General features: G+C 43.1%; 1 protein-coding gene across 2 annotated transcripts; it reads right to left on the bottom strand.

The window, feature by feature from the left end:
* Positions 1-33,630: 33,630 nt before the first annotated feature.
* LOC126278572 (uncharacterized) lies at positions 33,631-42,884 on the bottom strand. 2 transcript variants are annotated; one of them, XM_049978776.1, is made up of 2 exons: positions 40,386-41,545; positions 33,631-34,792 (listed from the first exon to the last, which is right to left on the bottom strand). In XM_049978776.1, exons 1-2 carry the CDS (start codon positions 41,504-41,506, stop codon positions 34,729-34,731), a joined length of 1,185 nt encoding a protein of 394 aa, XP_049834733.1. In that variant the 5' UTR covers positions 41,507-41,545; the 3' UTR covers positions 33,631-34,728. The 2 variants fall into 2 exon arrangements, 1 of the variants encoding a protein (XP_049834733.1); XR_007550723.1 differs by lacking the exon at positions 40,386-41,545 and adding an exon at positions 41,568-42,884 and having other exon boundaries at positions 33,638-34,792.
* Between the last annotated feature and the right edge of the window lie 29,205 nt (positions 42,885-72,089).

The following is a 72,089-nucleotide window of genomic DNA, read 5'->3' as shown; positions in this document are numbered from 1 at the left end:
AAGCATTCTTCGCTGTTCTTTGCAGCCAAATACAGATGTCCGTTAATCATTACCACTCACTACAGACTTCATGAATGTCATGTTGTGTAGTGACGCAATTTCTGCACACGCACTCAGCGTTCAGACATGATACACTTAACTCTTTATATAGCAACACTGTGTGTAATTTTAAAATTTAGTCCGCCACATCTTGTTTTATTAGTTGCCTCCAAGGATGAGAGTTGTCTGCATTTCCTTTACAAAAGTTTTTTAAATATTTAGAATAATTTTGAAAAAAAAACAAAGTCCGCAGCTCGTAGTCGTGCATTAACGTTCTCGCTTGCCGCGCCATAGTTCCCGGGTTCGATTCCCGGCGGGGTCAGGCATTTTCTCTGCCTCGTGATGACTGGGTGTTGAGTGATGTCCTTAGGTTAGTTAGGTTTAAGTAGTTCTAGGGAACTGATGGCCATAGATGTTAAGTCCCATAGTGCTCAGGGCCATTTGAACCAAAAAATCAAAACTCTAACATTAATATTTACATTAATAAATAGAATCTGCACAGCCATAGTCTGTCATACATGCTGGACCGTAGGCCTGATGCATACTGACTTCCAACATCACATCTCATTTATTTTTAGTGTGTAATTTTTCAAATATAGACATATTCGCATCTTAAAGAATTCTTTTTTTGAGTAAGACTTTTCAGTTAACCTTACAGTTGAAGAAACCTTCACCTCTTCGAAAACTGTGTTGCAGAATAATATCATACTACGGTATGCACCAAAACCAACTCACGAAAGCACGAACATGCCACATCCTAATCGGTCTAAGTTCAAATGGTACAAATGGTTCTGAGCACTATGGGACTTAACTTCTGAGGTCATCAGTCCCCTAGAACGTAGAACCACTTAAACCTAACTAACCTAAGGATATCACACACATCCATCACCGAGGCAGGATTCGAACCTGCGACCGTAGGGATCACGTGGTTCCAGACTGTAGCGCCTAGAACCGCTCGGCCACATCGGCAGGCAATCGGTCTAAGTCCTTGAATCTTGAAGTCTATAGGAAAGATATCACAGCCCATGTGTTTATGCTTTACGTATTACTAGATTGAAAGTCATTCATGAAAGTGTTAATTATTTGCGAGTTATAATTTTTCTTATCACACATATTTACGAAGACTATTTATATGTCACAACTTTCACAAATATTTTTGGTTCTGAATTGCTTTGCACTGAAGTTCACTTTGCCTTTTGGCTACTTCAGGTTCCTTGACAACTTATGTTTCTACCTCGCATATACTATCTACTGTCTTAATTTTATTACTACTATTCTTTCTGTATATGTTGTAAATGATCATGTTGCCATTATTCCAGTATAGAGCGCTGTATACATGTATCTGTAGGTCACTTTATAAGACAATAAAATTGCATCGTTTTGATCAAGAGGAGGAGGAGGAGAAGAATGTAGTGTTTAACGTCCCGCTTAGAACTACGTCATCAGAGAAGGAACACAGCGTGGATTAGGGAAGGATGGGGAAGTAAGTCGTCCGTGTTGTTTCGAAAAAATAATCCTGGCATTTCCCTGAAGCGATTTACGGAAATCACGGAAAACGTAAGCCAGGATGGCCGGACGAGAGTTTGAGGCGTCGTCCACCCGATCCCGACTACAGTGTGCTAACCATTGCTCCACAACGCTCGGTTTGGGTTAAGAGTTCTCGTACTCATCAGAAAGATTTGCTGTGGGTAAATATGTTCCTAATACACTTAGATACTAAACATACGTATTTATTTCGAAATTAGTCACAAAAATATTCATGGAAATAAAACAGAGTTTGCTCTATAACAAAATACATATAGATAACTTTGGGTCAATTCGTGTAAATAGCTGTAATTGTTCACTGCTCATTTATCCTACTGTTGCTAGGTGCGGTACCACAGACGTATTACAACTTAGCATTGTAATTGTCATTTACATTTTCGTCTCAGTTCACTCACTAATTAATCATTACATAACATACTTCAGATCAGATATTAGAAGAACTCCATGTTCAATTATTTAACAATGATATACATAATCTTACATAAAAAAGAAATATTTCTAAGACGTACTAAGAGTATTACCATTAAGGAACTGCTGTGAGGCACGAGAGGCGGTTCTGTTACCCTCCAGTTAAGGATTATCATTATTTCTCTTTTTACCGCCTCGCTTTGTCCACTGAATGGGGTATGTTGAAGAACAGTAGTACTTGTGTGGTATATTATACTGGTATCCCTTGATTATTCCAGGCTTTCCTGAAAATATTTCCATGTATTTACTAAATAAATTGGTTAAATCCGCTTACTGTGACGTGATACCTCAGCCCTAATGCGATTCTTGATTGTTCCCACATAGGTGCTGTTACCTTCACATAACTCCGTGCAGTTAGACCGCATTTCTTTAACATACAATAATTTCTTCTTTGTTCTTTATTGGCATCATCCCTCTTTTAAAGTGAGGAAAGGAGTTCAGGTAGGCACTGAGGGAGAATCTATATTTTTCATTACATGATGGACGGCAATAACATCCTGATCAGAGAGGTAAGATTGTATTTCGGCCTCAGTTAGACCGTCAAGCAGCCTTGTGTAAATTACACCACGGGAAGAATTCAAAGCGCGATGGGCCTCGACACAAACAGGGTAGCCGTGGAGAAGGGAGGCAACAAGCAAAACAGCAACGTGCCATTCCGTAAGCGAGAGCAGGATTTCTCAGGCCCAGCAATTGCATGAACACCTTTCTCAATAATAAACGGATTGACAGTGGCGAAGGACTGATTGCCTTCATTACGTGACACCACAAAGAACCGTGGTGCAGCGGGAAGGGCCCTTAAATCAATAGCCTCATTACGTTTAGGTTTGGTACACGTTGAACGGGGAGTTGATTGACTCATCGCGAGAAAATGATGGCCAGTGTCTCCGATGCGGCGTTCCTTCCAACTTGGGGCTTCCTTTACAAGGAGGCGCACCCACCTTAGGTCATTGTTCACACCTCAGGTCACATCTCCCGAACATCTGAGAGAAGGACGAATCGGCAATTTGGGAAGGTTGCAGGTGAGGCAGTCACCCCTCCCTGCACCTGGCCTGTAGCAGGGGGCACATGCGAACCCTACCTGTTGACCCAGGACTGGGAATTACGCGATACCCAGTCAGCTATTACGCGCCAGACGCGTGGGCCGGCCTTCAGGAGCGCACAGGGAGGAAGACAAAAAAGAGGTTCCTCAAATGCCGAAGCGGAGGAACGAGAGGACGAGGGAAACAAAGAAAGGAAAAGGTAGCCCAGAACAAAGGTTAGACTGCAGAAGATGGGAAGAACTGTCTCTCGAGTCTTAACACATCTCGAGGCACTGCACAGGTGTTTACTGTTTTCTTTTCATACATAAGGGTCTACATCCCAATCAACACACCTATTTTGCGTGTGCAGGAAACAGTGAAGCCCTTGCATCTACGTGACCTCACACTTAGGGTCCAGCCTCTAGCACTGTCGCCACATTTCTCCAGCTTAGCTGTCACCGATCTCACAGGATGTTTCCCCAAGGAACACGAGGGCCTCTAATGCTGGAATGCACTTCCACTCGGCCAGGAGCAATTTGCACTCCCTCAATCTGTAGCAGCTCAGTGAAAGCACTCTTAAAAAGTTTTTCCTGTGTCCTCAGAGACAAAATGCTGTTGGCCCGCTCCAAGCTCTTCGCTTCCTACGGCCAGTGATCCCCATAGCTCAGGCTGAGACCTGTGCAGCAGTTTCTGTGTTGTGTGAAGCTGCAGGCCAGGTTCTCCATACGCTATATCTACCAGTTGCCTTAATCACAGAACTGGCACCATCAAGCCTCACCTGTCACAGTCGTGACATGCACTCAGGATGTCCACCTCTAATGACTTCATACATCTAGCTACCATTAAATTCTATACCACAGCCACTGTCAACCCTCTCTAATAGTCTCATTGACCATAGAGCCTGTAATTGTCTGTTGCTATTGAATAAATAAAGTGGAAGAAAAGTGAATCGAAGGGATTAAAATTATCAACCTTAGTACGATGGTACATTAATGTTTGCATTGCAAGACAGGCTACATGTATGTCATAACACATATTACAACTAAACAGAACATTTCAAAAAATATAAGTTACCTAAAATTGTGGGATGCACAGCTGAATATTACTTCTATTAGCCAAGGATGGCCTGAATTGACCAAAAGCGACAGTCTAGGTAAAACTAAGTACAGACGATGTCTTACATGATGCAATTGCTGATACTTGTGGGAATCTGTCCAACATCGCTTACACAAAACATTTGCAACTTTGTTTTTGAGAAGGAAAGTGTAATGTGGTTAGGAGCCTGCAAGGTCATGTGCATTTGGAGGTTAAGTGTTTTCCGAAATTCACTAAAGGCAACTGTTATGACGATTGTTGTCCTCTCTAATTCTAATGACCATATAACCGACAATGTTCTGAACACCTAGTTCCCTTCCTTTCCTTCCTTCTGCTGGCATCGATGTCGACGTGTTGTTAAACCGTAATCCGCTTTTGTGTTTCCTTAGATCTTGAAGCAAATATCCTACCATCCCAAGACATCGGGCGTCCTCGCCACCTTTCGAGTACTTCCGTGAGAGCTGCGCGGCGCCGCCCAGGTACGGCCAGCTAGTTCGCTGATAGCCCGCTGTTGGGTATTCCCTTTGAGGCCGCATCCACCATTAGCGAGGCTTCGCTGCAGAGGCCATTACCACGCGCCGGCTTGTCGGTATTGGCACCAGCACTGCGGCATAAAGCCTGAAGATTCTAGCGCATCAGCCCTCTGAAACGCCACGCTAATATTGCTAATGTGTCGGCTAAATGTGGTGGCAGCGTTAAATGGCGGTGGATAACCGCCAGAAAGGCAATCTAAGCCGCCAGAGCGTTACGGTTACTAGTCCTTCTAGGAATCAAATCACATCTCGGAGGACTGTTGTCAGATGAGTAATGTAGTTGCGAAATATACCACAAGAAACCAAGTAAATCCTACAGGTTTCTGTACAGGGTAGAAAGTGAGAAAAATCTCAAAAATTCAATTAGTTTGCGCTTTCTTTTCAGTATTATATCATGATCACAAGTGGAAAATAGTTAATCTATCTCACATTGACCATATATTGTTCACCTCACTGGCGGTTTTTAGATGCATCAGTATCAAAAAATTTACAGGATTTCGAATGAAGTTCGTGCTTCGCAAGTGGATCACAAGCACAGATGGAATATAACAGGCCAAAATGACTTTTTCTTGTGGAAAACCGATCACCTTTTGCTAGTTCAAACTGAAAAACGTAGAAAACGTGACGTCTGAGAGCACCAGAATACCAGTAAAACTAATTTCCTTGACTAACCACATATACACAGTCCAGCATATGGGTGATGCAGGGAAGCACACAACCGGTCCTCTCTGATGGTAATTTTTATTGTGTTTTTGGAGCTAAGTCCACGCAGTTGTCCTAGGCGCCGTGGTTGATATCCAACAACAACCGTATGTTCCCGTTACTTGCATATACTAGCACTCACGCTTTTAAGTGTCACTGCTTGCAGCATAATACACCAGGAGCCCTGCCACTCAAACAGACTAAGAGCTGACGCCACGTTTCCACGATTTTTCGTCTATATCTTTACCCTTTACCCTTCAGAAGCTTCTTCATTTAATTTCCTAGGTGGGACAACATTAGTAGTAGATCACACCCATTTGCACGGAAAACATGACACACCCTCATCCTGTGGATCCTAGATTGTAATGCAAACCTTCCCGGTAGTTTGCAAGAGGGTTCTTTGTGGAAGTAGGGGCTTCGACGGGTCTGCAATACTTTCTTTCGTAAAAGTGATAAAAATTCCGGATATGCAACAAAATGTGACACACATCGTTTGCTAGGATGATCAAAACACCAAAAAGGCGAACTGGGCTAAGGAAATAAGGAAGGCAAAAGGTAAAAAGGCATTTTACAGTTGTAGAGTTTTTAGGGTAAGTAGTAAAACTAAAGTGTCCTGTTACATGATAATGATAATGTTTTGTTGCTTAAACGTGAGATGGCATGGATGATTTCTGTATTTAACGTAGTTTAAAAGAAATAACTACAATTAAAATGCAGAGTATTATGGACAATATAAACTTTAATAATTGATGTGCTTTTCAAGAAGTTCATGATCATAGTAAATACAGGGAAGAAAACTGAAATATATATAGTCCGTCCCGATAGCTGAATGGTCAGCCCAGCACTCTGTCACGCCAAGGGGCTGGGTTCAATTCTCGGTTGGGTCGGAGATTTTCTCCGCTCAGGGACTGTCAGTTGTGTTCTCCTTATTATCATTTCATCATCAACAGTGGAAGGCAACGAGAACCCACCACTGGAATCACTTCCCTAGATGCTCATGCGGTGGGCGGTGGACGTCTCTGACGAGGCTTCCCCCGTGACAAGACTTGTCGGAAGGCAGAACATATATATATATATATATATATATATATATATATATATATATATATATACTGTATATTCCGGAGGTAAAATAGTCCCCCATTCGGATCTCTGGGCGGGGACTACTCTAGAGGATGTCGTTATCAGGAGAAAGAAAACTGGCGTTCTACGGATCGGAGCGTGGAATGTCATATCGCTTAATCGGGCAAGTGGTTAGAAAATTTAAAAAGGAAAATGGATAGGTTAAAGTTAGATATAGTGGGAATTAGTGAAGTTCGGTGGCAGGAGGAACAAGACTTCAGGTCAGGTGACTACAGGTTTATAAAAACAAAGTCAAATAGGGGTAATAAGCTACTACAAACGGCATAGTGAACGCATTATTGTGACCAAGATAAATACGAAGCCCACACATACTACAGTAGTGCAAGTTTATATGCCAACTAGCTCTGCAGATGACGAAGAAATAGAAGAAATGTATGATGAAATAAAAGAACTTATTCAGATAGTGAAGGGTGATAAAAATTTAATAGTCATGGATGACTGCAATTAGGTAGTAGGAAAAGGGAGAGAAGGAAACGTAGTAGGTGAATATGGCTTGGGGCTAAGAAATGAAAGACGAAGCCGCCTGGTAGAATTTTGCACAAAGCACAACTTAATCATAGCTAACACTTGGTTCAAGAATCATAAATGAAGGCTGTGTACATGGAAGAACCCTGGAGATACTGAAAGGTATCAGATAGATTATATAATGGTAAGACAGAGATATAGGAACCAGGTATTAAATTGTAAGACATTTCCAGGGGCAGATGTGGACTCTGACCACAATATATTGGTTATGACCTTTAGATTATAACTGAAGATACTGCAAAAAGGTGGGAATTTAAGGAGATGGGACCTGGATAAACTGACAGTACCAGAGGTTGTACAGAGTTTCAGGGAGACCATAAGGGAGCAATTGACAGGAATGGGGGAAAGAAATACAGTAGGAGATGAATGGGTAGCTTTGAGGGATGAAGTAGTGAAGGCAGCAAAGGATCAAGTAAGTAAAAAGACGAGGGCTAGTAGAAATCTTTGGGTAACAGATGAAGTATTGAATTTAATTGATGGAAGGAGAAAATATAAAAATGCAGTAAATGCAGCAGGCAAAATGAAATACAAACGTCTCAAAAATGAGATCGACAGGAAGTGCTAAATAGCTAAGCAGGGATGGCTAGACAACAAATGTAAGGATGTAGAGGCTTATTTCACTAGGGGTAAGATAGATACTGCCTACAGGAAAATAAAAGGTACCTTTGGCGATAAGAGAACCACTCGTGTGAACATCAAGAGCTCGGATGGAAACCAAGTTGTAGGCAAAGAAGGTAAAGCAGAAAGCTGGAAGGAGTATACAGAGGTTCTAAACAATGGCGATGTACTTGAGGACAATATTATGGAAATGGAAGGGGATGTAGATGAAGGTGAAATGGGAGATACGATACTGCGTAGAGATTGGCAGAGCACTGAAAGGCCTGAGTCGAAACAAGGCCCCCAGAGTAGACAACATTCCATTAGAACTACTGACGGCCTTGGGAGAGCCAGTCATGACAAAACTCTACCATCTGGTGACCAAGATTTATGAGACAGGCGAAATACCCTCAGGCTTCAAGAAGAATATAATAATTCCAATCCCAAAGAAAGCACGTGTTGACAGATGTGAAAATTACCGAACTATCAGTTTAATAAGTCACAGCTGCAAAATACTAAGACGAATTCTTTACAGACGAATAAAAAAACTAGTAGAAGCCGACCTCGGGGAAGATCAGTTTTGATTCCCTAGAAATAATGGGACGCGTGAGACAATACTGACCTTACGACTTATCTTAGAAGAATAAGGAAAGGCAAACCTACGTTTCTAGCATTTGCAGACTTAGAGAAAGTTTTTGACAATGTTCACTGGAATACTCTCTTTCAAATTATAAAGGTGGCAGGGGTAAAATGGAGCGAAAGGCTATTTACAATTTGTACAGAAACCAGATAGAAGTTATAAGAGTGGAGGGACATGCAAGGGAAGCAGTGGCTGGGAAGGGAGTGAGACAGGGTTGTAGCCTCTCCCCGATGTTATTCAATCTGTATATTGAGCAAGCAGAGGAAACAAAAGAAAAATTCGGAGTAGGTATTAAAATCCATGGAGAAGAAATCAATACTTTGATGTTCGCCGATGACATTGTAATTCTGTCAGAGACAGCAAATGACTTGGAAGACCAGTTGAACGGAAAGGACAGTGTCTTGAAAGGAGGATATAAGATGAACATCAACAAAAGCAAAACGAGGATAATGGAATGTACTCGGATTAAGTCGGGTGATGCTTAGGGAATTAGATTAGGAAATGAGAAACTTAAAGTAGTAAAGGAGCTTTGCTATTTGGGGAGCAAAATAACTGATGATAGAGAGGATATAAAATGTAGATTGGCATGGCAAGGAAAGTGTTTCTGAAGAAGAGAAATTTGTTAACATCTTGTGTAGATTTAAATGTCATAAAGTCGTTTCTGAAAGTACTTGTATGGAGTGTAGCCATGTATGGAAATGGGACATGGACGATAAATAGTTTGGACAAGAAGAGAATAGAAGCTTTCGAAATGTGGTGCTACAGAAAAATGCTGAAGATTAGATGGGTGTATCACATAACTAATGAGAAGGTATTGAACAGAAATGGGGAGAAGAGGAGCTTGTGGCACAACGTGAGTAGAAGAAGGAATCGGTTTTTAGGACATGTTCTGAGGCATCAGGGGATCACCAATTTGGTATTGTAGGGCAGCGTGGAGGGTAAAAATCGTAGAGGGAGACCAAGAAATGAATATACTCCGCAGATTCAGAAGGATGTAGGTTGCAGTAAGTACTGGGAGATGAAGAAGCTTGCACAGGATAGGGTAGCATGGAGAGCTGCATCAAACCAGTCTCAGGACTGAAGACCACAACAACAGCAGTTTACTTCAGGTTAGTCATACCCATTGTCGTTAAATCATCGTCTAGACGTTCTTGCTTCGATTGTTCCAGTTCCTATTGCATTTTTGCAACAATATCCGTCTCCTTGATGCCATTGTTTCGTTCTACAATGAAACAGCGTTTATACAGTCAGTTTGTATTGACATATTGAAGTTAAAAACGGATAAGTCAATGAAATTGACGCCAAATAAGAAAGCTGCTATCCTAGTTTATGTGTCAGTTGGCCTCAGCACAAAAGATGTACCCTGTAAGATTGGTTTTAATCGGTCTCCAGCTTCGACGTTACTGAAAAGATATAGGAAGAAGGGAAACGTCGATCGTGAGAAAGCAAGAGGCAGAAAAAGGAGCAGATATGAACTCAGATCACAATAGTAGTGCTGAAGAGTAGCCTGAAGTTCAAGACATTAGTCAGGAAGAATCAATACGCAAAGGAGTTGGATACAGAAGTTCTAAAGAATGACGAGATACGTTTGAAGTTCTCTAACGCTATAGATACAGCAATAAGGAATAGCGCAGTAGGCATCACAGTTGCGGAGGAATGGACATGTCTAAAAAGGGCCATCACATAAGTTGGGAAGGAAAACATACGTACAAAGAAGGTAGCTGCGAAGAAATCATGGGTAACAGAAGAAATACTTCAGTTGATTGATGGAAGGAGGAAGTACAAACATATTCCGGGAAAATCAGGAATACAGAAATACAAGTCGCTGAGGAATGAAATAAATAGGAAGTGCAGGGAAGCTAAGACGAAATGGCTGCTGGAAAAATGTGAAAACATCGAAAAAAATATGATTGTCGGAAGGACAGACTCAGCATACAGGAAAGTCAAAACAACCTTTGGTGACATTAAAAGCAACGGTGGTAACATTAAGAGTGCAACGGGGATTCCATTGTTAAATGCAGAGGAGAGAGCAGATAGGTGGAAAGAATACATTGACAGCCTCTATGAGGGTGAAGATTTGTCTGATGTGATAGAAGAAGAATCAGGAGTCGATTTAGAAGAGATAGGGGATCCAGTATTAGAATCGGAATTTAAAACAGCTTTGGAGGACTTACGGTCAAATAAGGCAGAAGGGATACATAACATTCCATCAGAATTTCTAAAATCATTAGGGGAAGTGGCAACAAAACGACTATTCACGTTGGTGTGTAGAATATATGAGTCTGGCGACATACCATCTGACTTTCGGAAAAGCATCATCCACATCATCCACAAAGCCAAACGACCGTGTGGAACATTCTCCGTGACAATTGTTTCTACCCTGATCACTTACAGCGTGTGGAGGGGTTACTGACGGCAGACTTTCCACATCAGGAGCAGGTCTGTCAGTGGTTCCTACACCAGACAACGACGATTCCGGCATTTGTGTCATAAATCCTGTTCACAGATGAGGCCACCTACGTGCGGAGTGGTATCTTCATAACAGTCATCTGTGTGATAGTATGCATCGGTGCAGCGGCCAAATATGTAGGTAGAGATAATTGGCGAACGTATTTCGGGACCAGTCTTTGTTCCATGTCGCGTAAGAGGCTGGAACTACCGGGGTTTCTTGCTGGTGACTTTGCCTCCTCTGCTGGAAGAAGTACCATTGATGATTCTAAGTTTTATGTAGCTGGTACATGACGGTGCTCCAACCCACTTAACCGTTAACATCCGAAAGCATCTCAGTCGTGTCTTCCCTGGTTGATGGACCGGGCCAGGTCCAGTTGCATGGCCTCCTCATTCACTGCATCTTAACTCGTATGATTTCTCCTTATGGGGCCATATCAGAAGTATCTTGTACGCAGAGCCCATTTCAGATGTGGAGACACTGCAACAACGTATTCATGCTGCCTTTGACACTGTTCGGGTGCAGGCTGGCCAATGTGAACGTGTGAGACAGAACATGCTACGGCGCTTACACGCACGTGTGTGTCGTGCATGGCTCGTTTTCCCGCCATCGTGTATTTTACACCGTGTTTTTAACGTACTTCCACCTCACTACGTTAATTTAACTTACTACTGTTACTGAGTTTGTGCTTTTCCTAATCATGACCGGCGCTAGCAGTGCGTATAGATACATCCACTCTTGTTGTATCTTTGCTCGACTGCTATTACTTCCCGGTTGTCGTCTGTCGTGCATTCAGCTGGAAGGTGCGAGCAGGGCAGTTCGAGTTGTGAGTTCGGGTCTGCCAGTCGGTTGGGACGCGTCTGGAGCGCAGTCCGGACCTGCCAGTTGGGGAGTTGCAATGCGGCACTAGTGCAGTTGGGTTGGATCAGCAGTCAGGCCTGCGTGGACATGGCTCGCCCCACCATTGCCACCACGCATCACGTGAGCGGGGCCACGGTCTTGGTGGATCGTCGGTCAGTCGTCCTACCGGACGACGCGTTTTGGCTCGCCCATCGTTCATGAGTGTGTGTGTGTGTGTGTGTGTGTGTGTGTGTGTGTGTGTGTGTGTGTGTGTGTGCGTGTGTGCTTAGTTACTGTGGTGTATCGTTCAGGACTTCGTGTAGTGTTTGTGAGGTTGTGCGTGTAGTTTGTGTGAATTTGGTTCACAAGTTATTTTAAATGTTGTGGTCTATTGGCGCTGAGAGGTCGGTCGTTTTGTCGGGTGACGTGTAGCTGGTTCTCTGAAAGCTTCTGGGTCCCTTCAATCACCATCTTGTGGAACTTGGGTCTGTCCTTCCCTGTTGCAGGGATGTCGTCTAGCCAGTGGGCGTGTTTCCTCTGCATGGTCGTGTCAGAGGCAGTATTTCCTCCGTCGTGTGTCTGGAAGTGAGTGAGAGACGCACCAGCAGTGCAGTCGCGAAGGAGCAGCAGTCGCGGACGGACCAGCACGGAGTCAGTCCGTTGTTGCCGACGACGGAAGTAATCTCCGCGCGGTGCAGTCGGCTGGGCCCGCTGGCAGTCCCTCCGCAGTGTCGGAGCGTGTGTGGAGCTGCCCGATAGCGACGAGCTTCGTGGTTCACCGACCCAGGACGTAAAAGTTGCGTAGTGGTTTCAAATACCCAAGCCACGTCAATTCATGTTGCGGTGGTTCCTGTCGGTGGTTTGCTGAAGTGGAGGTTTTCCGGTGAGCAAGACCGAGTGGTTCTACTGCTGAGATTTAACCGCCATGCGGTTCAATTAACTATTTTGGTTGACTATAATTCGAGTGCACCAGTAGAAGTTTCTGTCTTGTGGCCGTTAGTGTCCTGGTTACCTATCCTGAGCACTGACATAAATTCAGGCAGTGTTCTTTTGGTGCAGTTAACTGTATTACCGTGTTTCAAATTCAGGTGTACCAGCGGAATATTCTGCCTAGTAGCTGTTAGTGTTTTGGTTACCTGCCCTACCCACTAACGTAATTTCAGGCAGCGTACGTTCCTCACCTGTTGTTGCTGTCCAGCATGGTGTGTAATTTTGACAATTAATACATACATCATTGTGGATCAAGTATAGTTGGGCTCACCACGTGTCTCATCTAAGTAAACGAGGGCAGACCGACCTGCCTGGAGGCTTCTGCGTGATACCGGTGTTTAATCATATGTTTTCAGCTACTTAAAATTTAAGGCTAATGGTTTTTTTCTTTTTTTCTTAAAACATTTGCAAAATTAATTTTTAAATTTATCTTTCAAGCTTAAACATTGCCTCCTTCTGCCTTTAAATATCATGGTAATATATTTTAAAATTTTGATACTTAATTGCGGCCTTCAGCCGTTCGTTTTGCATCTTGCATGTGTTTCTTCTATCTGCTTTGCTTTGAGGCTTTCCACTTAGCCTTAACATGTTTTTAATTTATTTTATTTGCCCCTTTAATTGCATTTTTTATCTTGTTGTTTTCAGATATCTTCTTTTCAAACATTCTGGCCTTCTGCCTTTAAAAGTCTATGGTAATGTATTCTGAAATTTTGAAATTTAATTATGACCTTCAGCCATTTGCATTGCACCTTGCATATGTTTGTTTTTTTACTTTGCTGTGATGTTTCTTAATTATTTTATTGCTATCTTAATTCAACTGATTTGTTAAGATTTCTTGTCTGGAGGCCTTCACCCGTGAAAGAGTTGCATTTGGTAAGGGCCCGGATATGTGTCGCTTGGGCTGTAAGAGTTATTAAATTAAAATAAATTATAATTAGAACGTGCAACTGACCTCAACCTATTTGCCCCTTTGCACAATCGTACTACCTGTTCTCCCCAGCCGGTTTAGCAGTCGTACAGCACACAGAAGCCCTTTTTCAACACATTCTCTAACTGCGGCTCCATTGTACAGCGCATATTAGACCACAGTCTCAGCAGCAATGTACGAATGAATAAATGGTCTCTAGTACGGAAACCATGCGTTTCCGAACATAAGTTCGTCAGAGCTTTTTTATTTCGTATCCTCTCATCAATCAGTCCCCAGAGTTTGTACAAGGTGGAAAAAATCACCCTGTGTATGTTTGATATCTATTGTCAGTAATGAAAGAGAGATTTCAAAATGCCTGGATTAGATGGGATTCTTGAGTTCAGGCGCAGGAAAAGATACTAAGGCGCTGGTGGCGGAAGCAGTCACGTACTGGGACTGCAGCTACTACTGGTAGCGATACAAACGGGACGGGAGTGCGCCAGCGACGAAGTGTGACCTGCAGCGTAGCGGCGCGGCGCCTCTGAGGAGGCGTCCGGAGCGTAGGTCGTTACCCGCCGGTAATTTAATTAAGAAGCGCCGCGGACACGGGAGGCGGCTCGTGGGGGCGGCGGGGCGAGCGCGATCTCGCGTGAGGCGGGATCTGCCTGGGAGCGGTCGACTGCGTGCCGCGTAATCAACGGCGAGTGCCGCGGGTCTGCTTAGCCGGGCATTATGCAGCCGGCCGCCGCGCTAATTAATGGAATAACGCCCTGGCGGCGCGGCGGGGCACCACCCTCTGTGTCGACGGCCGCCGGTGCCTGCCCGCTTACCAGAGGACGCCGCGGTGCGCAGCAGGCACCACATTGTTTCCTATCTTCAGAACTTCACACAACTTGTATCGCTCACTTTGCTGGATTGTAGCTAAAGGCAGGGTGCAGTATCGCGATCTGTCCCCATGCGGGCTAATTGGTCCCGTCTCCACCGTCTGCCAGTGGTGTCCCAGGGTGTGGTATCGATGGACATGCGGTCACCGCACCTGTCGTTATCGGGTTCGTTAACCTTGGAGCCACTGCTATTCAGTCGAGTAGGCCCTCAAAAGGCTGAGTGCGGCCGGTAGAATCCGCGCAGAATGGACAGTCGGCAGGGCAAGCTTGGGGCGAGTGGTGATAGATGGGCTTGCGGGCAGCTGGTGCGGCGCTGTAGGTGAAATGGTGAGCGCTGGAGGGGAAGCTCCACTCTAAATTGAATTTTTTTGTAAATGTTAACTTTAGCCTCTACACGCCAGTCACATACAGAGGAGTCAACGATAGAACTATCAGACCCTGACATATAACACAGAACTTGGAAACAGACAACAGGCCGGCCGCGGTGGCCGTGCGGTTCTACGCGCTGCAGTCCGGAACCGCGGGACTGCTACGGTCGCACGTTCGAATACTGCCTGGGGCATGGAAGTGTGGGATGTCCTTAGGTTAGTTAGTTTAAGTAGTTCTTTGTAGGTGACTGGTGACCTAAGATGTTAAGTCCCATAGGGCTCAGAGCCATTTGAACCATTTTGAACAGACAACATCTTACACCTGGAAGGAATTTTTTTTTCACTAGCTGCTTATATTTTATGACCCTCCGTTTAATTTCTTATGGTGGGTCGTATGTTGCCACTTAGCTGCTGTGACTGGGTCCAGGGTCCGGGGTCCGGTGTGACTGAAAGTAACACCACACCGGCTCCCGTCCCCACTCACACCGTTGTCCGTGTCCCGCCACGTGGAGGCGGGCTCTATTTGATATCATTTTTTGTTGCAGCATTAGAAAAACTTATAACTAATACAAAATCAAGTGAGGTATTAATAAACAAAGCGAAATTAAATATTTATTAAGAAGGAAGGAAGAGAATTGAATAGGGAAGAGATAGGTATAATATTGCCCGTCACCTGGTTTTGTGCGGCGGTCCAGGAATTGAAATGTCCCTCAAGACGCTGGCTGTCGCTCGCCATGCCTTTAACATCTAACATCCTAAAAACTAACTTAACTAGAACAGATTAGGGTACGTTAAAGCTAGAAACTAAGACTAACACCTCCATGTCCAGCCTAGCCTGCTAAACTATTTACGATATACAATAGAAAGGTAACTGTTCTTGTGCTTGGCTCAAAGTTGATAATGAAAGGGTACTTGTAGTAAAAGTAATAAGGTAATGGCGCTAACGGTTTGTGTTGAGGTACAAGGCTCCTAGTAGAGTACATCAGGCGCAAGCACCTCCCGGACCCGCCGACAACACGACCTGAACGGTGGTTTTCCCCGTTCTACCACAGGTATCCGTCGGGTTGGGCTCAAAAGAGAGGAACCACAATTATGATCGTTCCATCCAGACCGTGCGCCGCCTCTTACCAGGGGGTGTAGGTCCCTTGAAGAGGTGCCTAACTTTAAGCTTCAATTCAGAAGTTATTAGTGTAGTGGAGGCTGAGGTATAGGCTGTGTAGGTTGGTCGTACAAACAGTTCACGCTGAGCCAATGAGACAATGATACTTGGTGTGGCAGTTAGCACCTTCCGGCCCCGCCAGCAACACAGCCTGAACGGTGGTTTTCCCCGATCTGCCATAGATATCCGTCGGGTTGGGCTCAAAAGAGAGGGGCCACAATTAAGATCAGGAAGGAAATACACGTTTTTTTTTAATTCAGGAAAACAGAGACACCTTCCAAACAGCATGGCAAGGAGCACACACCGACAGACATTTGCTGAAATCAGCTAATATACCGGCAGACGTTAAAGAACTGACTGTGCTACTACAAAGCTTGCCCTAGAAGGGGTCAAAAGCTCAGTCTAGAAAATGTATACAAAGATCTTGCTGGAGCCCACTTACGAGTATACTTCGATTACAGTGGAGATGGATCTTAACGTTTTGTGTATGACCGACATTCATGAAACTTTCACAACCGAATTCAAATAACCGGGTACTAGCTACTGTCGAGCTACCTAAACTAGTGCGCAATCACACAGCGTAGGCTCCAGGTAGAGGGCTACCTGTACATGTGGGGAACGAGGAATCCCAGAACACATAACTTTTCACTGTCATCGATACAGGGCAGCACACCAGACACGAACGAAATACGACAACGACGTGATACGAGCAATACGAGACAAAGACGAGTGAGAAATAGTAAATAAGGCCACTGATGATGTCTCAATGGCATTATATAACGAATACAGACAGACACGGCCGCATAACAGAACACGAAGCACGTAAGACGACAGTTCCACTTTGTACACCAACACAGACAGCATTTCCGAGACACACGCTCACTCTAACTGAGAACACTTTCCCCAACACGTACTGCAGACAACCTTACATAACATCTAAAATAATTAAGCTGTATTAGAATAAACAGCGTAACTTAATCAACCCTGTAAACCTGTTCTAGCTTAAGCAAAAAAAGCAGGCATATCCACCCCGCTTTCATTATGCCGCAGTTGAGATGTAACACTTTTAAATGAGCAACATAATAGGTAAAAAACAAGATGTATAACATAGCAACTGCAGGTTAATTAATAACCACAAGAATTAAAATACTTTACAGCCACACACCACTCCGTTTTCGACAATGTACGTAATAGTACAGTCTTTTGTAAATAGTGCTTAGCAATATTAATCCGTAATTAAACTGTTACTTACTGGGACTGCAAGTCTCGAAGTAGTTCTGAGGATTTCAGACCAGGCTGGCTCAGATAGGGTAACATTTCTCTGTCTCTTTCTCTCCAAGTCTTTCCTATCATCTACTATATCATCTTCAAATTTGAACATTTTTGGTGTTTTTTTCATTTTCTAATGTATCTGTAATTTATTATTACATTTCAATTTCCGATATCAATAATTGCTGTTTGTAACATGGAATATGTTTTGTAATCTGCATGAAAAGCTGTAAAAATGAATAACCTGTGTAAAATGTAAGGCAACTGGTCTCTAAATGAGGAATAAATCATATCAAAAGCAAATCTCCACGCCAAGACCTGCATGTTGAACATCAAAAAAGATATACTGTCGCATCTGCTTGGGTTAGCATCTAAAAGGAATTCCGCTGAAAATGCAACAAAAGCTGAGATTTATTTTCGCCTGACATCTTAACCATTCGTAACTTTCAGAGAAACGTCATGAGTGGCGAATTATGAATAAAACTTTCATTTCTCTTGTTGCCGTGTTAAACTTTGCTTCTTTTCCCAAAACACAGCGGAGTTTATACAAAGTCACTTCAGTAAGACGTTGTGCACACGCAATTGCCACAGAATTCTGAAACAGAGGTTTATTAAGTGACGACCTGAGGAGAAGCGAAGGTCGTACACAGGGAAACAATACCTACTGACATACTGACCGATATGTTCTCTCATTCCCAAAATATTTACTACAAGAAGTGCTGAATGTACTTACCACTTGCTTCACGGTGAATCACATGCCTGCCTCCATTCGGACTGCGTCACGTATATTGGCCCCCAGCTCTCGTAACGGGTGCACACTGATCATGAGGGTACAACGGCGCATAAGGATCGCTTCAGTGTCAGTGTATGGGCAGAAACTGTTACGGAGAGATTCGTGGTTGTTTGCCACTGATTTCTGGAGTAGGGGTGTACAACGAGTGTGGTATATGCACTGAAACATGCCGCCCCCCCCCCCCCCCCCGTACCGTAATAACACTCAAAAAAAGTAATGGGAATACTCTCTGGAGTAGGGGTAGCTAGGACATGAAGATCCTGAGTGAAAGGTATTAAGCACAAGAAATGAAATTTACTTCATTGACAAAATTACTTCGGCTCTTCAGCAATATACAGAGCTATTAAGAAGACATCAAACAATTGGCATTAGTCACATTACATAATGACAGGTCCAAGTTTTCAGTTTAATTCAAAAAGACCCAGCCAGTAAGTGTTCTCAAGATTTAACTGTCCCAAGCCACCTGCAAAACAAATGAGACAAGATAACAAGTCATTAAAATCCGACTTGGCAATTCGTTACTGAATAAGTACATGACTATAAGGCCTTAATATTCCTAAAGGTTCTCAGCAGTCTCATCTAAAAGCATCATTTATGATTCTCGGTTCCAATTCGGGTTAGTCACTCTATCGGAATAACCACATAAGCCATAAAATCAATCAAATCACCAACGGGGCTAATCGTCAAACTATGATTACACAACACTCAAAATGCTAAGACTTTAATAGGTGTGTAGCCGTCTTAAAACATTTAAGTCGTCTTCCCCACTTAAATTACAAACTACGTACAATGCAATAAGAGAAATTTACGAATAGTCTAAAGACAACGCAAACAAAGAAAACATGGAATTTAACTCGGCATCTAACCGCCTTTGAATTCACAGTTTGAATCGGAATAAGCCCCTGAAATTTTTAAACTAAAGAAGCAGTTCCACAAACAAATTACGTTTTAGGTTTAACAGCTACGCACCTGTCTTTAAATTCTCAGATGAGTGACTCAATCTGTATCGGCCAAATTCATTTAAATTTTCGGACTGCACAAGCAACTTTCACAAACAGATTAAATTTTAACTCGACGCTTAGCCGTCTTTAATTCTACAATGAATTAGCCAATTCCCACTAGCAATTGCCGTTTACTCTGAAATACATCGATTTCCTTTTAAAATCCGTCCCTTGGTCTCACACAACACTAAGAATTTTTTTAGGACAACTTCGCGAATCTAACCACTATTAAACTATACAGGTTAACATTTTTCCTGACTAACGACCGGCGCTTGGGAGTTTCAATTCTAAGCACTAATGTTGTTAATCGTCTATCTGGACGTCCTGAAACGTAGGCCTGGGTCGGCAGAGCGCAGGAAAACAATATTTGCACTAAGCGGTGCTTTCAGCGCTGACGACACATCCCGTTACATGTAAGCCCAGCCAGTCACATGAAATGTTACGGGCACTAGCTGCTTGATACTTGATCATACACAAGATTACGACATGTCAATGAATAAGCTCTCAGATCTTGTCACACTACAGTTGGAAGGTTTTAAAAGTGTTCAGGGACAACAACTGAAACACAGAGGTACGATTAGAGGCTAGACATAAACCATGTTACTAACACAAGTTACTCTACAACAACTCATATGACACTACTGCCAGAGCAAGTTAAAGATGGCCATAACAGTAATAAGAGGATATTTCAACAAGGCGGCTCTAGCCACTCAGTTAACAGCCAATAGCTCATACGCAAAATTTCCTTCGCTAAAATTCTTCACTGGCCTACGTCGGTCCCAAATGTTTTCCTTAAAAAAATGTCAGCTAGCCGAGTGGTTCTAGGCGCTACAGTCCGGAACCACGCGGCTGCTTCGGTCGCAGGTTCCAATCGTGCCTCGGGCACGGATGTGTGTGATGTCCTTTGGTTAGTTAGGTTTAAGTAGTTCTAAGTTATAGGGGACTGATGGCCTCAGATGTTAAGTCCCATAGTGCTGGGAGCCATTGGAGCCTACTCCCAAAGCTTCGGGACTCCAGCCGCAGCAGCTTGTTTCGTCCTCGCTGAGCAGCACGGCGCCAGACCCCACAGCTCTCGACGTTGGCGGTTAACTCGCGGCCTCCACGAGACTCAACTTTGCTCCACTGCGCCACGTCATGCGTTAGGTACTGACTTGTATGCCGCTTGCTGCGCCCCCTCCTCTCACCTTCGGGCGCTACTCTCCTCCTCAAGACCCCGTCCTGGCGACCTCGCGCGCCCCTAGTTGCACAGCCAGCCATGCAGCTATCGTCTATATCTACATCTGCACCAACTCCGCAAGCCACCTGACGGTGTGTGGCGGAGGGTACTTTGACTACCTCTATCGGTTCTCCCTTATACTCCAGTCTCGTATTGTTCGTGGAAAGATAGATTGTCGGTATGCGTCTGTGTGGGCTCTAATCTCTCTGATTTTATCCTCATGGTCTCTTCGCGAGATATACGTAGGAGGGAGCAATATACTGCTTGACTCCTCGGTGAGGGTATGTTCTCGAAACTTCAACAAAAGCCCGAACCGAGCTACTGAGCGTCTCTCTGGCACAGTCTTCCACTTGAGTTTATCTAACATCTCCGTAACGCTTTCGCGGTTACTAAATGATCCTGTAACGAAGCGCGCTGCTCTGCGTTGGATCTTCTCTCTCTTTTATCAACCCTATCTGGTACGCATCCCACACTGCTGAGCAGTATTCAAGCAGTGACTGAACAAGTGTACTGTAACCTACTTACTTTGTTTTCGGACTGCATTTCCTTAGTATTCTTACAATGAATCTCAGTCTGGCATCTGCTTTACCGACGATCAATTTTATATGATCATACCATTTTAAATCACTCCTAATGCGTACTCGCAGATAATTTATGGAATGAACTACTTCCAATTGCTGATCTGCTATATTGTAGCTAAGTGATAAGGGATCCTTCTGTCTATGTATTCGCAGCACATTACACTTGTTTCCATTGAGATTCATTTGCCATTCCCTGCACCATAAGTCAATTCGCTGCAGATCCTCCTGCGTTTCAGTACAATTTTCCATTGTTACAACCTCTCGATGTACCACAACATCATCCACAAAAAGCCTCAGTGAACTTCCGATGTTATCCACAAGGTCATTTAAGTATATTGTGAATAGCAACAGTCCTACGACACTCCCTTGCGGCACACCTGAAATCACTCTTACTTCGGAAGACTTCCCTCCATCGAGAATGACATACTTCGTTCTGTTATCTAGGAACTCTTCAATCCAATCACACAATTGGTCTGATAGTCCATATGCTCTTACTTTTTTAACTAAACGACTGTGGGGAACTGTATCAAACGCCTGGCGTAAGTCAAGAAACACGACATCTACCTGGTAACCAGTGTCGATGGCCCCCTGTGTCTCGTGGACGAATAGCGCGAGCTGGGTTTCACACGGTCGTCTTTTTCGAAACCCATGCTGATTCCTACAGAGTAAATTTCTTATCTCCAGAAAAGTAATTATACTCGAACATAAAACGTGTTCCAAAATTCTACAACTAATTGACGGTAGAGATATATGTCTATAGTTCTGCACATCTGTTCGACGTCCCTTCTTGAAAACGGGGATGATCTGTGCCCTTTTTCAATCTTTTGCAACGCTACACTCTTCTAGAGACCTACGGTACACCGCTGCAAGCTGTGAGGCAAGTTTCTTCACGTACTCTTTGTAAAATCGAACTGGTATCCCATCACGTGCAGCAGCGATTTTAATTTTCATTCTATCCCTCTGTCAACTATTTCGATATATACCATTTTGTCATCCGTGCGATAGTCTAGAGAAGGAACATCAGTGCATTCATCCTCTGTGAAACAGCTCTGGAAAAAGACATTTAGTATAGCGGCCTTTAGTCTGTAATCTTCTGTTTCAGTACCATTTTGGTCACAGTGTGTCTGGACAATTTGTTTCGATCCACCTACGGCTTTGACATAAGACCAAAATTTCTTACGATTTTCTGCCAAGTCTATAGATAGAACTCTCGATTTAGTCGATGCGAATCGATGGCCAAAGAACTCAGCGGCGAGCATCAAGCCCCAAACTCGCCCCAAGGAAAGCGACCACATGGGCCTCAACTTGAAGCCGACCTTCCCGCCTAACTTTAACTAACTCAGGGCACTACCTCGTCCTTTACGAATCGTGTTATTGTACATCAATGGAGTCAGCCTGCTTAGCTGGGTGGAACCAGTTCAGCGCTAGCGGCCGTGCGAAGCGGAGGTCCGATGCTTCCGCCTGTGCGGCGTGCGCGAGTGTTTGTTTACTTGTGGACTTAGTCTGCGCGCGGGCTAATAACAACGATCATGGCGATCAAGTACAGGGAAACTACATTACGATTGAATTTCTGCAAAGACCAAAGGCTTTAGCAGTGGAACGATTCATTCGAGAGTACATCAAGATACCGCCAAACGATAATGTCGGAATTCACCTGTCCATCGTAGCCCCACGGTGTATGTTAAGATGGTAAATGACGCGGCGTTTGAGAGAATTCTACAGGCAACAAAAGCAGGTGTCCGATTTTGCTATAGTGACGGGAATGTCGGCCCTGTAACTGTAGAACATGCTGGTCTGGGTGTACGGACAATACGTGTTTTTGAGCTGCCATTTGAGCTCCTGGCTGACGAAGTTATCGAGGCTTTTAAGCCATACGGCACGGTACATGGTTACACAGCAGAACGCTGGACACAATTCACCACGTACCCCGTTCTTAACAGAGTGCGACAGATCACCATTGATCTTCAGAAGCATGTACCGTCCTATCTGAAAGTTGGTGGTTGTCGGGCGGTGGTGATTTACGATGGTCAACCACGCACATGTTCTGGCTGTGGCCAGGAGGGTCACCTCTGGTCTAACTGTATGCAACGGCGGATTACGCAACTGCCTTCAGATGTGCGGGAGCCGTCGCCGTCTATGACAGTACTACCGATCACCTATGCCAAAGCCCTCACGGCGTCAACTGATGACCGAAAGGACACAGCCCCGGTGGAAGATCAAGATGGCACTCTCCGAAACCTTGTAGCAGACGTCGGTATGACAGAGGATGCTGCTCCATCGAGCGTACAATCTACGGCGACAACATCAGATGAGACCGAACTCGCACCAAGCACACTGATAGTACACGAAGCAGTTCCAGCCACTACGGATGCTGTGCCGTCTGGAACGCACTCTGTGACGACAACATCAGTTTCGACCGAACTCCCGCCAAGTACAACGACGCGACTCGAAACACTTCCAGTTCCTAAGGATGCTTTTCTGCCGGGCAGCCGTGATTCCCTATAATCTGAGGACACGGAAGGAAGATCACGCAAAGAATGTTCCCCGAAAAGGAGGAAACGGCGTCGTCGCACGACATCTCCTAGGGATGACTCCCCTTGCTCCGACGAAGATGTGGCTGTGGACCAAGACGACACAACAGCCTCTACGAAACAGGATGAGGCAAAGGAAACTGTTCGATCAGACCCGCAGCGGTCTGTCACATTGACGGTACTGGGACGTGGTGATGCTGAAGAGGAATCACAACCAGTTGGCTCTCCAGACGCAGATGCTGTGGCTATGGACACGAATCACTGCCTGCAAAAATGTGGTACGACGATATTGAGGACGTCATACAGAGGCAGCCGGCTCTCACGAAGACAGCCTAATAATTGCTGAAGGTGAAGGGAGAGGGGAGAGAGACCGTCTTCTAACTCAGCCTCCAGCGCCGATGCAGGGAGATGTTGTTGCGCCTCGACAGAGTGGGATTCAACGCCATGAGAACCGTATTGCGACATTAAATATAAATGACGTGCTTTCACCGGCCAAAATACACCTACTGAAGGAAACAATTTGGGTATCGGATGTGGATATTGCTTTGCTGCAGGAAGTCCACATAGCTGCACTCCCATACATCGCACGCTACCAATCCTATTCGTCACATGGAGATCACAATAGGAGTGGGGTGGCAGTTTACGTGCGAGATGGCTTCCCAGTGGAAAACGTGTGTTACCTTCCGTCGGCCAGGGGAATGGCTTTCACGTTTGGGACACGCATCATCAATCTTTATGCACCGTCGGGAAACAATCGGCGGAGGGAAAGGACGCGATTTTATGCAAAAGACATTGCCCCACTTTTCCATGGACGTTATGAATGTGTAACACATGGTGAGATTTCAACTGTGTTCTCAGCCAGAGCCGGCCATTGTGGTCGTGCGGTTCTAAGCGCTTCAGTTTGGAACCGCGTGACCGCTACGGTCGCAGGTTCGAATGCTGCCTCGGGCATGGATGTGTGTGGTGTCCTTAGGTTAGTTAGGTTTATGTAGTTCTAAGTTCTAGGGGACTGATAACCTCAGAAGTTAAGTACCATAGTGCTCAGAGCCATTTGAACCATCTCAGCTAGAAAGACCAACGGCCGCAAGCAAACATCAGCCAAGCGTTGCGAATCGTTGTCCACGACCTAGTACGAAGTGACCCGTAGGAATTACGACATGGAGATGCACCGGGATACACGTATGTGACAAGTCATTCGGCGATCAGGTTAGATCACATTTATATCTCACGGGCTCATGCAAATGATGTCCAGGACGCGGAATACTGGCCATTGGCATTTTCCGATCACAGCGCTTACATCTGTACGGTGCTTCTTCCCCGTAGAGAGGTGTGGAACAGTAAGGCCTCGTGGAAATTAAACATTCAACATCTACATGATTCTGAATGCCGTCAACGGACCTTGAGACATGGACGATATGCGAGCGAAGGGTTGGAAGGTATACGACGGAGCTTAATTGGTGGCTGACTTGTGCTAAACCGGCGCTTCGCCGTACGTTCATCTCATATAGCAGGGAGATGGCAGAATGGCGCCGCCGTACAACCGACTTTAATTTTGCAGCGCTGCGCGACCTGGATGATGGTCCGCCGGGACAGGACGTCTGGATCGAACGCAAAAGGATAAAAGCTAAACTAATGGCTTTAGCTGGGAAACATCTTCAGGGAACCATGGTGCGCGCCAGATGTCACGATACGATAATGCACGAGATTCCGTCCATGCACCACGTCGTGAATGAACGAAAGCACCGACGACGCGTTTTGGTACGGGAATTAATTACTCGCGAATACCGAAGAGTGACACGTCAAGCGGACATTAGCCGGCCACGGTGGTCTCGCGGTTCTAGGCGCGCAGTCCGGAACCGTGGGATTGCTACGGTCGCCGGTTCGAATCCTGCCTCGGGCATGGATGTGTGTGATGTCCTTAGGTTAGTTAGGTTTAACTAGTTCTAAGTTCTAGGGGACTGATGACCACAGCAGTTGAGACCCATAGTGCTCAGAGCCATTTTAACCAAGCGGACACTGTCTCTGCATTCGTCGACCATATCCAACACATCTATCGGGAAGAAGCGGCCCCTGTCTATGACCTCGAACGTATAGCCACGTACGTCTCCCGTACACTGACGGTGGAGGCCGCGGGATCCTTATTGGAAGCAATTAACCGTGAGGAAGTACATGATGCGATCGCAAAGGGTGGGTTGGATCGGTCCCCAGGCATTGATGGACTTCCTGCTGAACTTTTTCGAGAATTTCGGAACGAAATGGCACCGCGATGGACGGACATGTACAACGAGATGTTAAATTCCGATGCGCCTATTCCACCGGCTTTTATGGAAGGCCTCTTGGTGCCAGTACATAAACCGAAGCCAGGACTTACGGACACTCATTATCGCCCCATCACCTTGCTTAATGCCGACTATAAGATCTTTGCACGGTTGCTAGCGTCCCGATGTCCTATGTTAATTCGTAGCGTTCTCTCTAGAGAACAGACGACACCGGGTGGATCGGTGAATGTGCAAACAGCTACTGGCGAATTCCGTGATGTGATAGGGCTGGCGGAGGAGTGCCGGCTTAAAGCGGCGATGGTGGCGGTTGATTTTGACAGTGCTGTACTGGAACAAATGGGATTTCCAGACCGTTTTACTGGTCTCATTAGAAGGATTTATGGGGGCACACAATCATTGGTACAGGTTAATGGGCGTATAGCAGGGCCCATTCAAATTCGACGATGCATTCGTCAGGGCTGTCCTCTTTCGATTCTCCTGTTAGCGACAGCGTTGGAACCATTGATTGGGAGGCTACAAAATTCTCTTTCTGGGATGGAACTGCGGGGCTACACCTTCAAATGTCGTGCCTATGCGGACGACCTCCTGCTGCTCGTTCCTTCTGAGGAAGAGGTGAAGACGGCCCTTGAACTGTTGTTGGACCGCAGTGTGACGGCGGGTAGTGCAGTGAACATGACCAAATCGGCAGCAATGCCGGTTGAAAGGGGCCTTACGCCGGAAGAAATCAGTCCGTTTCCTTATGTGCAACGATTCCGCTATCTCGGCATAGACTTTACGTCATCTGTAAAACATACAGCAGCAGTTAACTACCGACGTATTTTACAGACAACCCATACCATGGTCCGACATCATCTCCTACGGCGCCTTGATCCTTTGCAGCGAGTCAAATATCTGAACACTTATGTGGTTTCTCGAATGGTGCATATTTCGCGGATCCTGCCCCTACCACTCACGCTCGGACGTCGACTTCAATCAGCACTAGGCTATTTTGTGATGATTGGGTCGCCCCTCAAGGTGCGATACGCAACGCTCACGCTCCCTACGGACTCGGACTTACGAATGTTCACTGCCGAGCGACGGCGTTGCCTTCTAGTCACGATGTACAAGCAATGGCGTAGCGGGCGTTATTCCCTTACAACCCGCCTACTCGATCTCCTAGTTCCAGCTTCCCTCACACCTCCGGTGGCGGTGGGCAACATAACGCCACATTTTGCGCACGTATCAACATTTATCGTGGAACTTAGTTATATCAGAGACGAGCTTCCGCGCACGAGACCGCCATGAGCGAAGAACTTTTATGTTTAGCTGCTACGACGGATAAGTCATAATGTCATTCAACTGAAACACCCCAAGTTGCATTGGCCGAAGATTAGGAGACATGTGCACCAAAAATTCTTTCCTACCTTTGTTCGGACACTGTGGTTCTCTGTCACGTGTGGCAAGTTCAACATCAACCAACGACTCCATGCAATTGGACTAGTGGACACTCCACTATGCCCGAAATGTCGCCAAGTGGATCACGACCATCACCGCTTAACGTGTATGGCGGTGGAAGACGTATGGCTCCTAGGAAGACAGATGGTGGCTTGCTACCCCCATGTGACCCCGCAACATACTACACCTGCTGCCTTCTTACATCCGGAGAGTGACTACTTTCCGGCGACTAAATCACAGTCGATCATCTGGGTCAAAGGTTGGACGATCGCGTACCTCTATGGCGATGCTGCCAAGTCATGACTCGACTTTTGGTATTTCTTGCAGCAAGCCCACAATGAGGTTCATAGATGGTCACACTATCGGAAAACCTTTGCCAACTATCTTCAGGCAGTCTTCCTCGACCCCCCACGCAGCTGGGATGTGCCGGGTGCAGTCGGTGTGCACATTTGACAGCTGATAATGAACCTCACGCTTCTCTCACCGCTCCATATGTAATGCACATACTATACCATGAAATGATTCTTTTAACATAGTGATCTTTATGGAAAATGAATATATATATATATATATATATATATATATATATATATATATATATATATATATATATATATATATAAACAACATCCGTGTATCCCTGTTGCTTTACATTTGTGATTTGTTGTACAATGATTTTTTTTTTTTTTTTTTTGCAGAGGATGCATTTCAATTAGGGTTTGTGAACTGCCTAATTAAAAAAAGTGGTCAGCGCAACAAAAAAAAGAAAAGAAACGTGCTTGCCTCTCATGTAAGCGGGCACGGGTTCGAATCCTGCCCGGCTTAGAGATTTTCTCCGCTCGTGGGCTGAGTGTTGTGTGGTCCTCATCATCTTTTAACCTTCATCAGCGGCGCGCAAGTCGCCTAATGTGGTGTCGAATGAAGTAAGACCTGCACTTGGCAGCCGAATTTCCCCGTATGGAGTCTCCTGACCACCGATGCCATACGCTCATAGCCTTTCTACCTCACTGCAACGTTTCATGGCCGATGTATTGCTCGAGGGGACCGGTACCATGGCCTCCCCGTACACCAGACCCGAATACGTTTGATTTCTGGCTACGGTGGCATTTAAAGACATTGGGTACACACAACCCAGTGACAATGTGCAAAAGTTATCGAAGCGTGTGACAGAAGGATGCGACGCTATCCGAATGGTGTCACGTTTACTTGAAAGTGTGCGTGATCCATAGGAGAAGAGCTGAAGGACGCGTCACGAGCGTGGAAACCACGTGCAGCACTGCCTTCGGTCCCTCCGAGACAACAGTTGCATATTTTTGACAGGTTTTGATTCTTAGTCATCGTTATACAGACTGTACGTGTAGTTTTGAGCGATAGTTCCTCCTGTACACATATGTGACACATTTCTAAAAGAATTTCTATGTTTGTATTAGATTTTGTTGTGAATTGATTTCAGAAGCAAGTTAGTCACATGTTATTCAGCAGAAATGATCGAACTCGCTCTCTGGGCCAGGTAGCTGCTGAGGTAAGTCGAGGGAAATGCTTTTCGCTTTACGTGCCCACACTATCAAGACAATTGTTCTTGATAACGCTCGTAACAATTTTCTTGTTGCCAACATGACCGCTGCCATAAAAAGCAAGGTCTTTCTTCGCCTAAAGGATCTAATATCTCACAATACCTATAAGAACTCGTCGTTATAGGATAACTAACGATAATGTCAGTCTCACTTTAAACACATCTTGCGTGGGATTAGCCGAGCGGTCTCAGGAGCTGCAGTCGTTGACTGTGCGGCTGGTCGCGGCGGAGGTTCGAGTCCTCCCTCGGGCATGGTTGTGTGTGTTTGTCCTTAGGATACTTTAGGTTAAGTAGTGTGTAACCTTAGGGACTGATGAATTTAGCAGTTAAGTCCCATAAGATTTCACACACATTTGAACATTTTTGAACAATTTTTAACACATCTTACAGTGACGTGAGCATTATGGCTGCAGATTTTCCATTGTCATCACAAAAAACTGGACGTGTCTGAGAAACACCCACGCACTTTTTTTACGTAAATGGTTCATCGATAGGTTTTGATGAATGAGTCTTCGAGTAAAAAAATATGGGACATACATGGCCGTATCTTTTCACTGCATTAACTTACAAGTAAGCTTTTTCATCGCCTAGTGGCGGTAGACCTTCGTACTTTACATAAATTTCAACTCGAAAATTTTACCGGTTCCTGAGAAATAGGGGTCTTATCTGATAAACAGAGGGAAGGACAAAATATGGTGAAACAATTTTTCTATGGACGTCATTAAAATTAGAAATTTTCCGAGTGTTTTCGTTACTTGATCTCTGAAACCTTAGTCCGTGTCGTATTTTATGATTGTAGGTGAACGGGAAGTGGCCTGTTCGTTTTGATGGGTGAATTTGCGAGTGTTGAAATATGTGATTTAAATGATACATCTGTTATCCTTTGTATTCTATATCCTGCAGCGAGATCCCTCAATAATTATGCGCTCCTGTGACATCGCATTTTAAAAAATGCCTCGAAGGGATTGAAGCATATGCCGTTGCGGATTTACCCGTGGACGTTCAACCACAGACGACATCTGCACATTGAGACAAATGATGGAGGAATTTTATGAGCTCGATAAAGACCTACACCTTTCATTCATTGACTTCCGGCAGGTATACGACCCGTTAATTGGACCTTTCTCTGGAAAAATGATACGCAAGTTCAGCATACCACTGAAGTACACTAGGCTGATTGCCGCTTGTTACCGAGGATGAAGTTGCCAAGTGCGCTTTGCAGATCAGTTGTCGGTACCCTTCAAAGTTAAGAATGGACTAATACTGGGCGATCCTCTCACACCACTTCTGTTCAACATAGCGCAGGAAAAAGTGAGACCTGCAGATGGCAGTAATATTGTGATGGAGATGGTTGGAAGTTATACCATCTTAGCATTTGAAGATGATGTGGTGGTTGCTGGCGCAACTCTGAACGAGATGACAGCAGATACCGCTCGATTTTTGCAAGAAGCGAGCAAACTGGGGTTACTGGCGAACGATGAGAAAACAGAGTATACGGTAGTCTCCCGCGGACGAAATGATATGGGCAGCCTCAGTATAGACGATAATAATTTTTAAAGAGTTGAAAAATTCAAGTATCTGGAGTCAATACTGTTGAATAAAAATGAGTCAGAGAAGGAAATCGACAAAGAATAATAAGTACGAACCCGGAGTACTGCAGTTTAAACCACCTACACCTATCACGCATCGTATCCCAAGAAGGCAAAATATAGCTATACAGGGTGGTCCATTGATAGTGACCGGGCCAAATATCTCACGAAATAAGCATCAAACGAAAAAAACTACAAAGAACAAAACTCATCTAGCTTGAAGGGGGAAACAAGATGGCGCTGTGGTTGGCCCGCTAGATGGTGCTGCCACAGGTCAAACGGATATCAACTGCGATTTTTTAAATAGGAACCCCCATTTTTTATTACCTATTCGTGCAGTCCGTAAAGAAATATGTATCTTTTAGTTGGACCTTTTTTTCGCTTTGTGATAGATGGCGCTGTAACAGTCACAAACGTATAAGTTCGTGGTATCACGTAACATTCCGCCAGTGCGGACGGTATTTCCTTCATGATTCATTACCCGTGTTAAAATGGACTGTTTACCAACAGCCGCAAAGGTCGATATCGTGTTGATGTATGGCTATTGTAATCAAAATGCCCAACGGGCGTGTGCTGTGTATGCTGCTCGGTATCATGGGCGACATCATCCAAGTGTCCGGACCGTTCGCCGGATAGTTACGTTATTTAAGGAAACAGGAAGTGTTCAGAAACATTTGAAACGTCAACGACGACCTGCAACAAATTATGACGCCCAAGTAGGTGTTTTAGCAGCAGTCGCGGCTAATTCGCACATCAGTAGCAGACAAATTGCGCGACAATCGTGAATCTCAAAAACGTCGACGATGAGAATGCTACATCAGCATCGATTGCACCCGTACCATTTTCTATGCACCAGGAATTGCATAGAAACGTCTTTGAACATCGTGTACAGTTCTGCCACTGGGTACAAGAGAAATTACGGGACGATGACAGATTTTTTGCACGCGCTCTATTTAGCGACGAAGCGTCATTCACCAACAGCGGTTACGTAAGCCAGCATAATATGCACTATTGGGCAACGGACAATCCACGGTGGCTGCGACAAGTGGAACATCAGAGACCTTGGCGGGTTAGTGTATGGTACGGCATTATGGGAGGAAGGATAATTGGCCACCATTTAATCGATGGCAGTCTAAATTATGTAATGTATGCTGATTTCCTACGTAATGTTCTACCGATGTCAGGACAAGATGTTTCACTGCATGACAGAATGGCGATGTACTTCCAACATTATGGATGTCCGGCACATAGCTCACGAGCGGTTGAAGCGGTAATGAATAGCATTGGTCGTCGAAGCACCATAGCATGGCTCGAAAGTTCACCGCATCTGATGTCCCCAGATTTCTTTCTGTGGGGAAAGTTGAAGGATATTTGCTATCATGATCCACCGACAACGCCTGAAACATGCGTCAGCACATTGTCAATGCATGTGCGAACACTACGGAAGGCGAACTACTCGCATTTGAGGGGAATGTCGTCATACGTATTTCCAAATGCATTGAGGTTGACGGACATCATTTTGAGCATTCATTGCATTAATGTGGTATTCACAGGTAATTACGCTCTTACAGCATGCGTTCTCAGAAATGATAAGTTCACAATGATACATGTATCACATTGGAACAACCGAAATGAAATGTTCAACAGTACCTATGTTCTGTATTTTCATTTCAAAAACCTACCTGTTACCAACTGTTCGTCTAAAACTGTGAGCAATACGTTTGTGACTATTGCAGAGACATGTGATTTCCCCCTTCAAGCTAGTCAAGTTTCGTTTTTGTAGTTTTCTCGTTTGACGCTTATTTCGTGAGATATTTGCCCCGGTCACGATCAATGGACCATCCTGTATATGTCAACAGCGCGTCGAATTATATTGTATGGTCGTGACACATGGGCAAGTACGCAGACAATGGAATAGCGCATTCGTGCGTTTCAGAGGAAAATTAAGGAAAATTAATGGACCGGTATACAATGCATAAACTGCAAGAAAGGAAAGAAGGCACAATGAAGATCTGTTTTTCTGGGGGGGGATTGGGGCGGGGGGGTCACCAGTCTACTAACTGGTTTGATGCGGCCCGCCACGAATTCCATCCCTGTGCTAACCTCTTTATCTCAGAGTAGCACTTGCAACCTACGTCCTCAATTATTTGCTTGACGTATTCCAATCTCTGTCTTCCTCTACAGTTTTTGCCCTCTACAGCTCCCTCTAGTACCATGGACGTCATTCCCTCATGTCCCTTCTCCTTATCAGTGTTTTCCACATATTCCTTCCCTCTCCGATTCTGCGTAGAACCTCCTCATTCCTTACCTTATCAGTCCACCAATTTTCAACATTCGTCTATAGCACCACATCTCAAATGCTTCGATTCTCTTCTGTTCCGGTTTTCCCACAGTCCATGTTTCACTACCACAGAATGCTGTACTCCAGACGTACATCCTCAGAAATTTCTTCCTCAAATTAAGGCCGGTATTTGATTTCAGTAGACTTCTCTTGGCCAGAAATGCCTTTTTTGCCATAGCGAGTCTGCTTTTGATGTCCTCCTTGCTCTGTCCGTCATTTGTTATTTTACTGCCTAGGTAGCAGAATTCCTTAACTTCATTAAATTCGTGACCATCAATCCTGATGTTAAGTTTCTCGGTGTTCTCATTTCTACTACTTCTCATTACCTTGGTCTTTCTCCGATTTACTCTCAAACCATACTGTGTACTCATTAGACTGTTCATTCCGTTCAGCAGATCTTTTAATTCTTCTTCACTTTCACTCAGGATAGCAATGTCATCAGCGAATCTTATCATTGGTATGCTTTCACCTTGTAGTTTAATTCCACTCCTGAACCTTTCTTTTATTTCCATCATTGCTTCCTCGATGTACAGATTGAAGAGTAGGGGCGAAAGTCTACAGCCTTTTCTTACACCCTTCTTAATACGAGCACTTCGTTCTTGATCGTCCACTCTTATTATTCCCTCTTGGTTGTTGTACATATTGTGTATGACCTATAGCTTACCCCAACTTTTTTCAGAATCTCGAACACCTTGCACCATTTTATATTGTCGAACGCTTTTTCCAGGTAGACAAATCCTATGAACGTGTCTTGATTTTTCTTCAGCCTTGCTTCCATTATTAGCCGTAACGTCAGAATTGCCTCTCTCGTGCCTTTACTTTTCCTAAAGCCAAACTGATCGTCACCTAGCGCATTTTCAATTTTCTTTTCCATTCTTCTGTATATTATTCTTGTAACCAGCTTTGATGCATGAGCTGTTAAGCTGATTGTGCGATAATTCTCGCACTTGTCAGCTCTTGCCGTCTTCGGAATTGTGTGGATGATGCTTTTCCGAAAGTCAGATGGTATGTCGCCAGACTCATATATTCTACACACTATAAAGCTACTTGTTCGTCGAGCAGCTTTATATTTATAAACTTAACTTTTGGGGGTTCATTTTTAGAAGAAGAAATCGGAGAATTCTTCACACTTCACATTATTTATTTACAGGCGTCACTTGTACAGACTCTCCAGCCGAAATCATCACAAACAACTGACTGACTCTGACCTCGCATCATCTCTGCTTATATAGAATTTTAACAATCACTCACAAAATATTGCATTATTAATTCTGAAGAATTTCAAAGTTACAATTAAAATGTACAAAATGTTTGCGAACAGACATTACATCCGAATAAGGAAAAATTAACAATATTAATTGATGTAATTTTTGTAGTGTCATCACTAGGTTTAAATATTAAAAATCGATATGGTTCTAATTACAATAATGTCTTTTGTGAATTTTGAGTTATTTAATTAATTACAGTTCGGTTTCAGATACTAACATTTAATGACATCACAAATTCTGCTTTCTATCAGACTGTATACAAGGAAGTTACAAATACGCCCTGAAATACGAAAAATCTGAACATTGTGTGATGCAAACAATTGGAGAGTTAATCAAAATGTGTTTACAAAGTACATTAATTTCAAAATAGGATATAAAATGAATAACAAGTACGAATACATTGCTTGGTAATCACTTAAAAAGCTGTTTCTCAAGATAATGAAGCTTTTTCTATACTAATACATTTCTTGTTCCAAATGATCGTAATTAGTGGCTCTGACCACTTATACCAATACTTCTACAGTATCTTATTATCCGTTACTTTACATTTCTTAGCTCACCCTGCTGATGAATCATTTAATTTGGCATTTATTATGTAATTCCGTTAATGACAACAATGACGACAATAAAAGTCTTTTCACAACGAATACAGAATATTACTAGTAAATGCGACAGACTAATATATAAATACACATAGGTACACATACAAATCCCTAGGGCACTGAATTGTCCAATAACTACACAGTTACATATCAAAAAACAGTTGGTATCAGTCATTTCAGTTAACCCACGGGTCGGGCTGTATTGTTATACACCCCCCCAGCCACTCTTACAAGTGTAACTTGTATGAATGGCTGCTAAATACCCTCCAAAATAGAATTTCTTTTTTCTTAGCTGTTACTCCAGTCACTGGTGCATGTTGCATATCTTAATGAATTGGCAGCTCACAATCATCCGTCCCAATGCGCTGTCCATCTTGTGTCTGCAGCCCCTCTGCTTCTGGCAGTCTCTACACTGCAATAGCACAGTCCACTATTAGTTTTTCAGTTTCTTAATTTTTTTTTTTTTTCAGGTCAGGTAAGGATCTTTGATACAGTTCTCTAGGTAGGAACAGGGATGAACTCATTTCGCAAGGTACTCGTGCAGGTTACAATTAAGGTCACATCAGGTATAAATGTATCAAAATCATTAACATACTACCCTACACTATTAGTATATTTATAGACAAAATCACACAAAATTAAGCATCTCTAAACTGTAAGGATTTAGCTATATACAACTTAAAGTTAATGAACAAAAATGAATTATTTATGTATCCTTTCTTTTTGATTAATATTTCAGCATAATACACTATACAGCATATTAAATGTCCCAGATATCCTTTAGCTCTTTATCATATCAAACACAAACTCACTGATTGTTCATTAGCACACCACCTTGTAATGACAAACTTACTCATTTTTCACAGTACAACTTGTCCATTTAGTAACACGTGTACATCCTTAACATTGTCCATTTGTATATCTCATTGGCAAACTAATAAAATCATGACCAAGCCTATAATCTTCAAAGAACCACCCACAAATCAAATACATACTCTACAGACCATAACCACAATGACCTCCATTATCTTATATCCCCTTGGATTCTATTCTGTAATGAAAATGCTAACAGTAATTTATTTACAATATTACATAACATAGAGTACACACACATATGGATCTGGAAAAGTTTTACACCACATATTAATCAGGAATTATAGTAATAACTATTGCCTGAAATGCTTAAAGAATTATTAGTCATTAGTCAAGGGAGGATTCAAATTTTATACACAGTTAAATTTATTTATTTATTTTCAAACAATGTCACTCAATAATCATATGACATACAAAAAAAACTTATACTAAAAGAATGGCTAGTATTTTCAGTGAGAGATAACTTCGTTATAGGTTTATAGATAAGTAAAAGATGTAGCATCCGAAAACGAAAAGAAGAAAATAGAATGCTACATAGCTCGGAGACCTAGTGCTCGGCACGCACTTGATACAGGATGTATCCTCCTGAGGGCTTTTACATTATCTTATTTTTTCTTGGTATTTGACACTTGTTTATAAGGTTTCAGTTCAGTTATGTTACGTAAACCAAATAGTCTTCCTGACTTTGGGTACACTAATCTATATGCATTTGGGTGTGGCATAGACTGAATTTTGAATGGGCCAATATAGATGTCAAAGAATTTCTTTAATTCATTGCTTATCGCTTTGGATTTTTCATGTGTTTTCACCAGGACCAGATCATCAATTTTAAAATTTGTAGGTTTCAACTTCTTGTCATGTTTGTTTTTTCTTAGTTTCCCCTGTTGTTCCATTACTTTCTTGACTATTTGTTCTCTTTCCTGTGGACTCATAGCTTTACATGCTGGGAATTCAATTAATTCGTTGATCAGATTTGGCGGTTTCTTATGATACAGTATTTCATATGGGCAGAACCCAGTAGACGAATGTTGTAAGCTGTTCAGTATATCTTCAAAGCTGTCTACGTACTCTATCCAACTCACATGATTTTTGTTGCAATAAGTTCTAAATAATCTCCCTATTTCTCTCATGTAACGTTCAGCCGGATTGCTGGACGGGTGCTACGCAGAGATCAGAATATGGTTTATGTTCTCATCCTCCACAAATGTTTTCCAAATTTTAGAAGTAAATTGTGCTCCATTGTCAGAGAGCATGCTCTTTGGTTTTCCCACCTTTGTGAAATAGTCTCTTCTAATTTTCAAAATGATGTTCTTACTTGTTGCTTTCTTCAATGGATATAGTTTCATGAATTTTGAAAAAAGATCCACCATGACAAATATGTAACAAAATCCTCCTTTAGCCTTAGGCAATGATCCATAAAGGTCAACTGCTACAAGTTGTAGTTGTTCCTTTGGCAAGATGTTTTGCATATATCCTCTGCAAGTTTGATTGCTAACTTTTACTCTCTGACACCTGTCACATGTAGATATTTGCTTTCTCACTCTCCTAGCAATGTTGTAGAAGTACACATTTTCTTGAATCTTTTGGATACATTTCAGTGTCCCACAATGCCCGAAACTTTCATGTACATACTTTATCAACACTTCAATATACTGTTCTGGCCAACACAATCTCCAAGTGTCACTGTCTGCACTGTATCTTCTGAATAGTATACCCTTATGCACTTTATAATACTGCTCTACTTTCTCATATCCTCTTTTACCTAGATAACTTTTAACTAACTTCCAGTTGGAATCATGGTTTTGATATCTACGGATGTCATTACAAATTTTCCTGATTTCATTCTCATCTTTCACCCCTTTTAGATACATAATCCGAAACTCCCTTTCACACTCATCACTGTTATTTTCACCTTCTCCTCCCATTGGCAACCTTGATAGAGCATCTGCGATTTGATTTTCTTCACCTTTTATATATTTTACTGTATAGTCGAACTGCTGGAGGAATAGTGCCCACCTGGTTATCCTGCTGTGATGCAAAGTACACTCTTGTATGTAGATCAAAGCCTTATGGTCTGTGTATACTACCACTTGATGTCCTAATAGGTAATTCTTGAACTTGATGAAAGCCCAATAGACTGCTAACAATTCTTTTTCGGTGACAGTGTATGACTTCTCATGTTTCTCTAAAGTTCTACTGGCAAAAGCTATTGACCTGTGCTCCGTCGCACCATCTACAATCTTTTCTTGGAACAAATGAGCTCCCAGTCCATAGTCACTGCTGTCGGTCATGATACAAAATGGTTCTGTAAGGTCAGGTCTGTATAACATTTTACTGTTGCACATCTGTTTCTTGATGTTGTCGAATGCTTCCTGACAATCCTTGTCCCATACCCAAATGGTGTTCTTCTTCTTCAACAAGTTGTTCAAACACGGTACATTTAAAGCTTGATTGCTGACAAACTTCCGGTAGTAGCCACAAATTCCATAGAATGATTTAAGTTGTTTCTTAGTCTTGGGTGCAGGAATTTTTGCAATGGCTTCAAGTTTTTCTTCATCAGGTAAGATTCCTTCTTCTGATATGGTATGGCCTAAAAATTTGAGCTGTTTAACTCCGAATTTGCACTTCTCTAGTTTTAATGACATGCCTCCCTGTCTTAATTTGTAACACACTTCACCCAACAAATGTATATGTTCTTCCCAACTTTTTCCTGTTACAAGTATGTCATCAACATAAAGGATTAGTTTTCTTAACAGTTCTTTTCCTAGAACAAAATCCAATGCTCGAATAAATTCTGCAATTGATACATTAAGGCCAAATGGTACAACACAATAGCAATAACATCTTCCTCTATATAAAAACGCAGTATATTTTCTAGACTGAATCTCTAATGGTATCTGATGGAAACCAGCTGTTAAGTCTAAGCTAGACATGCACTTCATATGTTCAAACTTATGTAATAACTCATCTATATTTTCAGGGTGATCAGTTTCCCTCTCAAGGTATTTGTTTAAATGTCTTGAATCGAGCACAAGTCTTACTCCACCATCACGTTTGGAAACCACCACCAACGGGTTATTGTATGCACTATTACATCTTTCAATTACTCTCCACTCTTCCATCTTTTGTAGTTCTTCCTCCACAGCTTTTCTTTTTGAAATGGGTACTCCATAGGGTTTGATGAAAAATGGTTCGTGAGGTTTTAGTTTAAGTCTACATTCATAGTTCTTCACTTTCCCAGGTTTCTCACTAAACACATCTTTGTATTCCCACAACAAACTGCCTAGTTGATCTGTCTGTTCTTCATTTAAATTACCAGCTTCTTTTAGTTTGCTGGCCACTAATTCAGCATACTTGTCTTCACTGCAGTCTTCTTCATTGTCTTCCTTGTTAATGTCGATCTTCTCATCTGTACAAATCACTCTTCTAATCTGAAAATTATTCTCTAGGCAATTTTGGATAATTAGTTCAGTCACATGTGTTCCATCTGCCTTTGGCTTGGTGAGCTTTAACTTTTTGTTATTCCAGTCAAAATCTGCATTTACTCCTTGTATCCAATTCATTCCAAACAAAATATTCTCATTGAGATCAGGTACTACAAAGCATCCTTGGTTATACTGTACATCATTAATAGTGAAAGATATTAAGGCTTGCCTGTTTACAACTTTGCTGTGCCTACCAGTTGCTCCCTTAATTTTGATTCCAATAACAGGATATTCTTCAAAGTCATCACTATGTCTTATCTGGTCTCTAAATTTTTCAGAAATAGCACAGACAGGACTACCCGTGTCTAAGAGGCAAAGTCCTTCATAATTTGCAACTTTTATACGTATATACGGGCAACCTAAAACTTTTTCCTTCTTACTGTCCTCATTTTCATCCAACAGATCTTCTTCAATATCTCTAAAGTCCAAGTAATTTGTACCATTTTTGCCTGTACAATTTCTCTTACTTGTCTGAATTTTACTTAATGCTATATCAGATGGTTGCTTGATGTCACGTCTGTCCTTAACACACTGTCTGTTTTTCCCGGAACTGATCCCACTGTAAGCCTGTTGATTGGTTCTATCTTGCCAATTGGAATGCAATTCTTCACAAATAATCTTGATGACCCTTTTTATTCTGTCACTGTCACTATAATCCTTGTAAGTATCCCATAACATTTCTAGCATCTCATCTACATTATGATGGCTCTCTGCATGTTCCTTATCTGATGATACCTTCCCAGTTTTCATTGGCACAATCTGATCTTCATATTCTTCACAAATACTACTGATATCATCTTCTTCACTACTAATTAAATCTTCTTTAACCTCCAAATACACCATGTCATCTAATTCTTCCTCACATTCATCATTACTTCCAACACTTTCACTATCAATATTACTACATATGCTATCATCTCCAACACTGAACACTTCTACAACATCTTTACTATGACCATCAGAATTGTTGACATGTACACTAGTACAGGTATCATCACTTAAGTGCTTAACAGGGATAGGTTCTTCTTTCATTAATTTACTTAATCCAAACTCATCAAGATTACTATCAGAACCAACATTTTCCTTGCAAACTTCATTACCACACTGATTATATAGACTTGAAATAGTTTCTTCCTCTAACGGAACTTCCTCAACATTCTTACAGATGCTATTACTTCTATCTACAACACTTTCATTCATACATTTCCAGAGTTTACTGTTAAACTGCAATTTGCCAATTTGATGCACTCGTCTTACATTAGTACTGTCACTTCCACTCCAACATCTTCGATTATTCTGTCTTCTGTAATTATTTTCGGTGTCTCTAGACCAGTGGTGTTTAGCCTGATTTCGGTACACATTTCTTGCCCCAAACTGACAGGCTCCCAATGAGGCATCTGTCAGTTTAAATTGCCTCGTCCTGATTGGTGATTATCAAATTGTCTGTTATTATTTTCCCAAGGTCTCTCCCTGCTATTGTGCCTTCTGTTTCCATCCCCATTACTATGGTTGATCCATCTGTTATCACTATTATTACTCCTGCCTTGATTCCTGCTTTGGTTCCACCCCCCAGTTGGTTGATTGCCAAATCTGCCATTGTTTAACCTCTCATTTCTCTCAAAAGCTCTATCCAACTTATCTACATACCTCAAGAACTGATCTACAGAATCATCTGGTCCATAAATCAACTCCCACTGTACTCTTTTTGGTAGTCTTCTTTTTAATGCATCTATTTGTATTAGTTCATCAAAAGGTTTGTCGAGGTGTACTAATTTCCTCAACTGACTTTCACAAAAACACTTCAAGCTACCATCACTTTCCCTATACATTCGACCATTCAAAAACTCACTTTTAATCCTAGCTTGCTCAGAATCTGACCAGAACTTATTTAAAAACTTTCTTTCAAATTCATTATATGACATGGTAGAATTAACATTCTGATTTGCCCACGAGATTGCTTCTCCATCCAAAAATCGTTTAACAAATTTAATTTTTACATTATCTGTCATGTCATTACTAAAATTATCCTGACAATGCTGTAAAAAATCAACTGGATGCAATTTCCCATCTCCTGGAAAGCATTTTAAAGGTATGCCACCCCATACACAATTAAAATTGCTAACAAAATTTCTTTGGGCTACACCTTCTTGTAACTCTACAACTTTCTTACTTAAACCTACAACATTATTTTTACACAAATCTATTTTTTCATCACACTTTAGATCTACATTACTTATTTGATTGGAAATTTCTGCAAATTTTAACTCTGAATTCTTTTTATTGGATTCAAGCTTTTCTTCTAAGATTCTCCTAGTCTGAACAACCTCTACTTTCAGTTTTGAATTTTCTACTTCTACATGCTTATCTAGTTTTTTGAACCTTTCCTCATTTTTGGACAACTCTTGTGTGAAATTAGTTTCTAATACATCAACCCGTTCTTCCACTGCTCCTACACGAGTATTGAGTTCACCCTGCCCTGTCTCGACAGTCATTTTTAGTGCTGCCAAACCATCCTGGATTTCCCTTATCTTACTAGTATCCTGCCTAATCTGTCCCATCTGTTTCTTCGCTTCTTTCATATGTTGCATTAATAACATTAACAGATCGTCTCCGCCTACTCTTTCCTGTGCAATTGGAGTACTTGTGGCGACATTTTCACTGGAACCCTCTCCACCAAAACCTCGATCTACACTTAGTTCACTGATACTCGATCCTAGGTCCGAAGTGTTTTCAATTGATTCACCGCCTACACACTTTTTATCAGCCATAGTAAAGTCTTTTCCTCACAAAAACAAAAAAAAACACAAATTAATTAAAAAAAACTGTTACTCATCTGAATTCCAGCGGTGCAGTCCGAGAATTTGGTCCATTATCATCAGATCAGTTGTTATGATTTACGATCTCCCCATGCAGGTGATGATTTTCTTTGTATTTCTTATCCACACCAACTCTTCTCATGCAGCATCATCCACTCGTTCTGTGCGTCCATAAACACAAAAATTTCTTCACAATTTATGTTTAGTATTCGTCTTGCGGTCACCTGAAACAATTACTTTTTTAAAAACAGTTCCGATTTCAATCATCAAATCCCAGCTCCTCCACCACTTATAAAGCTACTTGTTCGTCGAGCAGCTTTATATTTATAAACTTAACTTTTGGGGGTTCATTTTTAGAAGAAGAAATCGGAGAATTCTTCACACTTCACATTATTTATTTACAGGCGTCACTTGTACAGACTCTCCAGCCGAAATCATCACAAACAACTGACTGACTCTGACCTCGCATCATCTCTGCTTATATAGAATTTTAACAATCACTCACAAAATATTGCATTATTAATTCTGAAGAATTTCAAAGTTACAATTAAAATGTACAAAATGTTTGCGAACAGACATTACATCCGAATAAGGAAAAATTAACAATATTAATTGATGTAATTTTTGTAGTGTCATCACTAGGTTTAAATATTAAAAATCGATATGGTTCTAATTACAATAATGTCTTTTGTGAATTTTGAGTTATTTAATTAATTACAGTTCGGTTTCAGATACTAACATTTAATGATATCACAAATTCTGCTTTCTATCAGACTGTATACAAGGAAGTTACAAATACGCCCTGAAATACGAAAAATCTGAACATTGTGTGATGCAAACAATTGGAGAGTTAATCAAAATGTGTTTACAAAGTACATTAATTTCAAAATAGGATATAAAATGAATAACAAGTACGAATACATTGCTTGGTAATCACTTAAAAAGCTGTTTCTCAAGATAATGAAGCTTTTTCTATACTAATACATTTCTTGTTCCAAATGATCGTAATTAGTGGCTCTGACCACTTATACCAATACTTCTACAGTATCTTATTATCCGTTACTTTACATTTCTTAGCTCACCCTGCTGATGAATCATTTAATTTGGCATTTATTATGTAATTCCGTTAATGACAACAATGACGACAATAAAAGTCTTTTCACAACGAATACAGAATATTACTAGTAAATGCGACAGACTAATATATAAATACACATAGGTACACATACAAATCCCTAGGGCACTGAATTGTCCAATAACTACACAGTTACATATCAAAAAACAGTTGGTATCAGTCATTTCAGTTAACCCACGGGTCGGGCTGTATTGTTATAACACCAACGTGAATAGTCGTTTTGTTGCCACTTCCCCTAATGATTTTAGAAATTCTGATGGAATGTTATCTATCCCTTCTGCCTTATTTGACCGTAAGTCCTCTAAAGCTCTTTTAAATTCCGATTCTAATACTGGATCCCCTATCTCTTCTAAATCGACTCCTGTTTCTTCTTCTGTCATATCAGACAAATCTTCACCCTCATAGAGGCTTTCAAAGTATTCTTTCCACCTATCTGCTCTCTCCTCTGCATTTAACAGTGGAATTGCCGTTGCACTCTTAATGTTACCACCGTTGCTTTTAATGTCACCAAAGGTTGTTTTGACTTTCCTGTATGCTGAGTCTGTCCTTCCGACAATCATATCTTTTTCGATGTCTTCACATTTTTCCTGCAGCCATTTCGTCTTAGCTTCCCTGCACTTCCTATTTATTTCATTCCTCAGAGACTTGTATTTCTGTATTCCTGATTTTTCCGGAACATGTTTGTACTTCCTCCTTTCATCAATCAACTGAATTATTTCTTCTCTTATCCATGGTTTCTTCACAGCTACCTTCTTTGTACCTATGTTTTCCTTCCCAACTTCTGTGATGGCCCTTTTTACAGATGTCCATTCCTCTTCTGACTACTGCGCTATTCCTTAATGCTGTATCTATAGCGTTAGAGAACTTCAAACGTATCTCGTCATTCCTTGGAACTTCCGTTTCCCACTTCTCTGCGTATTGATTCTTCCTGACTAATGTCTTGAACTTCAGCCTACTCTTCTTCACTACTATATTGTGATATGAGTCTATATGTGCTTCTGGGTACACCTTACAATCCAGTATCGGATTTCGGAATCTCTGTCTGACGATGATGTAATCTAATTGAAATCTTCCCGTATCTCCCAGCCTTTTCCAAGTATACCTCCTCCTCTTGTGATTCTTGAACAGGGTATTCGCTATTACTAGCTGAAACTTGTTACAGAACTCAATTAGTCTTTCTCCTCTTTCATTCCTTGTCCAAAGCCCATACTCTCCTGTAACCTTTTCTTTTACTCCTTCCCCTACAATTGCATTCCAGTCGCCCATGACTATTAGATTTTCATCCCCCTTTACATAATGCGTTACCCTTTCAATATCCTCATACACTTTCTCTATCTGTTCATCTTCAGCTTGCGACGTCGGCATGTATACCTGAACTATCGTTGTCGGTGTTGGTCTGCTGTCGATTCTGATTAGAACAACCCGGTCAATGAACTGTTCACAGTAACACACCCCCTACGTCTACATCTACATCCATACTCCGCAAGCCACCTGACGGTGTGTGGCGGAGGGTACCCTGAGTACCTCTATCGGTTCTCCATTCTATTCCAGTCTCGTATTGTACGTGGAAAGAAGGATTGTCGGTATGCTTCTGTGTGGGCGCTAATCTCTCTGATTTTATCCTCATGGTCTCTTCGCGAGATATACTTAGGAGGGAGCAATATACTGCTTGACTCTTCGGTGAAGGTATGTTCTCGAAACTTTAACAAAAGCCCGTACCGAGCTACTGAGCGGCTCTCCTGCAGAGACTTCCACTGGAGTTTATCTATCATCTCCGTAACGCTTTCGCGATTACTAAATGATCCTGTAACGAAGCGCGCTGCTCTCCGTTGGATCTTATCTATCTCTTCTATGAACCCTATCTGGTGCGGATCCCACACTGCTGAGCAGTATTCAAGCAGTGGGCGAACAAGCGTACTGTAACCTACTTCCTTTGTTGTCGGATTGCATTTCCTTAGGATTCTTCCAATGAAAGTCTGGCATCTGCTTTACCGACGATCAACTTTATATGATCATTCCATTTTAAATCACTCCTAATGCGTACTCCCAGATAATTTATGGAATTAACTGCTTCCAGTTGCTGACCTGCTATTTTGTAGCTAAATGATAAGGGACCTATCTTTCTATGTATTCGCATCACATTACACTTATCTAAATTGAGATTCCGTGCACCATGCGTCAATTCGCTGCAGATCCTCCTGCATTTCAGTGCAATTTTCCATTGTTGCAACCTCTCGATACACCACAGCATCATCTGCAAAAAGCCTCAGTGAACTTCCGTTGTCATCCACCACGTCATTTATGTATATTGTGAATAGCAACGGTCCTATGACACTCCCCTGCGGCACACCTGAAATCACTCTTACTTCGGAAGACTTCTCTCCATTGAGAACGACATGCTGGGTTCTGTTATCTAGGAACTCCTCAATCCAATCACACAATTGATCTGATAGTCCGTATGCTCATACTTTGTTCATTAAACGACTGTGGGGAACTGTGTTAAACGCCTTGTGGAAGTCAAGAAACACGGCATCTACCTGTGAACCCGTGTCTAAGGCCCTCTCAATCTCGTGGACGAATAGCGCGAGCTGGGTTTCACACGACCGTCTTTTTCGAAACCCATGCTGATTCCTACAGAGTAGATTTCTAGTCTCCAGAAAAGACATTATACTCGAACATATTACGTGTTCCAAAATTCTACAACTGATCGACGTTAGAGATATAGGTCTATAGTTCTGCACATCTGTTCGACGTCCCTTCTTGAAAACGGGGATGACCTGTGCCCTTTTCCAATCCTTTGGAACGCTTTGCTCTTCTAGAGACCTACAGTACACCGCTGCAAGAAGGGGGGCAAGTTCCTTCGCGTACTCTGTGTAAAATTGAACTGGTATCCCATCAGGACCAGCGGTCTTTCCTCTTTTGAGTGATTTTAATTGTTTCTCTATCCCTCTGTTGTCTATTACGATATCTACCATTTTGTCAACTGTGCGACAATCTAGAGAAGGAAGCACAGTGCAGTCTTTCTCTGTGAAACAGCTTTGGAAGAAGACATTTAGTAATTCGGCCTTTAGTCTGTCATCCTCTGTATCAGTACCATTTTGGTCACAGAGTGTCTGGACATTTTGTTTTGATCCACCTACCGCTTTGACATAGGACCAAAATTTCTTACGATTTTCTGCCAAGTCAGTACATAGAACTTTACTTTCGAATTCATTGAAAGCATATCGCATAGCCCTCCTCACACTACATTTCGCTTCGCGTAATCTTTGTTTGTCTGCAAGGCTTTGGCTATGGTTATGTTTGCTGTGAAGTTCCCTTTGCTTCCGCAGCAGTTCTCTAACTCGGTTGTTGTACCACGGTGGCTCTTTCCCATCTCTTACGATCTTGCTTGGCACATACTCATCTAACGCATGTTTTTGAACTTTGTCCACTGATCCTCAACACTATCTGTACTTGAGACAAAACTTTTGTGTTGAGCCGTCAGGTACTCTGTAATCTGCTTTTTGTCACTTTTGCTAAACAAAAAAATCTTCCTACCTTTTTTAATATTTCTATTTACGGCTGAAATCATCGATGCAGTAACCGCTTTATGATCGCTGGTTCCCTGTTCTGCATTAACTGATTCAAATAGTTCGGGTCTGTTTGTCACCAGAAGATATAATATGTTATCGCCACGAGTCGGTTCTCTGTTTAACTGCTCATGGTAGTTTTCAGATAAAGCACTTAAAAATATTTCACTGGATTCTTTGTCCCTGCCACCCGTTATGAACGTTTGAGTCTCCCAGTCTATATCCGGCAAATGCCCTACCTCTGCCCTACCTTCCTATTCATAACGAATCCTACACCTGTTATACCATTTTCTGCTGTTGTTGATATTACCCGATACTCATCTGACCAGAAATCCTTGTCTTCCTTCCACTTCACTTCACTGGCCTCTACTATATCTAGATTGAGCCTTTGCATTTCCCTTTTCAGATTTTCTAGTTTCCCTACCACGTTCAAGCTTCTGACATTCCACGCCCCGACACGTAGAACATTATCCTTTCGTTGATTATTCAATCTTTTTCTCATGGTAACCTCCCCCTTGGCAGTCCCCTCCCGGAGATCCGAATGGGGGACTATTCCGGAATCTTTTGCCAGTGGAGAGATCATCATGACACTTCTTCAACTACAGGTCACATGTCCTGTGGACACACATTACGTGTCTTTAATGCAGTGGTTTCCATTGCCTTCTGCATCCTCATGTCGTTAATCATTGCTGATTCTTCCGTCTTTAGGGGCAATTTACCACCCCTAGGACAAGAGAGTGCTCTGAACCTCTATCCGCTCCTCCGCCCTCTTTGACAAGGCCGTTGGCAGAATGAGGCTGACTTCTTATGCCGGAAGTCTTCGGCCGCCAATGCTGATTATTTATCAAAATTTAAGCAGTGGCGGGGATCGAACCCGGGACCGAAGACGTTTTTGATTATGAATCAAAGACGGCTACACCCTGCATCGGCGGTTTAATATAGCCGATATTGGGACAGTGATTACAAGAAGAAGGCTACAGTGGGCATGACATGTTCTATGAGCAGCGGACAGTCTCCCTAACTCAGAATTTCTACACCAGGCAAATGGTAGACGTCCAAGAGGTCATCCGCGAAAGAGAAGGAGGGCTTTGGTCGCCCTGGAAGAAGCAGATCCAACAACCAGCACTGAAGATAACCAAGACAGAAGTAAATTAGCAAACATATGTAATAAACTGTGCTGTCACAACTATTTAGTCATGATTCGTGGACTTGATGCGTTAGTCATTTCATTATGTTCCACGTATGTCTGGCATTTGTATATTTTTGCTTCTGCCGTGGGCCTAAATGGCCCGTGTGTATGCAATAAATGATGATGATGATGATGATGATGCTGACGATGATGATGATGATGAAGTGACATATCCTTTCATTGCATTGACCTAGAAGCAAAAATTTCCTGTTTCGCTAAGTGAGCATTAGTCTTAGCACTTGATATATATTTCCAGTCGATACTACCACCCGTTCCTGAGAAAGGGGGAACGGAGGACAAATGATAGATGGACAACAAAGTTATCGTATAATGGTGCCGTTTTCACCGATTGAAGAACGGAACCCTAAAAATATGGACACGCAGTTTAAGTACCTTCATTTCTACGCTGTGGTACCATACTTTCGTATGTTTTAACCATTAACTGTAAGACTGAATCATCAGCTGAGTCATGAAATTCGTCCAAGAAATTCTGTCTTAAGCATACAAAAGAAAATCTTCTCGCTGCTGGCATTATAGTTGTTGTATAACTGAAGTGAAGTACTCTGTAATCGCGTTCCTTCTTTCATGGAAACCGATAAGGTAATCTTCTACATCTCCATTGGCGATTGTGATTTCTATATCTTCGAAGTATAGAAAGACTAAAAAGAAAACTGAATTACAGGTTAATTTCAAACCTAGCACTCTGGTTCTCGCAATGAAACCAAACGACCAGCCGCTGAAGATCTGACGTGCAAACACAGAATAAAATCCCATATTTAACTCAAATTAATTCGGGTTAGGTATCTCCAACAGAATTCCAGTTTCGCGCAGATGAAAGTATTAAGAATTGTTAAGAATTAGTTCCCATTTTCCAACAATCAAAATATGTCGTTTACCAATCAGCGGAACCAAAGCCAACATGCAGTGCAGAAGCTAATGGTGTAAGGAGCATCATGATGTTTTCGTTCTGATTTTCTATCATCATGCGAGCCTATAGGTATCCTTGATAAGAAACTAGAGATTGCGGTAGGTTCTTTCTTTTTTTAAAAATGTGTAATTTCCCATCGATTCGCTGTCAGAGTTACGTGCTAGCTGACAACATTGAAAACCGAGCGCATTGTGTTCAACATAGTTGTACATCACTACTCCTTTGCTCCCGCTACTGTAACGTTGTTAACGTTTACAAACTACAACAATAGGCGGACACGTGCCTTCTAGGCGTGTGTTTTTGTTGGTTTGCGTGAAGTGAGTGCGCCCTCGCAGGATGGTACAAAAAGCGGGCGGTAAAAGCTGCATGCATCGATCAATCACTGTGGACCGCTACACCGCCACGTGTGTGACAAATTGCCGACGCGGCGCTGCGTGGCGCTATGGCGGTGCTCACACTGCAGGCGACGGCGGGGAGTCGGCGTGAGCTGCCAGGTAGCCCCGTGACGCCAAGGTCTCCGCTATTGCAGTAAACAAGTCTCTATTAAATATTAGGGATCTTGTCGCCGCATCAATATCCAGAAAACTTCGACACCCACTGTAAGTGTGCTGCAGTGCACTGTAGAATCTGTTTCACATTACGTTAACGGCACTGATAACCATATCATTCTCATATTATATGTCTTTAGTAAGTGTTTGGGTAGTTTAGCCAGTTAAATTAGCAAGAAAGTTAATTTTTAGGGTGCCTAAATAGGTAAAAACGGCACTCTTTATAGAATCACATTGTTGTCCGCCTGTCAGTCTGTCTGTTAGGACCCCGTTTTGTCAGGAACGGCTAAATGTATATAGTTGAAATCCAAGTCAAATGCTAATATCTACTGTCCCTTCTCGGTGCAAAAGTTTAAGTTTCTATGCCAATGCAGTCTAAAGGCATACTCTCCTTCCTACATGTAGTGTTGTAAAAGAACTATAGGCTACCGTAGAATATCTTAACTAAGCATAGGCATCGGTAGATTTCCTAGGAGCATCGGCACAGGAGAGTAATTCGTTGTGGACCGCATCAAACCAGTCAGATAAAACAGTAATTGAAAAACTGGACGTGTGCGGATGGTCTCACGCGCTGAGTGTTTGGTACAAAGTTAATTACTTACACACATAGTTTGTCAATGTACTTTCATGAGAAAAGATTTATCATATAGTACTATAAAATGGAAAATAATGTAAATTTAAAGAGGACTCAAAACTAAATCATATCAGACACCACATCAATAGTGCATCGAGATTATGTAAACCATATTTCCCTTATTTATAATCAACTTTCATACTTATCACTAGTAACCGAAATCTTGCCCTTGATCATGGCGAAGAATTTGTACTAAAGCCGAAATAACAACAGTACTTATATAGACATTTTATGTTTGTCTAAGTAACTGTACTTGCATCAAACGTAATTTCTCTGTTTATATAAAAGCGTAGAATTTACGTGATCACTAATTTTTGTCACTCATAAAATGTAATTTATATTTCCTACGGATACAAAATACACAGTGGACGATGTGCGGTTGTAATCATGTGCGAGAGACACAAATAAACAAAAGACAAAGATGAGTCGTCTGCTCCCAGTTTCTCGCAAACAAATTCACTTCTGTTTCTTCCTCTACGGACGCTACCGATATTCCTACCATTTACTACGTCCTTTATGTCCTGTTACCAAAACTACCCTACCGTAGTTTTGGTAGAGCGCCACTCTAGTTACATTTTTTGATACCAGGAACGCCACCCATAAAATTATGAAGACGAAGTGTCTATGTAACTTAATTAAGTTCGTATGGAACCCTCAGGGCGCAAGTCCTACTCGTACATGTCTAGTTTTTCAATAACTATAAAATCCTCACTATCGCAATAAAAATAAGTGATATCGTTAATTATAGTTTTCGGGCAGTCACATTAAACCTGCGACACTCGGATATTAATTAGCAACACGTGTAAGATCGCATACCAGGTAACAATAATTTAATGTTAATAATTTGAATTAATTGCCACATTACAGTTACAGTGACACAACTTTATTCGCAAAAATCAGCAGTGTTTGCACGTGAACTGTATGTTACGTGCAACACAGCATAACGAAATTGCTTGCAAATTTTCGACGTCTCATCACGATTGCGCTGGCTGATGAACGTCTGCAATGATCCACCGCGCCTCCCAGTCTCAGCGCACGCGGTATGCTGCATATCTGGCCGGAACTCCTGCGAGGCAGTATATGGCTCGCTGTTGCCGACGAAAATGTTCTACAACGCAGTTACTGACTGATTTGTCATTGGCAAGCGCTCCTCTTCCGGACATCAGCGGAAGAACAATGAAGTAGTTTCTGCCTAGTCGTCTTGTTCATTTTCTGAGAAACTTTTGGGAGACCAAGTTACTCCTAAACAGAATTTCTTTCACTTTCTGTGTACTGATACATTCCATTCTACACGCATATTAGATATCATACATTAAAGCTCAGCAGCAATGTACGGTTATCTGCAATACTTAACGACGAAATAGATGAAGCAACATAATATATTATCAGTTCGGTGGAAATGAATGAAAATGCGGGAACATATCGCTAGATGTCTCTCAACTAGATGTCATACAGCGTGAGACCAGGTTGCACAATGTGATGCCCCGAACACGAGGCAGTTGAAAGACAGGAATGTACGGTATGTGTCATTGAGCGAGATGTTACGCTGCCCTGTACGGGTGTTCTTCATCAAATCATGACCCGGATCATTGGGAATTTGATTTGATTTGATTTATTCCTCATTTAGAGACCTTGTGCCTTACATTTTATAATAGGTCGTCAGTCTTACGGCTTTTCATGTAGGTTACAAAACATATTCCCTATCTCAAAGAGGAATTATCGTTTTCAACAATTACAATGGAAGTGATAATAAATTAAAAATAAAGTAGAAATTGAAAAACGCACGAAAAATATTCAAATTTTAAGATGTGATGACAGGTGATAGGGAAGACTCGGATAGATAGAGAGAGAGAGAGAGAGAGAGAGAGAGAGAGAGAGAGAGAGAGAGAGGAATGCTAGTCTCTCTGAGCCAGCCTGGTCTGCCAGCCTCAGTTTAATTTATGAATTGATACTTGTAAACGCTGTTTATAAAGACACTGTAACTATTACGTACACTCTGGAATGTGCAGTTCTTTGTTGGTGTAAAGTACGTTATTCCTTGGGGTTCTTAATTAACATTCATTTGCTGTATTATGTGTCTGGAATTTTACCTACTACGTTCGTTGTTAGAAATGTTACATCCTAACAGCGGTATAATGCTCTAGTGAAGGATATTCCTGCTGTTATTCTTAAGGTAGAACAGGTTTACAGGACTGACTGCATTGCACTATTTATTATAATTATTCTTGATGTTATGTAAAGTTCTCTGCGGTACGTGTTGGTGTAAGTGTTCGCTGTGTGAGTGAGTGTATGTTTCAGTACTGTAGTCGGTGTCGGTGTACGAACTGGAACTGCTGTTTTACGAGATTCACGTGTGCTGTAGTGTTCTGTTATACGGCTGGGTCTGTCCGTAATCGTCATGTAGTGTCATTGTGACTTCGTCAGCGATCCTTTTTTTATTCCCACTCGTCTTGGTCTCTTATGGTCCGTATCATGTCATTGGGAATCTGAGAAAAGGACGGAGTATGAAGACTGTAGGCCAGGGGTTCGTATTACTCACAGCACTCTTTCACGTGCATGTGGAGCGTTCCGAACAACAGGTACTGCTGCTGATGGAGGAGAGGTGGTCGCTTACGATCAGTCACAGCAGCAAACGTTCGCTACCTTCTACAACACGCAAGAGAGGCATGTTCCCCACAGTTCCCCACAGTCGTTTAATGAACAAAGTAAGAGCATACGGACTATCAGATCAATTGTGTGATTGGATTGAGGAGTTCCTAGATAACAGAACGCAGCATGTCATTCTCAATGGAGAGAAGTCTTCCGAAGTAAGAGTGATTTCAGGTGTGCCGCAGGGGAGTGTCATAGGACCGTTGTTATTCACAATATAAATATATGACCTGGTGAATGACATCGGAATTTCACTGAGGCTTTTTGCAGATGATGCTGTGGTGTATCGAGAGGTTGCAACAATGGAAAATTGTACTGAAATGCAGGAGGATCTGCAGCGAATTGACGCATGGTGCACGGAATGGCAATTGAATCTCAATGTAGACAAGTGTAATGTGATTCGAATACATAGAAAGATAGGTCCCTTATCATTTAGCTACAAAATAGCAGGTCAACAACTTGAAGCAGTTAATTCCATAAATTATCTGGGAGTACGCATTAGGAGTGATTTAAAATGGAATGATCATATAAAGTTGATCATCGGTAAAGCAGATGCCAGACTGAGATTCATTGGAAGAATCCTAAGGAAATGCAATCCGACAACAAAGGAAGTAGGTTACAGTACGCTTGTTCGCCCAATGCTTGAATACTGCTCAGCAGTGTGGGATCCGCACCAGGTAGCGTTGATAGAAGAGATAGAGAAGATCCAACGGAGAGCAGCTCGCTTCGTTACAGGATCATTTAGTAATTGCGAAAGCGTTACGGAGATGATAGATAAACTCCAGTGGAAGTCTCTGCAGGGGAGACGGTCAGTAGCTCGGTACGGGCTTTTGTTAAAGTTTCGAGAACATACCTTCACCGAAGAGTCAAGCAGTATATTGCTCCCTCCTACGTATATCTCGCGAAGAGACCATGAGGACAAAATCAGAGAGATTAGAGCCCACACAGAAGCATACCGACAATCCTCCTTTCCACGTACAGTACGAGACCGGAAAAGAAGGGAGAACCGATAGAGGTACTCAGGGTACCATCCGCCACACACCGTCAGGTGGCTTGCGGAGTATGGATGTAGATGATGTAGATGTCGGTTTGTTCTATGTTTTACATCTGTCGCGAGCCGTCTCTGTCTAGTCGTCAGATGGCGCTTCAGTCGATTGTCAGTTAAGTCATTGGTTGTGGTTCCTTGGAGCGGTCGTTGGACAGATACAGAGGCAGTCATCCGCAGTCAGGAAGAGAGAGACAAGAGGCACATGTGATGTACGGTGGGGTATTCATGGAACTTAAGCACACACGATTGTCTAAGCGGCCTGTGGTCGGTAGGGTTGTGCTGGTCGGCAGTTTTTGGCCTTAATTCCAATTACACTGCATTAAGGAGGCATAGTTGATGATTTAGGTGTTAAAGTGCTGTTCATTTTGTGGTGCAGTTTGTTCCGCCCTGTGGGGTAATGTGCTCTTTACTTTATTGGCGCATGTGCTCCCGTGTTGAAGATAGTTCCGCCACCTAGACAGCCTGTCGTTCTCCGTCACATTGTGGTGCCTCTGTTTGACATTATCAGAGTGCCATATATGTGTGTTTTAAAACTTCCTTTAATTACAGCTTCTTCAGTGTGCTGTGGGATGTCGATGGTGGAATCCGAGACTCCAGAAGACAGAGCTGAAGCCGGATCCCACCGCACCGCTTTTCGTCAGGAAGCCGAGCAAGTTCAATAGCGTCGAGGGGCAGTGCAGAGTTATACAGCGATATTCAGTAGCATTGCTGTATTACGATAATTTACAGTACTCCGATGGGTGCAGCGCAGTGTCAGAGTGCCGCCCGCAGTGTTGTGCCGCGAGTCCAGCTGGCTATGAAACTCCTGGTATGGCGACACCGCGGCTGTCGCTAGCAAGGCCGCTCAGCTGGAAGCCGGTCACTCTCGCCTGGTCGCCGCTCGCTGGGGCGTCGCGTCTTGCGCTGTGTTGCTGCCAGCGATTCAGGAGACTGTCACACTCCCTGGTCCCCACCGCCCTCTCTCACGTTTAGCCTGCTGTGTCCGAACATGGGACGAATGTGCCTGTGGCCCTCAGCTACTGCTGCTCGCAGGACAGGACCGGACTCGAACCCGCATCCCCGCAACTTGCCACTAGAGGTGCTTGCCGACTGGCTACAGCCGCAGTCGTCCCTGGCGCTTCTGCACCTCCTGCAGCGTGTGCCTCGCCCGGACCCCGGTAGGCCAGGTGGGAAGCTAACGTGGCTTATCCTGAGCCTGCTGCAGACCGCTGTCACTGCCCTCCTTCAGGCAGGCTGTGCAGTCTCCCAGTACCCAGCTGCCGTTCCGCCCCACCCCAGTGTTGTCTCCCTGGAGGCGGAATACAGCTCAAACAAGTACTTAAAATTAAAGTACAGGATTACATAGAATATTTACAACATCGCTGCCAGAATGGCCCACATTTGTCTCTAGATAAAATTGCACATATGTTTATATTGCTTTTTCCTTCGCTTCTGACGTACTGCCAGAAAGACACAGAAACTATGGCAGGGGTAAGTTCCCATACGTCATCCACTTACACATCGCCACTCCCGGCTCTGGCCTACTGCCTCGCCTCATGCATCGCAATAACTTAACGAAACGCTGCAGATCCTTGCCTCGCTGTTTCACCACTCGAAACTAATCGTACGTGCCATACCCCGGTGCCGCTCCGCGCCATGTTTACCTTGTCTGGCATACAGGCTGCCCATTATTACGACACACTGCCAGCGGCCCCAGTTTTCATCGACCAATCGCGCCTTTACGAATTTTTAGCAAAATTTCCCTTTTCTATGACTAATACCAGCACAGCACATCTCCTTCCTTTCAACAAGATTCGTCCCGAATCGAAATATAACAGCAATGGACTGTGGCTGCGTAAACATAGCTTGTTCACAAAACTTACATTCTACAGACTAAAACTAACGAGAACATCAGAACATTAACTCTATACCTATACATTGTTTGCACTGGTTAGCCATGCGTAGGCAACTGGTGTGCTGGCACCTCCTCTACTGGTGCACGTTTCCACACTCTCCACAAAGCTGTACTCGAGAAAAACACAGAAACGGCGCACCCTGTGGCTGACATGCTCACTGTCATTATTCTGTCGATGCGATGCTGTTTTAACGTTCGAACGTCTTCCAATACTCTATTAGCCATGATGAATCCTTCCTGTGCATTAATAAAAGAATGCAACGTTTCCAGAAACTCTGGATTTAGCGAGGAGTTTAAATATGCCAGATTCTGGTTTGGCAATATCTCCGGAACGCCTTCACACTACAAGTCACTGCAACAAAGTGCGACATCCTAAAAAATTCCCTATAGTTCACTCTGCCCCTATCGTACTCTCTGAAAATAGTCTCCACCATACAATTACAAAACTAAAACAACAAACAAGAAAATCGCAACTATTATCTGACCCACCAAAACACAAAAGAAGTGCAAATTATCTCTTGATACAAAAACACTAAATGTAAAGTTGCCAACAATACTACACATATAATAATTTACTACCTCCGTGACCAAAACGCATACGGAACGTATTGCATCTGCTTTTCTCCCTCCGCCGCGATCTTCTTCCTCCGTTTGCTTTGCATAGCCTCTGCAAATGGGTCACTTCCTAGTAATTTACTCTGCTTACGTGGATAACGGTTGAATTTGTTGGAAGCTACACTTTAACATTTACATGTGAAGTCATCTCCACAACCTGGTATGATCCGTGGTACATCGTAAAGATTTTTCTCGTCTTTCCCTTAGATGTATACGGATTCGTAATCATTACCCATTGACCTACCTGTACAGTGGTAAAGATCCCAACCGCTTATTCTTTTCTTCCTGCCTTTCCAACGATTTCGTATTGGCCTTACGTACCCTCTTCCAGACTTCCTGTATTGTACGTGCAAATATCCTCACTGCATCCCTTTAGCTCTCGATTTCGGACATAGAACGTCAAATGGTGATAGCATCTTTCTTCCATACACCACCTCGAACGGTCACATTCCGACCCCCGAATGTATTTTGATGTTATAACTCGATACAACGTACGGCAGATAAACGTCCCTGTTATCATGGTTTCCATTCACATAAAAACTTAGCATCTTTCAAATTGTCTCATGTTCTCGTCCCGTTTTCACATTCGCCTGCGGATGAAATGGACTATTCCGTAATTTTTTCATTCTCAATAACCGACACAACTGTGGCATTAATTCCGTCATGAAGTTTGTTCCCTGATCCGTAATTATGGTATCAGGCACCCCAAACTTCAATAACCAGCTATTGAATAAATTTTGTGCTACCGTACTTGCCTGTTGCTCTGGTATTGCGACTATGCCTAGAAACCCTAAAAGTAATTAATTATAGCTAAAACGTAACGATTACGTGAAGGTGTTTTGTTATATGGTCTGATGTATCCAGCCCCATAAACTGGAAAGCTTTCGAAGCCTTTGGTAATCGTTACAATGGAATTTTTGCATGCGTCACATCCGGTCGCTACGCACACAGTACACAATTTGCTACGTGTTGCTTCACATCCCTTCTCCGAGTGTGGCACCAAAATTGTTCTGCTACTCGTCTTTCCGTTGCTCGACGACCCCTATGCCTTGAAAGTACATGATCATGGGCCTGCTTTAAAACTTCATCTCTCAAACTCTTTGGTACCGCTACCCGTGGTCCACACCTGGTAACTCTACATAACGAATTTCCCTCCGCAATGAAATATGGTTGAGTTCTAAAACCCTGGCACTTCTCATCCTCTGCTCCTGCCCTTTGCCATTCCACGACACTCTTACTCATTACTTCCAACGCGTCTAACTTGCGAATTAATGCATCTGCATTGCCGTGTTTCTTCCCTGGCTTATGAATTATTTCAAACTCAATTCATTTTAGAGCTCACCAAGCTAACCGACTAGAAGGGTCCTTGAGTCCCAGTAACTATCTCATCGCTGCATGATCTGTCACGACCTTAAACTTCATACCATAAAAGTAACAACGAAAATACGTTATTCTATATGTTACAGTCAACATCTCCTCCTCCATTGTAGAATAATTCCGTTCTGCCTTGATCAACTGGCTGGAAGCATACACCACCGGATGCTCCTGTCCCTTTACCATTTGCCCCAGAACACATCCTACTGCGCCATTTGACGCGTCACATGATAAGATGAAGTCTTCTTCAAAATTCAGAAACACCAACACCGGACCATAAACTACTCTCATTTTTAATTCATCGAAAGCTTGTTGGATTTCCTTCGTCCACTGAAATTTAACACCTTTCTTTAAACGTTTTTATTAACGATTCGGCTAAATTAGCAAAATCCTTTACAAAATAACGATAAAATGAACATAACCCTATACACAATTGTAATTGCTTCGATGTACGTGGTGTCGGAAAATTTTGAACTGCCTAGGTTAACCAAGTATCGGTTCGAGACCCTTGTTTACCGATTACATGACCTAAACATGTGATCTGCATCTGCGGAAAACTACATTTTCCTATACTTAATGTTAACCGTGCTGACCACAATCTTCTAAGGACTTCACTTAAACATGATACATGTTCTGGTATATTCATCGGAAATACTATAATGTCATCTAGGTACACCATGCAAGACTTAGGTTCCAATCCCCTCAAAATCCCATCTAACAATGGCTGAAAAGTGGCCGGTGCATTCTTCAACCTGAACGGCGTAGGTATATACTGATAGTGTTCCCCAGGAATAGTAAAAGATGTCTTAGCCCTATCCTCGGACACTTCTTCCAACAGGTGGTATCCACTCTGTAAACCCATCGTCGTAAAATAGTTGTGTTGTCGCGTCTGTGATATTCGCAGTCGGCTATGCGTCCGAAATGGTTTTCACATTCAGAATCCTATAATCACAACAAAACGGAATATGTAAGATATGAAGGTCAGGAGACCACACCACCCCTAAATTTCCTTCTACCATCCAAGGACGTGTTAGGTACGAGAACTACATTGCCTGAATACTGCTCTATGCTCTATGCTCTATGATTCCACCCCGTAGTTGTTCTATTAACTCCTCTAGCAGCAGTTGCATATGACGTGCTACAGTATATGATTTCCTAAACACTGGTGTATTATCCCCAGTTGCTTTGTGATGCTTCATAATCAATGTGGCCAGTAACCTACCCTCTGTTCCGAATAAATCGCTACATGTCAATAACAGTTCCTCCTATGCAACCCTGTCGTCTCCCTGCAAATGCTGTAATCTTCCCCTCAATTGTGCTGCGTCGAGTTTTGCTTATGGCTCGCCTCTAAATCCTCCCTCTCCAGGTCATCTTCATCGAAAATCCCTAATGTGGCCAATAACAATCCTTTCGACATGCTAAAATCTGCTCTGCCAAAGTTATCTATATTAACAGGAACCCTATAATCTCCTTCCACATAACTTTCATGAGCTAAACTCCTCCTCATAAAACAGTATGCGTTATCCAACTCTTCATTACTCGAGACGGGCTCCACCATGTACTACTTCTCCTCTGGTAAGTTCTTATTTATCGAAACCCAGACTACCTTCCCTGTACCTGCCGGTATGTTATCCTGCTGATCGACCTTTAATGAATCCGCTCGCAGTTTAGCTGGCGTCACCTTCGCGTTAAGTGCACATTGCGACATTCGTCCGTTTGCAACCGTTTCCCCATGCAAAACGTTGTTCCATTGAGTTCCACTGTTTGTTGTCAAAGACCTATCTCCGCACGATGTTTGTCAAGGAAGTCTATTCCGAGAATCACCGAATATCCCTCACCCACACATAGTAACCTCTACCTGCCTATTAAATTTAGTTCCTGCGATCACAAATTGAAGTACCGTCGTACCCAGTGACTCCAATTTATCATCCCCACCCCACATAACCTATACGTGATGGCTCAAGCCTTCTCCTGCTAACCGGGTCTAGACTGATAACAGCCACGTATACTCCCGTGTCAACCTGAAACCTCTGTTCCCTTCCGTCTACCAAGAATAATAAGTAACATTCCGTCAGTGCACCTACAAGCGCATTACGTAATTCCACGGGGATCGCTCTCTGACGGTTGAAGCAGTCCGGTTCTCGTTCAACGGCTGCAGTCGCCGAGGTTCCCCCCTACTTTTACTCCTGCAGTTCACTGTACAGTGACCCATTTTCCCACATGAGTAACACCGCAACTGACGCTGACACTGCCTCCTAATATGCCCTACCTGGACACAATCAAAACACTTAATTTCCGCTGCCAGAACTTTATGCTCCACCCTTTACTTCGTCTCATAACCTACCTCCTTTAAGTATGTGACAATCCTTAGAGTCGCCGCAAGATCACTGGGATTCTCCATTCTCACCCCACGTGACATCTCCGGCGGTACTCCCCGCAAAAACACATCTAGCGCCCTGTTCTCGGCCTCCTGTAACAATAAGCCAACAAGCTATTGGTCTCCCCATTCGGTGACTGTTCGAACGTTTGTGCATTGAGCTCTCGAGTCCTGTCGGAAAAAAATCACCACAGTCTCATTTTTTCTCTTAAGTGACGCACTTAATTTTTCCAGAAAAACCTGGTGCTATTCTGTTTTTGGTAGCAGTAGTAGTAGTAGTAGTAATAGTAGCTTTATTCATCCGTAGATCTCTTGGGACCCAGTCACACCTTGGTTGTCGATTGAAATCAAGAGGTTGGTTGACAAATGTTGGTGTTGAGATAGCAACTAGCCCCAAATTTATTTTCAGTTCCTTCCTGCAAAAGGAACCATTGCCGGTTTCGAGTTACTACGATTCATCTTCAGACGGTTTTCATGCTTTCATTACATGTGGTGCATTTTTTATAGGTTAATTGCCCTAAAATATAAATAATTCATAATTATAAGCACGCCACGCAGATAGTTCCATTACAGATTTGCACTGGATGTGACTTACGTGATATGTCGGTTTGTAGTGTTCGTTTTCACAGACCAAGAGATGTCAATACATTCCCACTGAATTCTTACCGTTGCAGATGTAAATTTCTTCTCACTGAACACCTTGGATTTGTCACAAAATAGATCTCTAACACGCACCACATGTTTTGATACGTACAAAATGCTTACAAACATATGGATGTCAAAGATGTTATAATATATCGTAACATTACAAAGATGTCTCATGTGTGGAAAAAGACCATATATTCATTTATCCAACTGAAATGCCTTTTACACTAGTACAGAAAGACATTGATTATGTGAGTTTTAGAGCGAATACTGTTACATTAATTATAAAGTTGTCCCTTTTTTAGTACTGTATAGGGAGGATAGTACATTATTTACCTACTTTTAGCATCATGACAACTGTAGTAACATATAAATTTGCTACTTGATCTGCAGATAGACGTAGGAAAATTATTTTCTTTGGAGGGTGGAAAAAAATTTTTAGAAATTTTTCACGAACGGGGTGTTACTACAATTCTCATGATGCTAGATGTAAATAAAAAATGTACTGTCTTACCTATACAGTACTCAGAAAAAGAAACATGGAACCACTTCATAGTTAATGTAACAGTATTCGCTCTAAAACTCACAAAAACAATGTCTATTTGTACCAGTGTAAAAGCCGTTTCAGCTTCATAAGTGAATACATGATCTTTTTCCAAACATGGGACATCCTTATAATGTTACACTATATCATAGCATCTCGAGAAGAGGACAAGGATGGGAGATGGAAACCACATTGGAGAGGAGCGTGCGGGATCCCAACCGGTAAACTCACCTGAGGACAGGCAGCAGTCAGGCAACACCCCGAAGCCCCAAAAAGAATAAAATAGAAGGGGTGAGCAGGGAAAGAGCGGATAGTGATAGCATATAAAACCAGGAGGTGGGACCGCCGAACTGCAAGAGGAGGGGTCCCAGGTCACAAAGAAAATTATCAACAGGGCTAGTGGGAAAGGCACTGGTAACTAGATAACAACGGTAAACTGGGCCCAAGTGTAGCAGAGTGGAAGGGGCAGCTGATCCATAGACTTGACTGCCATTGCCCATACCAGACTGAACTAATGCCCAACAAAGGTGGATAAGGAACGAGCAATCTGCCGCCCAGGAGGTGTGGGCTAGGAAGTGAAGGACATTGAGTTTACGAAAACAGTCAAGCTTCAGATGATGGCTATGTGGCAATCAAGTAAGCTCGTTGTCCAAACGAAGGCCCAAGAAAAGGAACTGGAGGCCCATGGTCAAGTTTTGGGCATCAAGGTAGGGGATGGGTTGTAGTATGCCACAGAAATGCACCAATGTCGACATACGGCGAGAGAACTGATGTGGGAAAGTTTCCACGTAGGAGCAAGTGAGACGGAACCCTGGAGCTGTCGTTCCACACCAGGCAAGAAGTGGGAGCTAGCCAAAGCACAGAAATCATCTACATACAGAGCAGGGGTGACTAACAGACCGGTAGAGGACACAAGTCCATTACTAGCAGTGTATGAAAGAAGAGCATATAATACGGAGCCCTGTGGACCGCCATTCTCCTAGGTCAGCAGAGAGTTGAGAATGATTCCCACTCGAACTCTGAACGACTGGTTGGACAGGAATTCGTGAATAACAATCTAGTTCCCTGAAGCCCACATTCATTAAGTGTAAGGAGGATGTGACAGCGACATGCTGTATTGTATGCCTTTCAAAGAACGAAGCAAACTGTGACAATATGGCAGCGCTGAGAAAAGACTTGTCGAATTGCGATTTCCAATTGAAGCAGGTGACTGATCAGAGATCGTACCTCCCTAAAGCTACACTGGTGAGCAGACAATGGGTCCTGTGATTCAAAGCCTCATTTGAGCTGATGAGCACCATCCAGTCTAATAACTTGCAAAGGACATAGTTCAGGCTTACTGGCCAGTAACGATCAAGGAACGATGGATGCCTGCGAGATTTAGCGAGAGAAACCACAACACTGGCTTTCCATTGAGAGGAAAAAATGCCTTGGTTCCAAATATTTTGAAACTACAGGAGAAGGTAATGTCCTTGTGGAGATCTGAAGTGTTGAAGCGATTGGTTATGGCGGGAATCAGGGACAGGGGCTGAATTTTGGGAAGAAGAGAGGGCCAGAATAATTTCCCATTCAGTAAAATGTTCATCGTACGGATTTGGATAAAATGGCGCTGAGCACTATGAGACTTAACTGCTGAGGTCATCAGTCCCCTATAACTACTTACACCTAACTAACCTAAAGACGTCATACACATCCAGAGGCGCGATTCGAACCTGTGACTGTAGCGATCACACGGTTCCAGACTGAAGCGCCTAGAACAGCTCGGGCACTCCGATCGGCATTTAGTGTTTGGTTACCAGGGATAAAACATTAGCAGGAAGCTTCAGCCCACTGTTTCTGGAGGAATAAGGCAGCTGTATAGAAGGCTCATGCTGATGATCTTGCAAAACAGGGCGCAAGATGTTCCACAAGAACTGATTGATCTGTATAAAGGCCACCTGGAAGGGCAAGGCCCGGAATGGTAGATTGCCACTGACAACCTTGAAGGTGGGAAGGGAACGAGAAAGTCATTGGGGTCACTATCAAAGAGGTCATCAAGTGGCGACCACTGTAATGAAGGAAGAAGGGGAGGGGAAGTGAGCGAAAGATCAGTGGCAGGGAAAGTTCCATATGCCACATTAAAATTAGTGAAGTAGCCATCCTTAAGAAGGCACAGGTCGTGGTCGAGAAGAAATTGGGCAACGACGAGCTCTTCAGTAGACAAAGAAGCACTGCCCCACAAAGGGTGATGAGACCGCAAAGAGGAGGAAGGGAGAGAGACTTAGGACAGCTGGTGTAGGTGGCCTGTTAGGAGTGAGACAGAGGTAGCAAACCAAGACTGCAGAGTCGAAGTGGACTTGGATGGCCACTGCTTCTAATGTTCTAAAAACGTTGATGCAAACCAATGTGTGTACGCCACTAGTAGCCGTCAAATGCCCAAACCAGTTCTGACACGATGCACGAAGGTTTGATGAGTGAGCATCAATAAAATGAGATTGCTGGAGAGTGACATAAAGTGCTGAGTAAATGGCAATAATGGATTCCAATACCAATGAACTTACCATTGAACAAGCATGGAGCAGGTACCCAAATGTGAGGTGAATGGGCTGGAGCCAGTCATGCCACTGGGTCATCATCCATCACCAATGAGGACAGGGTGACATACATAAATAAGCGGTCAGACAATTTGCAAGAAGGACGACGGCACCTCCTGGGGCACCATGGAAGACTTGCACTGAGGCTTACGTTTCTCCTCCTTCTCTTTCGTAGGTTGAGGAGGGCAGGGCATGGAGGGAGAATGGGCACGTTTAGGGCACATGGACTGTGTGCACCATGGCCAAGATGAGATAGCGTCCTGTTTGAGAGACACCAGGGCGAGGCGTCCAGGAGAATGAGGAGGACACTTTTCCAGCTGAGGGGATGGAGTGGCACCTGAAGGGGGACATCGGAACCACAGGGAAAGGGAAAAGGAGAGGGGGGCAGGACTGAGGGGGAAGAGGTAGGAGGGGTAAGGAATGTAACAGAGGCAAAGGTGGAAGTCATCAACACAGGATGAAGTTGGTCATACTTATGTTGAGAATAAGTGTAAGATAAATGACCAATGAACTTAAACTTCTGTATCTGCTTTTCCTTCTTAAAATCATGGTGAAGTTTTTTTCCGATGAGCCTAAGTGACAGATAAATAACCAAGGGACTTACACTCCTGTACTTTCTTTTCCTTCTTATAGACTGGGCAGTCTGTTGAGCATTCAGAGCGATGGTCATGACAGTTTACACACATGGGTGGCAGAACAAAGGGGCTCCCCTCATGGAGTGGGTGTCCTCATTCATAACATAGGGGGTCTGCTGTGCAGCAGAAAGACATGTGCCCAAAATGTGACCACTGGCGGGACATATGGTTTCACGTCACAATGATAACACATACCTTGACCTTCAGTCAGAAAGTATCTCCCTCAAATGCCGGAAGAAGGAGCCAGTAACAGTGTGATTGTCCCTGCGACCTTTCTGAACACTCCAAAGAAACTAATGCCCCATCATTCCAGATTGGCTGGAAGATCCTCATTAGTTAGAAGGATGAGATTTCTGTGCAAAAAGACTTCCTGAACCATATGCAAAGATTGGTGAGGATTAATGGGCACTGTAACAGCGCAAAGATGATCACAAGCACGAAGGTCTGAAGATTGGACACAGAAGTTTTCATCAATAGTGATCCCTGTGTTGCCAGGGAGCTCAGCCAGATGGGTACATAACGGCCCAACCACATGGACTGGCTATACAGGTTGGTGACTTAGTGGTGTGGTACTGTGCGGAAGGAGGTATCCACGCCATAGATACTAGGGAGGAAGTTCTTTCGTCAAATGGCCCCCACTGGGGAAGTTTATAAGCGAACATGAAAGAGAGGCAATAAAGGCCAAAAAGAATGTATGAAAAAGGAAAGGGAACAAAGGCGAAAGGAATACAGAAAACGAGGTGCACAGCGAGATCGACATAAATAAGAACATAGAGACAGAGGAATGAGGGAACAGAGGGGGAGGAACGAGGACATCTAAGGAGAGGTACGGAGAAAGAAATGCAGCACACGAGGAGGAATGGGTTGCAATAGCCAAGGAGCCCTGTGCGCCATGCAGGAACTCAGGAATGGAGTATGAGCCACCTGGGGGGCAACAATGCCGAAAATCTCTCTGCCTCTTCTCATCTTCGAGAGCTCGCTTCCACTCACCACTAACGTAAAATTATAGTCTCTGTGCCACCTGAGCCCGCATCTCGTGGTCGTGCGGTAGCGATCTCGCTTCCCACGCCCGGGTTCCCGGGTTCGATTCCTGGCAGAGTTAGGGATTTTTTCTGCCTCGTGATGGCTGGGGGTTGTGTGTTGTCCTTAGGTTAGTTAGGTTTAAGTAGTTCTAAGTTCTAGGGGACTGATGACCTTCGATGTTAAGTCCCATAGTGCTCAGAGCCATTTGAACCATTTTTGTCCCAGCTGAAGTTGTTCTCGCATATTATAATTTCTTCTGGTTCTTTAATAGCAAAATTGCAGGGTGTATGAGCTGTAGTTGCTTCCCCATTTGTAAGTTTTCTTATAAATTCCGAGGACATTGAAGTCAAAACCGTCCTCAGCTAGGAGCAGCATCTCCTCTTTCTTGTTGGGTTGTCAGAAAAAAAATTATATGCTTTTTCTTCCCTTGAACCCTCCTCCTTTTTTAGATGTAGCATCGCAGAAAGGACCTGGCAAGTGGCACTATGACGCAATAAAGATGTATTCTAATCATTCATAAGCCATCTATGAGCTCGAAACCACAAGAGCAGTCACAGCAGTCAGTTGTTTCTGACGAAGGAGAAGGAGGATTTCGCTGAAAGATCCAGATATGAAGCGACAGTTAAATCGAGCATGTTTTACACAAACAGGTACATGGCAACACAATGCTTAAAACATTTCGAAGTTCAATAAATTTTTAGCTAACGTTTCCTGTTCTCCACTTCCATGAGAACAACCTATTTTTTGTTCTTACCCGTTTTACTGCTGACTGCTCTGCACCAAATCACGTGACGTTCGTCTGAACTGCCGTGCAGATTGTTCCGCTTTTAGCGACGTCTGCGTGGCCTCTCTACCATCTCCACCCTCACCGTGCAAGAATTCTGCGAGACGGGCGCCACTGTCGCCCCGCGGCGCCGTGAGGACGTAATTACTGCGACACTTCAGCGTAACCATTAATTACCGTTTTCTTACGCTGGGAGGGTGTGCTCCGGAATCGAGGCGTCAGCTCACCGTCGCCTCCCAGAGCGGTGCACAGCGTCTCCTTCGGGACGAAAATTATGGCGCATCTTCACCTTACGAGCTGCAGAGGGCGACCCCGTGGTGTGTGTGTGTGTGTGTGTGTGTGTGTGTGTGTGCGCGCGTGTGTGTGTGTGTGTGTGTGTGAGAGAGAGAGAGAGAGAGAGAGAGAGAGAGAGAGAGAGAGAGACAGAGAGAGAGAGAGGAGCACTCGCGGAACGCCTACACAGCGAAAGAGGGGGCGAAGCTTACAGGGCAGGCAGGGGGCGACAGAGGGAGAGAGAGAATGTTGAAGGAAGAGAAGGAGTAGGAATGAGAGACAGAGACAGCTGCATAGAAGGAGTGAGAGGAGGAGTGGTTAGTGGAAGGCCGTAAACAGTTTTAGGAAAATTGGCAACAGCGATCGCACCACGCTGCTTTAGGGTCCATAAAGAGCTTTAACTGTAGGGACCGGCTTCTTCTCAGCTGACGACCAATCATAATAAATGTTTAACGGCGATTCCTAATGGCGACATATATGTGGAACCTGGTGGGCAGGTCGCACCACTTCTAATGGATTAAAAGCAAAACCCCCTACAGTGCGGGGCGCTGTGTCGCTGGGTTGCCGCCTCTGCTAGGGGCGCATATCTGATGACGAGTACCGCTTGGTGAGCGATGGTAGGGGACAGTCGAAGTAGCTGTATGGTGTTTTATTATGCACGACGTATATAAAGCCACGCCGATAGTGAGTATCAGTGAATAACGATCACTAGATAAGTGAGACAATGGCTGAAATATTCGAATCCAGATAATGAAAGTATAAGATTGGCTTGCGTGTTAAGTGTTTATTTCTGTTAAAACCCTATCACAGAAGTCCAGTATAACCTGCCTACTACTGAATTTTTAATACTGCTGAACTTTACAGTGCTTATTTTTAATGTTTAATCCCGGAATTTATCAGTTCATATGTTGTAATCTGACTGCTATGAAGACAATATCAGAGGAATTATGGCATCCACAGAGATATTAAAGCAGTCATTCTTGCTGAGAAACAGGCAAGTAATTATCATCGAGTAAAACAGAGGTGATTTTTGGGGTTCCCCAAGGCAGTGTTATAGGCCCTTTGCTGTTCCTTATCTACACAAACGATTTAGGAGACAATCTGGTCAGCTGTCTTCGGTTGTTTGCAGATGGGACTGTGGTTTAGCGACTAGTAAAGTCATCCCAAGATCAAAACAAACTGCAAAACGATTTAGAAGAAATATCGGAATGGTGCAAAAAGTGGCGGTTGACCCTGAATAACGAAAAGTGTGAGGTCATCCACATGAGTACTGAACGGAACTCGTTAAATCAGTCTAATATAAAAGCCGTAAATTCAACTAAATACCTAGGTATTACTATTACGAACAACTTAAATTGGAAGGAACACATAGAAAATGTTGTGGGCAAGGCTAACCAAAGACTGCATTTTATTGACAGGACACTTAGAGAATGTAACAGACATACTACTACGCTTATCCGTCCTCTTTTGGAATTCTGCTACACGGTGTCGGATCCTTACCAGATACAACTGACGGAGTACATCGAAAAAGTTCAAAGAAAGGCAGCACGTTATGTATTATCGCGAAATATGGGAGAGAGTATCACAGAAATGATACAGCATTTGGGCTGCAAATCATTAGAAGAAACACGTTTTTCATGGCGACGGAATCTCCTACGAAATTCGAATAGTCAACTTTCTCCTCCGAATGGGAAAATATCTTGTTGACACCGACCTACATAGGGAGGAACGATCACCACGATAAAATACGGGAAATCAGAGCTCGTACGGAAATATGTAGTTGTTCATTCTTTCCGCGAGCTACACGAGATTGGAATGATAGAGAATTGTTAAGTTGGTTCGATGAACCTTCTGCTAGGAACTTAAATGTCATTTGCAGAGTATCCATGTGGGTGTAGTTCAAGAAGTAGAAACTGACACTGTTAAGTACCGGTGGGAGCGCTGCGGAGAATTAAATGTCATTGCGATATCACTATTACTGCAAACCGGCTACATTATTTTCGGAAATTTTCTGTACAAGAGGGACTTCATTGGTGAATACAAATACTATTCGTAGGAAAGTTAGCCGAAGAGACCATCATTAATCCCTGAAATGAAAAATACTGATCATGAACCGCTGACAGGAAGAAGAATCCTGGAATACTCTTAAATGAAAATGATTCGGAATTTACATATTAACATCACCAGGTTTAGTATCGGTAAAAGTGTTTATGAATTCATTGATCGAATAACATTTTAAAGGTAATCTGAATTGGTGCTAAATATCAACGGGCAGTCAGAATTATTGTCTGGGAATACTGAAAGCAGAAACTTGTGGAAAAGCCGATGCGCCTGTATGAAGGGCTCCAATCTAGTAGGACCATTGAAGTGTGATTTGGCGCAGATAGTGACTTCATCACGGACAGGAGCATATTTCACTTATGGAGCACGGATACACAGGCAAGTAAAATGGACTCTTTTCAGTCTTTGCATAACTCCTCCAGGGCTCCTTTCACCGTAGTATTTCAGATTCCTGTACTCCTCTAGCAGCTCATGTCAGTAGTCTCACACACTGAACGACCATTGACGTACAACGTCACATATCGAACCCATCCATTCTCAAGCAAGTAACACGATTCACTTTCCGTAAATCTATAATTCCTTACCACATCATTCAAACTCATTTGTGAGCCATATGAGAGATTCATTTCAATATTCAATCCCTAGAAAGCGAACATCGATTTACAAACCCTGAACCATGTGTCATGGTACTGGAAAATTAGAAAATCTTTACGTTAAATTATTTCGCTTCATGATTTCGCTTTAATCTTTTACAATTTATCGATGAAATACATAACCATCAACAATCACTTTTAAAGGGCTTTATTTTACTACTGCGAGAGGCCTAAGGGCAATCACGCTCATATTCAGATGCCTACATTTATTACAAAAATAGTTTCGTCAGTGGCCAGTCGCCCAATACAGTACTGCATGAAATATTTCAGTGGTTGGTCCATGTTCTGTGACATGCGACGTTCGCACCGCTTCCTTCCCTCCCAGCTTTCGTAGTGTTTTCAATTACAATCACAGCTCCCATGGAGCCCATGTGAATGTCCACTATACCGCAATATTGCCACCAGCGGTCAGTGGCCGTGGTCTAATGCACGTTTAGAACATGCGTTTTCATGGATGACTGGGTTTCGAGAACAGCCATCGACCTCGTACAGTAAGAACTCATTTCATCCGGCCAGGCGTCACTTTTCCATTGAGCCATGATCTAATCTCCATGATCTCGTGCCCATTGTAGTCGTAACTGGCGATGTCGTGGCGTCAAAAAGGGAACAACTTCAACAATTGAGAGCTCCATGGATGATTGGTTGTTGGCGGCAATATCTTACATGTTGTTCCGTTGAACATCCTCTTGTGCCCTGGTAGGGCGAAGTGGAAGTTATCCTGTCGGTGAGTCCGTTGACTGTCGGTCGGTTGGGTTGTCGTCGAATAATGAATGGTTGGGCCGACTACCTGTCTCAACTAAGCGAGCGTTAGTGTTCGAATTACAGGCCGAACCTCGAACATCTGAGCACCCTTGGGTGCACTGCGTTTTTATATTTGTTCTTGTTATTTGTACTTGTATGGCTTCCAGCCGATTTTTTTTTAAATTAACATTGTTTTGCCATTAAGGCGTAAGATTCTTTAGGCCTTCAGCCTAGTTTGAAGATCGGTTTCAAGTAAGACCTCTGGCATTTTAAAGGTTTTAATGTTGTTGAATTTTAAGTATTGGGACTTCAGCCGATTTTGAGTTTGAGTTGTTTTGTTCTTAAGGCCTTCTGGCAAAATTTAAGAACTGTTTCACGTAATGCCTTTGGTATTAAAAAAATTAATTTAATGGAGTTGTAAGTGTTAGACCTTCAGCCGATTTGAATTTGACTTGTTTGCTCACGAAGGAACTATTTTAAGACAATACATTATCTTTTAAATTTCTGTTTTAGAATAATTTGGCCTAAATAACATCTGTTTTACGTAATGCCTTTGTTTTTTACAAACGAAACTTTTTGTTGTTTAGCATTAAGTGTTTCAGTTGATTTTGAATTCAAATTGTTTGCTCTAAAAACCTCAGATTTTTTGGGCCTTCCGCCTAAATAAAGAACTGTTGTAAGATATGGCTCGCCTTTTAGATTTCTGATTATTCTTGGGTTTTAAGTTATTGGCCTTCAGCCGTTTTTAAATTAAAGTGTCTTTCAGCTGGTCATTAAGTCCCAAAGATTAAAACTGTGTGTTTCAAAAAAAAATTTTCGGCTCTTGTAATAGTTGATCAAATAATAAAATTTTATGTTAGTGTGTAACTCACAGCGCCTTATTTTGGCCCATTTCCAAAATTTAAACTACCTATCGTTTCCTGCGGATTAAGCTCGGCGTTTCAAGTAGTTAACACAAAAAACCACACATGGTAAGATAACACAAGGTGAAGCACAACTGGAACATAAGAAGTTGCACAACGATTAAAATAGCCACACGAGGAGTGGTGTAGCACAGAACTATCATGGACAGCAAAACTACGTCAAGCACATGATTAAAACCACAGCACTTCCTGTCACTGGAGATAGGCACCAAACTTAAAACTTACATAGCACACTGACGATGCAGAACAAACTGGGAGGTTCTTCCTGGAGTACGGGTATGAGGGAGAAGGGAAGAAAGGGGGAAAGGGCAGTGCTAGAGGGGGTGAGAGAGAGGGATGGAAGGGGTGGTTCAAATGGCCCTGAGCACTATGGGACTTAACTTCTTTGGTCATCAGTCCCCTAGAACTACTTAAACGTACCTAACCTAAGGACATCACACACATCCATGCCTGACGCAGGATTGGAACCTGCGACCGTAGCGGTCGCGTAGTTCCTGATTGTAACGTCTAGAACCGCTCGCCTATCGGGGCCGGCTGGAAGGAGTGGGGGCAGCCGAAGTGGGCTGCAGAGGGAAAGACAGGGGAGGGGAAAACAGACAAGAAGGGAGTGCAGAGACCCTGGGGTGGGGAGGAGGAAAGAGTTTCTTGGGGAAGGAGGGAGGGGAAAGGACGTGCCCTGGGTAGGGGAGGGGAGGAAAGGCCAGGCTACCAGGCTGAGATATCATGGTGAAGTTCATCATCTGGGTGGATGAGGTGCTTGAGACTGCCCTGGTGAAGGATATGGAGGGTGTGAAGGTGAAGAGAGGGGAAAATTCAGCGATAAAGGATCAGACATTGGTTGGGGGGAGGCTGAAGGAATACACCAAGGGGTAGGGGGCGTCAGGCCTGTGGAAAATATAAAGGATGCAGATATGTTGGAAGAAAAGGAGGAAGCAGGGGATCAGGATGTACAGCAGTCATGTCAGTGACGAGGCATGGAAGGAGGACATGGAAGACTAGGCCGAGAGCATGGCATTCAGGGATTTGGATGGTCTTATAAAAGTAGGGGGGGGGGGCGGAGATCCGAGATCCAGGCAATGCTGGCATAAGGATAGGATAGGTGAGGGATTTGTAGGTATGGAGGGTGATGGAAGGATGCAATCCCAGTCTCCAGCCAGACAGGAGTTTCAGGAGGTGGAGGTGAGTATGGGCTTCCTGCTGGATGGTCGTGAGATGAGCGCCCAGGTGATAAGATGGTAGAGGGAGATGGAAGGAGTGGTTGGCGCAGTCTATGATGTTTGCCTGGGTCTTGGACAGGCTGATATGAAGGAACGACTGGTTGCACCAAGTGATGAACTGGTCAAGGTGGGTTTAGAGTGCCCATTGGGATTGTTGAGGGGTAGGATAGCCAGGAAGGCTGTGGCATCAGCATATTGGACGAGCTGTACAGGTGGGGATTGTTTGGTCGTATCGGCAGTGTACAGGAGATAGAGGAGAGAGGAGAGGACGGAGCCATGAGGGAATGTGGGATAAATTGTGCAGGAGTTGGTATAGGGCAGGGTGACATAGGAAGGATGGCCTGAGAGGAAGGAAGCGACCGGACGGACAAAATCGATTGTAGGACGTAGGTTTGTAGCTTAAAGAGGAGACTGGGATCCCATATGCGGTCGTGAGCATTTCGGAAGTTGAAGGAAACAAAAATGGCGGAGTGACGGGAGGGAGAGAAGGTGGACGAGGTTAA

This window comes from Schistocerca gregaria, chromosome 6, assembly GCF_023897955.1.
Source record: "Schistocerca gregaria isolate iqSchGreg1 chromosome 6, iqSchGreg1.2, whole genome shotgun sequence".
NCBI classification, from domain to species: domain Eukaryota; kingdom Metazoa; phylum Arthropoda; class Insecta; order Orthoptera; family Acrididae; genus Schistocerca; species Schistocerca gregaria.
The sequence above is the reverse complement of the archived record's forward strand: the minus strand, read 5'-3'. Positions and strand labels throughout refer to the sequence as shown.

Excerpts from the sequence above, each read along its gene's own strand:
- LOC126278572 (XM_049978776.1), bottom strand. The coding sequence starts at position 41,506 with ATGGCTGATAAAAAGTGTGTAGGCGGTGAATCAATTGAAAACACTTCG. Across the intron at positions 34,793-40,385 it reads TCTGTAGATCAGTTCTTGAG|TGTAGAGACTGCCAGAAGCA; the intron begins GTATGTAGATAA and ends GTGCTATTGCAG.